The sequence below is a fragment of the Henckelia pumila genome, chromosome 3 (assembly GCF_033568475.1).
Source record: "Henckelia pumila isolate YLH828 chromosome 3, ASM3356847v2, whole genome shotgun sequence".
Classification (NCBI taxonomy): domain Eukaryota; kingdom Viridiplantae; phylum Streptophyta; class Magnoliopsida; order Lamiales; family Gesneriaceae; genus Henckelia; species Henckelia pumila.
This window is the reverse complement of record NC_133122.1, coordinates 52,294,754-52,366,672: the sequence shown is the minus strand read 5'-3', so window position 1 is coordinate 52,366,672 and position 71,919 is coordinate 52,294,754. Positions and strand designations below refer to the sequence as shown.

The 71,919-nt window shown below is 34.3% G+C and overlaps 6 protein-coding genes, 1 long non-coding RNA gene and 1 pseudogene across 13 annotated transcripts in view; 5 read left to right on the top strand and 3 right to left on the bottom strand.

The window, feature by feature from the left end:
* The window catches only part of LOC140888723 (uncharacterized), a 4,478-nt gene extending 1,820 nt beyond the window's left edge, over positions 1-2,658 (top strand). Inside the window, exons 3-7 of the mRNA XM_073296420.1 lie at positions 437-983; positions 1,155-2,055; positions 2,208-2,339; positions 2,382-2,490; positions 2,640-2,658. Coding sequence (XP_073152521.1) covers positions 437-983; positions 1,155-2,055; positions 2,208-2,339; positions 2,382-2,490; positions 2,640-2,658 — 1,708 coding nt within the window. The remainder of the gene's footprint in view (positions 1-436; positions 984-1,154; positions 2,056-2,207; positions 2,340-2,381; positions 2,491-2,639) is intronic.
* Positions 2,659-29,149: 26,491 nt separating this feature from the next.
* Positions 29,150-30,184, top strand: LOC140886184 (uncharacterized). Its single transcript, XR_012151461.1, has 3 exons — positions 29,150-29,403; positions 29,475-29,552; positions 29,652-30,184. It is a non-coding gene; the product is annotated as an uncharacterized lncRNA (long non-coding RNA).
* A 9,792-nt stretch (positions 30,185-39,976) lies between these two features.
* On the top strand, positions 39,977-41,104 carry LOC140888722 (uncharacterized). Its single transcript, XM_073296419.1, has 4 exons — positions 39,977-40,155; positions 40,243-40,411; positions 40,505-40,774; positions 40,844-41,104. Exons 1-4 carry the CDS (start codon positions 39,977-39,979, stop codon positions 41,102-41,104), a joined length of 879 nt encoding a protein of 292 aa, XP_073152520.1.
* An 8,782-nt stretch (positions 41,105-49,886) lies between these two features.
* On the top strand, positions 49,887-56,496 carry LOC140886404 (protein MID1-COMPLEMENTING ACTIVITY 1). Of its 5 annotated transcripts, XR_012151546.1 has the most exons (9): positions 49,887-50,130; positions 50,592-51,173; positions 52,199-52,587; positions 52,848-52,951; positions 54,182-54,253; positions 54,579-54,685; positions 54,946-55,039; positions 55,186-55,321; positions 56,372-56,496. XR_012151546.1 is itself a non-coding variant. In XM_073292967.1 (8 exons), the coding sequence occupies exons 2-8, from the start codon at positions 50,766-50,768 to the stop codon at positions 55,236-55,238; spliced, it is 1,227 nt and encodes a 408-aa protein (XP_073149068.1). In that variant the 5' UTR covers positions 49,887-50,130; positions 50,592-50,765; the 3' UTR covers positions 55,239-55,403. The 5 variants fall into 5 exon arrangements, 4 of the variants coding, with proteins under 4 accessions (XP_073149068.1, XP_073149069.1, XP_073149071.1 ...); XM_073292967.1 differs by lacking the exon at positions 56,372-56,496 and having other exon boundaries at positions 55,186-55,403; XM_073292968.1 differs by lacking the exon at positions 56,372-56,496 and having other exon boundaries at positions 49,887-50,192; positions 55,186-55,403.
* On the top strand, positions 55,531-57,883 carry LOC140886405 (L-ascorbate peroxidase 3-like). Its single transcript, XM_073292971.1, has 9 exons — positions 55,531-56,218; positions 56,372-56,496; positions 56,622-56,671; positions 56,745-56,810; positions 56,920-56,968; positions 57,069-57,151; positions 57,233-57,312; positions 57,428-57,530; positions 57,608-57,883. The coding sequence occupies exons 1-9, from the start codon at positions 56,115-56,117 to the stop codon at positions 57,782-57,784; spliced, it is 837 nt and encodes a 278-aa protein (XP_073149072.1). The 5' UTR covers positions 55,531-56,114; the 3' UTR covers positions 57,785-57,883.
* Positions 57,884-58,092: 209 nt separating this feature from the next.
* On the bottom strand, positions 58,093-60,183 carry LOC140888721 (protein POLLENLESS 3-LIKE 2-like; annotated as a pseudogene).
* A 591-nt stretch (positions 60,184-60,774) lies between these two features.
* On the bottom strand, positions 60,775-63,402 carry LOC140892502 (uncharacterized). Its single transcript, XM_073301423.1, is given in 4 exon segments — positions 60,775-61,080; positions 61,082-61,168; positions 61,884-61,997; positions 63,221-63,402. Coding segments are annotated over 4 exon segments (252 nt in total). The 5' UTR covers positions 63,236-63,402; the 3' UTR covers positions 60,775-61,044.
* A 1,039-nt stretch (positions 63,403-64,441) lies between these two features.
* Positions 64,442-69,713, bottom strand: LOC140891848 (MLO-like protein 4). Of its 3 annotated transcripts, none has more exons than XM_073300511.1 (15): positions 69,520-69,713; positions 69,375-69,432; positions 68,850-69,082; positions 67,910-68,026; positions 67,741-67,819; positions 67,531-67,637; positions 67,288-67,362; positions 66,991-67,076; positions 66,182-66,231; positions 65,903-65,943; positions 65,612-65,782; positions 65,453-65,488; positions 65,198-65,265; positions 65,033-65,093; positions 64,442-64,880 (listed from the first exon to the last, which is right to left on the bottom strand). In XM_073300511.1, exons 1-15 carry the CDS (start codon positions 69,628-69,630, stop codon positions 64,599-64,601), a joined length of 1,575 nt encoding a protein of 524 aa, XP_073156612.1. In that variant the 5' UTR covers positions 69,631-69,713; the 3' UTR covers positions 64,442-64,598. The 3 variants fall into 3 exon arrangements, with proteins under 3 accessions (XP_073156612.1, XP_073156613.1, XP_073156614.1); XM_073300512.1 differs by having other exon boundaries at positions 67,531-67,628; XM_073300513.1 differs by having other exon boundaries at positions 67,531-67,619.
* Between the last annotated feature and the right edge of the window lie 2,206 nt (positions 69,714-71,919).

Below are 71,919 nucleotides of genomic sequence, written 5' to 3'. Positions count from 1 at the left end.
AAGACATCAAAGACAACACTGTGGGAACTGTGTTGTTGAAGATTTTGTGTCTCTTCAATTTAGGCTATGGGAGTTGCATCCAATTTCTTTTATACTATGTTGTATTTTAGGATGCAAGTTTGATTTCTCAACTTGTTGAGGAATTTAGAATTTAATGACTTTTCGTAAAATCACTAGGATTTATTTGTAAGACTATTCTTACGTTTACTAGTGATATTTAGCCCTAAGTCACCCGCACGAGTTCTATACTCGTGCAAAATTATTTATTTGTGTTTTATTTACGCTTTAAATTTCCGCTGCACTGTGTGTCTTTGGTGTTACGACATGAAACACAACACTGCCTTATTTTACATAACAACCACGTACACCGTTTCTTTCACGTGGCATCAGAGCCACCACTTGACTTTACTAAGTGTGTTCCTGGTTTGTGTTACAGGTTAGTTATGGACACTCCGTATACAAGTGCAATTCGTCCACCTATTTTGGATGGAACGAATTACGGCCCTTGGAAATTGAAGATGAGCATGTATATTCAATCCATTGAATCCAGGGCTTGGCAACGTGTTCTTGATGGCTGGACACCACCTATGAGAGATGATGATGTTCCAGGACCAAAGCCAAGATTACAATGGACAGTCGAAGAGAATACTGCGGCTATTTATAATGCTAAAGCTCTTAATGCTATGTTCACTTCGGTTGATATGAACATGTTTAATTTAATTGGTACTTGTATTTGTGCTAGGGATGCTTGGGAGAAACTACAAACTCACTGTGAAGGCTCGACAAGTGTCAAGAAGACAAGGATGCGTCTCATAACTTCAAAATTTGAAAAATTGAGAATGGAGGAATCAGAGACCATCATGGAATATAATGGAAGATTGAAGAGTCTTGCAAATGAAGCATCTATTCTTGGCGATCCTATTTCGAACGAGAGACTTGTATCCAAAGTGCTTCGTTCACTTCCCAAAAGATTTCACACCAAGGTTTGTGCTATAGATGAATCCAAAGATACATCTATAATGGGTTTGGATGAGTTAATTAGTTCTCTTCGCACCTATGAGATGGAGTTGGAAGCCGAAGATGACTCGAAAGGTAAGTCTATTGCTTTTCAAGTATCTAATAATATTTACAATGATTTTGCTGAAGTTCAACAGGAAGTAAAGGATTCTGATCTTGAGGAAAATTCTATTGCCTTGATCTCGAAGAAATTTACTGATTATCTCAAGGTAATGAAAGAAAAGAAGGATGTGAAAAGTGCACAATCCTCAAATTTTCCTAGACTGCCTACTTCAGAGAAGCCTCAAAAACCTGCTTCTACTCGAGGACCTCGTCAAAGGTATGATAGTAAGGTCCAGTCATCAAGCAAAAATTTTGATAATGTTCAATGCAAGGAATGTAAGGGATATGGTCACTATGCTTATGAATGCGCAAATCTCCTTCGAAAAGGTATGAATGTTTCTCTGAGTAATGATGATTCTGAAGAAGAACAAGAAAAGTTTGAACAGGCTGATCTAATATCTTTTACTGCTTTACTGGAGAGTAAGAAAAATTTTCAGATCAATCCTCTCGGTGTTGACTCCGGTGTTGCCACACCTAGACGCAACACTGTTCAAAAATCTATTTGTTTTGTTTCTTCTAACCTTGATAATTTCAGTAATCATGAAGAACATGTAGATGATCCTTATACTCTGGAAGGTATTCGAAAACTCTATGAAGAATTGTACTGTGATTGGAACAAGAGGAATCAATTGAACACAACTCTTACAAAAGAGAACACTGAATTGAAAGCTGCTATGGCTAGATTAGAAATTCTCTTGAGTAAAAAAGATCTCGAATTAGGGTTGCTGAATTCTGAACTTGAAAGAGCAAAAACAACACTTGATAAATTTAATTCCAGTTCGAGCAAACTTGAGTCCATTTTGACTATGGGTAAGAATGATAAGTTTGGACTTGGTTTTAAAGAAAGTGTTTTTAAAACTGGTGAATCTTCCAAAACACCATTGTTTGTGAAGGAAGGTAATGATTTCTTGAACCATCCTTTAACTGCCTTGAAAGGTAAGAAACCCATTGTTGAGAAAAATATTTCTGTCCCAAAGCCAAAACAATGGAAACGTCCTTTTGTGTGTCATTATTTCTCAAACCTGGCCATATCAGGCCTTTTTGTCGAAAATTGAAGAATGACTATGTTTTGTGGGAATCTAAGCAAGTTTTTTCCCTCGTGTTGCACAACACTAAGAGCAATACTGGCAAAAAGAGGCCCACTGTGAAGAAAGTTTGGGTTCAAAAGCCTGATGTCAGATGTTTTGTTATTTATACTTCTTTGAAAGCTCATACTGCAGGTAATTGGTATTTTGATAGTGGAAGTTCACGACACATGACAGGTTTGAAAGATCACCTCACTGACTACATTGAACAGAATGGTGGTAGAGTGACCTATGGAGGAGGTGCAAAAGAAAGGATTGTTGGCAAAGGAACACTCAATGTGGAAGGGTTTCCAAAGCTTCACAACATTTTACATGTTGAAGGACTTAATGCAAATTTAATTTCAATTAGTCAACTGTGTGATGATGATTTGCATGTGAAGTTTGATAAAAATACTTGTGAAATTTTTGATAATGCTAATTGTTGTGTTATCACAGGTACAAGATCAGTGGATAACTGCTACCAACTAGGTGAAGAATTGGCATGTAGACACTCAAAGATTGATGAGTTTAGTCTATGACATCAAAAACTTGGACATGTGAATTTTAAGACCCTAAAGAATCTGAGTAAGTTTGAAGCTGTCAGAGGTCTTCCAAATCTAAAGACTGGTGTTCCATATGTTTGTGGTGCATGCCAAAAAGGTAAGCAAACCCGTGTTGCGCATCCCGTGTTACAACACTGTGGGACAACACGGTGTCTTGAACTTTTGCACATGGATTTGATGGGTCCCATGGAAGTCGAAAGTTATGGAAGTAAAAAGTATTCTTTGGTATGTGTTGATGATTTTTCTCGTTTTACATGGGTAAGATTTCTTAGAGAAAAATCAGACACTTTTGATGTTTTTAAGAAATTGCTTACCAAGATTACTAACCTATATACTTTGACTGTAGCAAGGATCAGAACTGATCATGGAAAGGAATTTGAGAACTCATTGTTTTCTTCTTTGTGTGATAAAAAGGGCATCTCACAAGAGTTCTCTGCCCCAAAAACTCCTCAACAGAATAGAATTGCCGAAAGGAAGAATAGAACGTTGCAGGAGATGGCTAGGGTGATGATGAGCTCAAAAAATATCTCCAAGAGATTTTGGGCAGAAGCATTGAACACAGCGTGCCATATTTCCAATCGTGTTTATTTGAGAAGTGGTTCTTTAATGACTTCCTATGAGATTCTCATGGGAAAGAGACCAAATCTTAACTATTTTCACATTTTTGGCTTTGTGTGTTATGTTTTGAATGATTGAAATCACCTAGCAAAATTTGATTCCAAGAGTGATAAGTGTTTGTTCCTTGGTTATTCTACTAATAGTCGTGCATATAGGATGTATAACCTTAGGACCAAAACAATGATGGAATCCATTAATGTTGTTTTTGATGATGGTGCAGATCTCAAGGGAAAAACTGCTGAAGATGATGTTGAAGGCTTGCTGGAAATTCCTCCCGAAGAACACAGTGTTGTCCCAGATGTTACAACACCAAACACAACACTGGTTCCTTCAGAAATTCATGAGGAAAATTCCCAAGATAGTGAGGAAGCTGAAATGATTACTGAAAAGAACCCTCCAAGCAAGATACAGAAGAATCATCCTTCATCACAGATTATTGGAGATGTTCATGGAACAAGGCAGACTCGAGGTAAGGACAAAGTTGATTATCGCAAGATGGTTGGTTTAGTATGCATGAGTTCCGTGTACTCTCAAGTAATGCATTCCTGTTTTGTCTCCAATATTGAACCCAAGAATGTCAATGATGCTTTGAATGATGAATTTTGGGTAAATGCCATGCATGAAGAACTTGAGCAATTTGTCCAAAATGATGTTTGGTTTTTGGTTCCACCACCTGATCATGGTAATGTCATTGGTACAAAATGGATTTTCAAAAATAAAACCGATGAATCAGGAAACATCATTAGGAACAAAGCAAGGTTGGTTGCTCAAGGGTATACGCAGGTTGAGGGGGTTGATTTTGATGAAACCTTTGCTCCTGTTGCCCGCATTGAGTCAGTCCGACTGTTGCTAGCTATTGCATGTTATATGGGTATAAAACTTTATCAAATGGATATGAAGAGTGCATTTTTAATGGTATTTTGAATGAGGAAGTGTATGTGAAGCAACCCAAAGGTTTTGAGGATCCACATCACTTGGATCATGTTTACAAGTTGAAGAAAGCACTCTATGGTTTGAAGCAAGCTCCACGAGCATGGTATGGTAGGTTGACCGAGTATTTACTCGAAATTGGCTTCAAACGAGGTGAGGTTGACAAAACCCTTTTTATTCAAAAGACCAAAGGTGAAATTCTTATTTGTCAAGTATATGTGGATGACATTATCTTTGGTGCGTCTTCTCAAAAGCATGTTGATAATTTTGTTGAATGTATGTCTTCTACTTTCGAGATGAGCATGGTAGGAGAGTTAACCTTTTTTCTTGGATTGCAAGTTAAGCAAACAAATGAAGGAATTTTTCTTTGTCAAAGTAAGTATGCAAAGAACTTGGTGAAAAAGTTTTGCAAAGAGAATGTTAAGAACATGAAAACTCCTATGGGCTCGAGTGAAAAATTAGGAAAAGACAGTGTTGCGGCTGGTGTTGACAACACCATGTATCGCAGCATGATAGGGAGTCTTTTGTATTTGACTGCTAGTCGTCCTGATATCATGTTCAGTGTGTGTTTATGTGCTAGATACCAATCTGATCCAAAGGTAACCCATTTAAAAGCTGTCATGAGAATTTTGAAATATGTTTCGGGTACATTGGACTTGGGATTGTGGTATACAAGGGAAACCAACACTAACCTTGTAGGTTTTAGTGATGCCGACTGGGCTGGTGATGTGAATGATAGAAAGAACACTACGGGTGGGTGTTTTTACCTTGGCAATAATTTGGTTTCATGATATAGTCGTAAGCAAAATTGTGTGTCACTTTCGACTGCTGAATCTGAATATGTGGCAACCGGAAGTTGTTGTTCACAACTTCTTTGGATGAACCAAATGATTGAAGACTATGGTTTTAAGAGTGAACCCCCCATTATTTATTGTGATAATTCGAGTGCTATTGATATATAAAAAAATCCAGTTCAACACTCACGCACAAAACACATTGACATTCGTCATCACTTTATTCGAGATTTGGTGGAAAAAGGTATGATTCGAATGGAGTTTGTTGGAACCAATAACCAATTGGCAGACATCTTTACTAAAGCATTAGATCATGAGAGATTTTCAACTCTTCGGAGGTCTCTCAGCATGTGTGTATTATAATCCTTTGCACGTGTTGTCTGCGGTGTTACCATACTACCGACAACACTGTTGTTTTACTTGTCATGAATTTTAGGATTTTAGGCATTCTGCACTCATTTTGTTTTGTGTAGTGCTTGAATTTCTGTTACAATGATTCAATTGATGCCAAGTTTTTCTGCAAAAATCTTTTTGGCACACCGACCCTTTTGGCTTAGAACTCTGATCAAACCACCGAGTAGTTGAGGAATGTACATGTATTCCATGTTCTTGTTCCATGTGAAAGGTGGTCTCGCACTTTCAGTGTTAAAATCTTTTATGAAGTTTGGTGACCAATGTCATAAAAACAAACTTTGTCAAATCGGAAAAAAAAATGGAAAAAGCTACCTAGTTGAGTCCAATGAAGACCGTTTGATTAGTGTGAAAGCTACCACTTCTGAAATTTTGTCTGTTAAGGGTAATCAAGTGTGCAAAATTCAAATTCTTTTGAAAAACTTTGGTGTTGTTGATGATGTTGGCAACACGAGAGGCAACATTACACTTGTCAACATATTGTTTCGCATGTGATTGCATTTTTATTTTATGTTACACTCTGTTTAGGCATAAAATAGGCCATGCATATGCATTTTTGCAAATAGGGATCTGTTTTTTGGTAAGGTTCTAAATAGACAAATTTTGATGAATTACCCTATTTACTAAAAATTGAATTTTTGTGAATGATTTTTTGTTTCAGTGGAGTTAAGCCGATGCGGAGTTAATCTTGGAAGATTTGGGCTGAAATAAGTATCTTGAATTATTGCCTTATTTATGGGATTTTATCTCTTTAATCTCGGTTTTAATTTTGGTTCGTTAGGAAAGTTACCGTTGTAACTGTAGGGAGATCAAGGATTAGGGTAATTTTGGGTTTGTTAGGATTTTGTTACCGTTCGAGATAAGGGTACTATATATATGGGTTTTAATAATTATCGGGCATTATCATCTTCTCTCAATTCTTTGTTCCCGATTGCTTTTCTCTGCGAACCCTACCCTTCTCTCACTCTCAAATTTTATTGCAATGGCAGACTTTGATCCTCAAGATATCCGAAGCGAGATGGGTCACAAAGAACCAAATGTTGCTGTCGGTGTTACAACACCGGAAAACCCATCTTCCACTTCTTCTATGTCGATAGTTCCAGTTCCAATGGAACCTGTTCCTCTCGATGTTCTCATGCCTGGAGAACCAGGGAACGAAATTGATTTGGAGAATCCTCCTGATTTCTCCGTTTTGAATAAGGTTAATCCTCCTCCACCGATGGCACGCCGATCTAAAAGGAAGGCAGGTTACAACCCTGACTTTACTCAGTCCAAGCGTTTTTACAAGGGTCCCCGCATATCCATGGTTGAAGAAGATCGCAGCTCGGACGACGATTCTGATGATGCCAATTTTGAATTTGTGGCGAGGAAGAAACCCTCTAGTTCTGCTGCTGCCTCTGCCTCCGCTCCGATAGTTGAATCCACTTCTGATAGCGAGGATTCAAACTCTTCTGATCATGTCCCTTCTAAGGACATTCCAGCGGCTACTGCCCCTCAAGAAAGTGTTGATTCTGATGAGGATGCCACCTTGGCTCAAATCCTGGAGAGCCTCAAGCAAGGAAAGGGGTCCTTTTCTGTTCCTCCCTCTGCTCATCTCTCCGATGATGAGCCTGATGCTGAGATGATGGAGGAGTTTGCACAAGGCAAAGCCCAACAAGATTCTGTCTCTTCCTCCTCTTCCTCCTCTGCCAATTTGGTTGCTGACTCTTCTGATAAGAGTGCTGATATTGGAGAAGAAGAAGACTCTGAGGATGTTTCCAGCATGGATGCTGATGAAGACCCTCTGGATCAAGAGGATGTTTCTTCTGCTGATGTCAGTGTTTTTGTTGGTGTTGTAAACACCAAGGACAACACTGTTGATGAGGACTATGACATGAATGCTGCTCATTCTCTCATGTTTTACTCTGGTGATGCTGCTGCAACTTGGCCTCTCCTTGCTCACAGAGGTCTACTGGATGAGAGGAATATTGATGTCCGTTCCTATGATAGGTACAATCTCATTGAATTTTTGAAGCTTCGACAGCTATATTCTACTGTTGTGGCTGTGATACCCTACTGTAAGAGGGTGATTCTGGAATTCTACGCCAACTTGACTGAAAGCATTGAAGATCCAGAATCTGCAAAGTATGGATTGGTGTATCTTCGGGGTAGGTTGTTCAGTTCACTCCAGCTGTTATCACTCTTTTTATTCCACCCCAGACGTTGATGAAGGCAATCCTCCAGAGATCAACGAAGTGATTTCTGTTCTCACTGGTGGTATGGTCAAAAACTTCTCTGACCATTTTTCTGCAGCCAAGCTCACCTCCTTTTATTCTGTGCTGCATAAGATAGCTGTCAGGAATTGGACTCCTTCATCCAATTCAACAGTTATCACCAGACCGCAGGCGGTCATTTTATATGCCATTGGGACTGGGAGTCCTTTTAATTTTGGGAAGATGGTATTCAAGACTGTGCCCCAATTTGCTGATGGAGGACTCAAATCTACAAAGCTCCATTATCCCTCTTTGATCTATGGCATATTGGAATCTCAGGCTTTCATCCGCAATATTACAGAAGATCTCACTAATCAACCTGAGATTTTAAAGTTAGCAGCTGGACTTCTCAAGGGAAATCGTGTTCTGGATTTGCCCTGGACTTCCCCTCCTTCTCCTGTTGCTGTTGTTGCTGGCGTTGCACCCGGTGTTGCCAACACGGGTGACAATACTGAAGAAACAGTGCCTACTCCTACTACCCTGGAATTCACAATTGCCACCATTCAGCTGCTGATGACTCGTGCCAAGGAAAAGATTGCTCAAGCTCAGGAAGACATTGCCTTCTATAACACGGTCTTGGCTGATTGTCGGAGACAACTTGACATTTTTGGCCAAACAGGGGGAGATAGTGCACAAGATGAAGATGAAGCTGGTCCATCTGGAACTAAGGATGATGAGAATGAAGCCTCTGATCAAGATAGTTCTGATAGTGATCAAATTTAGATTTTGCTTCTTCTCTCATCTTCTCTTTATTTGCTTCATTCTGATTTTAATATAACTGTTTTTGTTCGTTCTAGTTACGTGCCTTAATTGCTCATATATGTGTTAACTAGACTAACATCTTCTACCCCACTTATGCTCTGATATATGAATTAAAGAATCCCATGAGTTATTGTCCATGTTATCCACCGTGTTACGACACGAGGGACAACACTTCAGGGGGAGACTTTAAAATTCAGGGGGAGAAGATTTTTAAACTCAGGGGGAGTTTATGATTATCTCATACTTGTGCAATGTGTTGTCCAGAAAGCAAAAAGGGGGAGATTGAAAGGAATTTTATTCCTTGAATATTTTGGCCCTAATTAATTGGAAATTAGAAGATTTTGCTTTCTAGACAAATATAGTTTATTTGATAAATATTCCATGTATATCTCGTATATGTTAAAGATATATTTGCCAAGTTTAAATCATGTCTTGATAATATGATTATTTGATAAAATACAATTTGATATTATCATGATTTGATTTCTATGTTTTGATAGAGTTTATTTCCTACTAAAAGATTGTTACCTATTCTTGTAGGACTCTATCTAAGGAAATCTTAAAAAGCCTTGATGATGATCTATAAAAGGAAATTTCCACGCACAAGAAAAGTAACGCTTCAGACTACAATACACTGCGCATACTCTGAAGAATTCCATTGAAGGATTCGAAGTTTCTGAAGCAAGGTTTGCAACCTTTGTTGTTGCTTGTCCCCGTGTCGCCGTTCGTGTTGAAGACATCAAAGACAACACTGTGGGAACTGTGTTGTTGAAGATTTTGTGTCTCTTCAATTTAGGCTACGGGAGTTGCATCCAATTTCTTTTATACTATGTTGTATTTTAGGATGCAAGTTTGATTTCTCAACTTGTTGAGGAATTTAGAATTTAATGACTTTTCGTAAAATCACTAGGATTTATTTGTAAGACTATTCTTACGTTTACTAGTGATATTTAGCCCTAAGGCACCCGCACGAGTTCTATACTCGTGCAAAATTATTTATTTGTGTTTTATTTATGCTTTAAATTTCCGCTGCACTATGTTGTCTTTGGTGTTACGACACGAAACACAACACTGCCTTATTTTACATAACAATCACGTACACCGTTTCTTTCATGGTTGTTGTTGACAAGTCTCCCAAAAATATAAGTCCATCGCTTCCGCCGTCACAGTAGGTCCCAAAGCTAGAAAACCCCTATCATACGTCATTTTGAAAGGTCCAGTAGGGACGCTCTTGAAAACCCTAAAAATTCTCATTTCGAGAGTTAGAATGGAGGATCTAATGAAATGTAGACTTAAAATCTCAATTCCAACGAAATCAAAATTGGATAATATCAATTAGCCCAGACGCAGACATAGGTGGGCCATATCTCGGGCTAAAATCATCACAAAGACTTGATTTAGTGGGACTTGTGTGGACTTTGTTCAGCCCGATTTGAAACCTAAAAACATTAACAGATGGAATGATTAGATTAAAATATGTCATTTTATGACAGATAAACTTAATTTTAAATAGTTTTATTTTTATTTAATTTGATTGAATAATTATGGTATTTCTAGTTGTTAAATTTTTTGTTTCTTTCCGAATGTAATACAAGCTATAGTTCCTTTAAATGCAAAATAAGAAAGAAACTGCTCCCCCTGGGGAAAAAAATACATGAACAACTTAACAAGTCATGATTGTGAATTTTACAGAATATATTCAGCTGAATATTGAACCGTCGATACGAAGTGATAGGTAGAATTATTGTCAAATAAATGAGAGGTCGTAACTTTTATAAATCATTTTTTGCCAAAAAAAATATTGGGCAGTGCAAAAGTTAGAATTTCAACCATATAAAAATTGTTCCAGGGGCATAAAAATTTCACAAAATGTCATGTAGCTAGATATGAACTCAATTCACTTAATTAATGCTATGAAATCGGAGTGTAGATGCCTATTCACTAAGCTAAGATGAGGTGATTGAAAAATATTATAGATAAACAACGATATGGTGTACCGTACATATGTAATTTCACATACAACTGACATGTTTTGCATATAGTGAAGAATGACATTTTAATATTCTCAATTAGTTCATAAAAGATATGACATTGGACATTAGTAAAAAAAATAGAAAACAAAATGAATTGAACTTTCGTTCCCTTAAAATCTAGCAAGGCTAAAAAAATTCATTATCGGATCAAAATACGATTAATGTGTTGATTATGCATAAATTGAAAAAATAGGAATCGGTGGTGGGTCATATATCGCAACTTGAACCACAAATATTTTATATTACCCAATAATGAATTTCGTTTTCCCAGAACTCAAAACCAACAAGTTTTTGTCTCTATTTTTATTAAATGTTTGAAATATTATTATCTAATATTAATTACTATTATTTTTGTTTCCCCAACACTCAAAACCAATAAGTTTTTGTCTTCAGCCCGAGATTTGACCCATTTATATCTGGGCTAATTGATATTATATGATTTTTTGATTTCCTTCCACCTAATCTCTGAAAATGAGAACTTTTAGCCATATTAGGGTTTTCAAGAGCCTTTCTTCGGCCGCTTTCAAAATGCGGCATGATAGAGGTGTCTCAGGTTTGGCAATGGCGGAAGTGATGGCCACGGCTAGGCGTTGGTCTAAATAAACGATGATTTTTCTAATGAACGATAGTCTCAACAAATCCCTAGTGAACTTGCATGGTTGCCATTTGCTGCGGAGTTGCGTTAGTTAGGTTGTTATTGACGAGAATCCCAAGATACAAGTGGAACACTTGTATTACATTCGTAAAGAAAGCAATAGAAAAAGTATCGACAAGAATTTGGTAAGAAAACGCGTTTTCTTGTTTTCTTATCGAATTCTTGTCGATGATTTACTCTGCTTTCCAAATACAAGTGTTCCACTTGTTTCTTGGATTCTCGTCAATAATATTTGATTTTTCTAAGAATGGGGAGAAGGTTGAATTTCCTGCAGAGAAGGGGCACCGAGGAGGTGAAGGGTTCTCCTGAGAAGGATGAGAGAAAGTGAATTGAGAAGGAGCTCAGCGGGCTTCCTAAGAGGAAGGGGAGGAGAAGGCTAGGCCTAGGGATGTAAATGAGACGAACAGTTCGTGAACTGTTCGGGTCTCGGCTCGTTAAAAGCTCGTTCGAACTCGTTTAATGAGGCTCGTTAAGGCAAACGAACCAAGCTCGAGCTTTACAATATTCGGCTCGTTAGCTCGTGAACATGCTCGTTACAAGCTCATAAGTAATCTCTTAGACGAAAAAAATAATATTATTGATTTTTAATTTATAATTATTTACATTTTACTTATGAAAAATATTGAAAAATCTATAAAAATTAATTTATTAGAATAAATTTACAAATTTTAATAATAATATTATATTTTTTCAAATATATAATTTAGTTTTTAATTAATTTAATGAATATTTAAATTTATAGTTTAAATATATTATGCTCGTTTAGGCTCGATAAAAGCTCGAATAAGCTCGTGAGCCATGAATATATTCGTTAAATAAGCTCGGACTCGGCTCATTTATAAATGAACCGAGCTTGAACATTCAAAAGCTCGGCTCGGCTCGGCTCGGCTCGTTTACATCCCTAAGGCCAGCCCTGTCACTGAGAAGGTGGTCTTGGGAGTAGAAGGCCAACCCTGTCACTGAGAAGGGGGCCGTTGGGAAGGGGCAAGAGGAGAAGTTTGGTTCAAAGGCGGCTGCCGACGGTGATTTTTTTTATTTGCTAGAATTTTAAATAAGGGATAGCTAGCTAGGCTTACTGAATCCCATAAATAAGGGATATTTAAAAAAATTCAAGACATCGGGTATATGAGTCCTTTCCTTGGTAGTGAGTTTAATGCCACCTTGAAAGTGTTATTAATAGTACAATCTTTAGACTGGTGGTTGGGGTCGATTGCATGTATATGTTTTTCAATTGTGCCGATCTGATCCCTCTCTCGATTTATTTGGTGTACTGTTTGTATTACCTCTCAATTCATCACAGATGCCTTTGATGGTCAGTGCTAAATGTGCACAAATCATCTCAATCTTCCCATATCTTTATCTTATTTTCATTCCCTTGGAATACTAGTTGTCAATTCAAAACATTGTTCTGTAACCACTCTTCCATCTTTACATTTTTTCAGACCAACGCCTAGTCATGGCCGTCACTTCCGCCGTTGCCAAACCTGAGACACCTCTATCATGCCGCATTTTGAAAGAGGCAGAAGAAAGGCTCTTGAAAACCTTAAGACGACTAAAAGTTTTCATTTTCAGAGTTTAGGTGGAAGGAAATAAAAAAATAATATAATATCAATTGGACGAGATGTAAATGGGCCAAATATCAGGCTGGAGACAAGAATTTATTGGGTTTGAATGATGGGGAAATGAAAATAATAATAATTAATAGTAATGAGTAATATATTATTAGATAATAATATTTCAAACATTTAATAAAAATAAAGACAGAAACTTATTGGTTTTGAGTTTTGGGAAACGAAATTCATTATTGGGAAATATAAAATAATTGTGGTTCAAGTTGCGATATATGACCCACCATTAATTCCTATTTATCAATTTAGGCATAATCAACACATTAATCGTATTTTGATCCAACAAAAAATTTAAGGTAAATCTAACTTAGATCAATGAAAACAATATTAAAGGTAAATTTAAATTCAAATATTACTCAGGCCTGTACTAGCTTGTTATGCTCGTTAATGTAATCTAAATATCCCTTCTTTACGGGATTCACTAAACCTAGCTATTACTTATTTACATTTGTAGGCTCTAACAAACGAAAAAACTCACCCGCCAACAGCAGCCTCCTGATCGGACTTTTTCTCTTGCCCTTCCAAGGGGCCCCCTTCTCAGTGGCAAGACTGGTCTTCTCTTCTCTCTTCCTCTAAGGAGGCCCGCAGAGCTCCTTTTCATACCCAAGGGAACCCTTCTCGTGAGTTACCTTCCTCTCAGTGGCCCCCTCTTCTTCTTCCCAGGGGAACCCTTCTCTTGAATGGTCACCTCCCTAGTCCCCTTCTCCAAAGGCACCTCACCCTTCTCCCCCTTTTGAAAAAAATTCAAATAATGATATATAAAAATATATATATATATATATTAATGTATATATATATATATATAAATATACACACAACACAAGTAAAAAATTTCTTACCAAATTTTTTACGATACTTTCGATAGTTTTCCGAATATACTCCAAGTGATCCACTTGTTTCTTGGGAGATTACACACATCACAAGTAAAAAAATTATTACGATACTTTCGACAAATTTTCGAATATACTCCAATTGATCCACTTGTTTTTTGGGAGACTTGTCAACAGCAACAGTATTAAACGTCAATCCAAAGCAAAGTGCACCGATGTTGACTAGCGATTTGTTGAAGTTGTCGTTCATAAGAGAAATCATCAATTTTTCGGACCAATGCCGAGCATTCCCTTCCTCTGTCACTTCCGCCGTCACAGTAGGTCCCAAAGTTGGGACACATCTATCATACGTAATTTTGAAAGCTCCAGCATAGACGCTCTCCATTATTCATTGTTTTTCTGCTCCAACTTCTATTCACTTTTCTATCCTTCTTTATTAGCAACATCTTAAATGCCACCAAACTATGCATACACACACACACACACATATATATATAATTTCATTGCATTGAAAAAATTGAGAAAGTCATCCATTAGAGTGCAATGACATTTGGCAAAGAGTACTTAGGGTATTGAGAGGTCGCACAGAGATCTTAGAGCTCTTGTCTCCCCCAAAAATTGTGCTCCCATAATGCTTCGTTTGGCATAAGTTTATTATAATTAATTTAGTCAACTCCTGGGGTTATGTAATGTGTTTTAGGTGTCAAACTTACATTGTAAATTTTTTTGATGATGCAAATAAACTAGAGATGTGAGTCTAGCATGTAACTTTTATGATGCAACAATAACTAAACTACGGCGTGTATCTCACGAGCTGATTTCAATGGTCGATGTAGGTGGCACGACGCTTTTACTTATGATGAGAAAACAAAGACAGGGGGTCTCAATGGTTCAATTAGGAATGAGGCTGAGTAAAAGTATGACGCAAATAATGTGCTTAAAATAGCAATTGATCTTTGTGGTACATTGATTTTGGATCTTGTCGGATATTGAAACATTAAGAAACACTACATGCTTATAAGTTCTTTACTTTTGTATTTTGTACTGATTTATTTTGTGTCGTGATCTTCTTTTGAAAACATAAGAAATAAAGGAAAATTATCCCAAAGTTACATATGCTGATCTTTATCAGGTAAGAGATAACAATATAACTGGCGGCCCAACTATTCACAATATTAAACTTAAAAATATGAATTTTCTGCAAGTATTTTGTATTTTGTTTTTCATCTTCAGATGGAGTGTAACCTTCTGAATATATTGACATGTAGGATTCGATGATCTTCTTTAGAAGTAATGATGCTTATTCGGTGTTCAATAGTAGAGGATAACAAGTTATCTGCAACAAAAAACTTAAGGTAATCTAACTCAGATCAATGAAAACAATATTAAATATAAATTTAAATTCAGATATTACTTAGGCCTGTACGGACTTGTTCTACCTCATTAATGTAATCTAAATATCCCTTAGTAAACCTAGCTATCCTTTATTTAAATTTCTAGAAAACGAAAAAACTCACCCGCCGACAATGGCCTCGGGACCGGACTTCTCCTCTGGCCCTTCCCAAGACCCCTTTCTCACTGGCAGTGATGGCCTTCTCCTCTCCTTTCTTATCAGGAAACCCGCTGAGATCCTTGTCCATCCCAGGGGAACCTTTCTCGTGAGTTCCCTTCCTCTCAGTGACCCTTCTTCTCCTTTCCAGGGGAATCCTTCTTTTAAGTGGTCACCTACGCATTCCCCTTATTTCCAAGCTCTTCACCATTCTCCCACTTCTAAAAAAAATTCAAATAATTACACACACACACACACACACACACACACATACACACACACACACACACACACCCACCATAAGTAAGAAATTTCTTACCAAATTTTTGTCGATACTTTCGACAGATTTCCGAATATACTCCAAGTGCTCCACTATTTATTTGGGAGACTTGTCAACAACCATTATAAACGTCAATCCCTGACAAAAGGCACCGACGTTGACTAGCGATTTGTTGAGGTTTTCGTTCATAAGAGAACTCATCAATTTTTTGAAACAATACCGAGCAGTCCCTTCCGCCTTCACTTCTGCCATCACAGTAGGTCCCAAAGCTGGGACACCTCTATCATATGTCATTTTGAAAGCTCCAGCAGAGACTCTTAATTATTCATTGCTTCTCTGCTCCAACTCCTATTAAATTTTATCTCTTTTATTAGCTGCATTTTAAATGCCGCCAAACTATTTTGCAAGTATTTTGTATTTTGTTTTTCTTCTTCAGATGGAGTGTAACCTTCTGAATATATTTCCATGCAGGATTCGATGATCTTCTTTAGAACTAATGATGATTATTTATTGTTCAGTGGTGGAGGAAAACAAGTTATCTCCAACTAAAAATTTAAGGTAATCTAACTCAGATCAATGAAAACAATATTAAAGGTCAATTTAAATTCAGATATTACTCATATCTGTACTAGCTTGTTCTGCCTCATTAATGTAATCTAAATATCCCTTATTTATGGGATTCAGTAAACCTAGATATCCTTATTTACATTTATAGCAAACGAAAAAACTTACCCGCCAGTAGTGGCCTCTGGACCAGACTTATACACTTGCCCCTTCTGAGGGTCAAGACTGGCCTTCTCATATCCATTCCTCTCAGAAGCTCGCTGATCTCCTTCTCCATCATAGGGAACTGTTCTCGTGAGTTTCCTTCCTCTCAGTGACTCTTTTTTCTTTTTTTTTTCCCAGGGGAACCATTCTCTTGAGGGGTCACCTCCCTGGTCCCCTTCTCCCAGAAACCTCACCCTTTTGAAAAATATAAAATAATTATATATATATATATATATATATATATATATATATATATATAAATATAAACACACACACACACATCACAAGTAAGAAATTTGTTACCAAACTTTTGACGATACTTTCAATAGCTTTCCGAATATACTCCAAGTGCTACACTTGTTTCTTGGGAGGCTTGTCAACAACAAAAATATTAAACGTCAATCCACAGCAAATGGAACCGACGTTGACTAGCGATTTGTTGAGTTTGTCGTTCATAAGGGAACTCGTCAATTTTTCGGACCAATGCCGAGCGTTTCCTTCCTCCGTCACTTCTGTCGTCACAATAGGTCCCATAGTTGGGACACCTCGGTCATACGTTATTTTGAAAGCTCCAGCAGAGATGCTCTTCGTTATTAATTGATTCTCTGCTCCAACTCCCATTCATTTTTCTCTCCTTATTAGCTACATATTAAATGACACAAACTATGCATGCACATATATATAAAACAATTTCATTGCATTGAACAATTTATAAAGTCATCCATTAGAGTGCAATGACAATTGGTAAAGAGTACTTATAGGGTATTGAGAGATCACGCAGAGATTTTAGAGCTCTTATCTCCTACAAGAATTGTGTTCCCTAGGATGACAATGGGGAAGGGAGGGGGCGGGGGCGGGGATGCCTTCCCCATACCCATTCCCGAATACAAAATCCGTCCCCATCTCCGCCCCATTCCCCATTATTTTTAATCGAAGATTCCCATACCTATACCCGCGATGACTTAATTACTATCACATCCCCATACCCGAATATATATACATATAGTTTTATTTTTATATATATTGTTAGTCAAATTTATTGTAAAACGCATAAAAAAATTGGCGTAAAAAATTTCGATTATAAATTTAAAATTTAACATTAATCACAATATCTTGAAAAAAAAATCCCTATCAATCAATAATTTTTTAAGTAAATAAAAATTATTTTTTAAAATAAAATATTATATATCAAAATTCTCAGACTTTTTTTGTTTATCTTAATATTTTTTTAACAATCGGATCCCTTATTTACATTTCTAGGGATCGAAGAACCTTACCCGCCGGCGGCAGCCTCCGGACCAGGATTCCCAGCGTCCCCCTTCTTCTCAGCCTTCCTCTCATCCTTGTCCGTAGAACCCTTCACCTTCCCAGCGGCCCCCTTCTCAGTAAGGGGTAGCTCCTCAGTTCCCTTCCTCAGAGAATTCTCTACCTCCTCGGTGCCTTTTTAAGAAAAAAATCAAATTATTTTTATATGTATATTGTAGCTCAAAATTCTTTATTTCTTAAAATTAAGAAATAGAAAATGGTATAAAGTGAATTAAATAAAGATTAGTGAATGCAATCTCTAGATAATCCTTTGATTCTTCTCTTCAATAATGTGCAATTTGAAGTTCTTGAATATTTGATCTTCTTGGAAAATGATTTGATATCTTGATAACGTTAATTCGATGGGTTCACACCTTGTTATCGATTTAACCTTCAAAGTTTGAGAAAAACGCGATGAATGCCTTAAATCGCACCTTGAATTTTGTTGATCTTGAATTTGGCGAAGGACGAAATCTTCTTGAATTTGAATGTATTTAAATATGTCAAAGAATAACATAATTAATTTCTTTAATCACGCCTTTATCTTCTTGAATTTGATGAAATTGATGAAAAACTCCTTGAATTTCGCTTTGATCTTCGTTGATTTATTTGAACTTCTTGAAGATGATTTGAGAGAAAAATCTTGAATTTTCTACTCCTTTGCTTCAGTCTTCTGCGTTGTGTCTTTTTTTGTTGGTCATCTGCCCCCTATTTATAGCTGAAGGATGCAGATTCCTACCATTTTCATTTGATGAGGTGTCACAATTTGATTGGCTCCTCCTGATTTATTTGGTGATTATCTTCCATTAATCACAATATTTGATTTTAAATACTAAAAATATTAATATTTTCTTCCATTTGATTCAAGATTTGATTTGAAATACTAAAAATATAAGTATTTCATTCCATTTATTGCAAGATGCAATTTTGATTTAAAAATCTTGATTTGATCACAAAAAATATTAATTAACTATTTATTTTTTTAGGAATTTAATTTCCAATGAATAATCAATTATTTTTTATTGATATTTAATATATATACTTCTTTTGGTATTTTTCATAAAGTTAAGCTAGACAAATTTAATTGTCTAGACACACACACACACACACACAAATATATATATATATATAGAAATTTTTAGCTGCCCAACTAATGATGCCCAACTTATCCCCGACAACTAAAACCCGGTAGTGGGTTTTAGTGATACGATTTTTTTAAAAAAAACTAAAACCCGATAGTGGGTTTTAGTGGTCGGGGACGGGTTGGGCAGCTGAAAATTACTCTATATATATATAATCAATGATGTCCAACTCGTCCCCGACCACTAAAACCCACTACCGGGTTTTAGTTGTTTTTTTAAAAAAAATTCGTATCACTAAAACCCACTAACGGGTTTTAGTTGCCGGGATGAGTTGGACATCATTGGTTGGGCAGCTGAAAATTTTTATATATATAAATATATATTCACATCAATCGCGAAGTAGGAAGTTTTCTTACCAAATTCTTTCCTATACTTTCCACTCCTTCTCGGATAGAACACAAGTGTTCGGTTTGTTTTGTAAGATTCTTGTCAATAATAACCTTTGCTAAAGCCACTCCACAGAAAATGGCACCAAAGTGGACTTGGGATTTATTGAGATCGTCGTTCCGTAGAAAAATCATTGTTTTTTCATACCAACGCCTAGCTGGGGGCGTCACCTCCGCTGTTGACAGACCTGAGACACCTCTGTCAAGCGACATTTTGAAAGCGGCAGAAGAGCTCTTGAAAACCCTAAGACCGCTGCAAGTTCTCATTTTCAGAGTAGGTGGAAGGAAATGAAAAAATCATAATAATATAAATTAGCCCAAATAAAAATCATAATAATATATATACTTCTTTTGGTATTTTTCATAAAGTTAAGCTAGACAAATTTAATTGTCTAGACACACACACACACACACACACACAAATATATATATATATATATATATATATATATATATATATATATATATATATATATATAGAAATTTTCAGCTGCTCAACCAATGATGCCCAAATCTTCCCCGACAACTAAAACCCGATAGTGGGTTTTAGTGATACGAATTTTTTTTTATAAAAACAACTAAAACCCGGTAGTGGGTTTTAGTGGTCGGGGACAAGTTGGGCAGAAATGGTTGGGCAGTTGAAAATTAATCTATATATATATAACCAATGATTCTCAACTCGTCCCCGATCACTAAAACCCACTACCGGGTTTTAGTTGTTTTTTTTTTAAAAAAATTTGTATCACTAAAACCTACTACCGGGTTTTAGTTGCCGGAGATGAGTTGGAAATCATTGGTTTGGCAGCTGAAAATTTCTATATATATATATATATATATAAATATATTCACATCAATCACGAAGTATGAAATTTTCTTACCAAATTCTTTCCTATACTTTCCACTCCTTCTCGGATGGAACACAAGTGTTCAGTTTGTTTTGTAAGATTCTTGTCAATAATAACCTATGCTAAAGCCACTCCACAGAAAATGGCACCAAATTGGACTAGGGATTTATTGAGATCGTCGTTCCGTAGAAAAATCATTATTTTTTCATACCAACGCCTAGCTGGGGGCGTCACCTCCGTCGTTGACAGACCTGAGACACCTCTGTCAAGCGGCATTTAAAAGCGGCAGAAGAGCTCTTGAAAACCCTAAGACCGCTGCAAGTTCTCATTTTCAGAGTAGGTGGAAGGAAATGAAAAAATCATAATAATATAAATTATCCCAAATAAAAATCATAATAATATATATACTTCTTTTGGTATTTTTCATAAAGTTAAGCTAAACAAATTTAATTGTCTAGACACACACACACACACACACAAATATATATATATATATAGAAATTTTCAGCTGCCCAACCAATGATGCCCAACTCATCCCCGACAACTAAAACCCGATAGTGGATTTTAGTGATACAGATTTTTTTTATAAAAACAACTAAAATCGGTAGTGGGTTTTAGTGGTCGGGGACGAGTTGGACAGGAATGGTTGGACAGCTGAAAATTAATCTATATATATATAACCAATGATTCTCAACTCGTCCCCGACCACTAAAACCCACTACCGGGTTTTAGTTGTTTTTTAAAAAACAATTTGTATCACTAAAACCCACTACCGGATTTTAGTTTTCGGGAATGAGTTGGACATCATTGGTTGGGCAGTTAAAAATTTCTATATATATATATATATATTCACATCAATCGCGAAGTATGAAATTTTCTTACCAAATTCTTTCCTATACTTTCCACTCCTTCTCGGATGGAACTAGAGCTGTCAAACGGGCCAACCCATAGCGGGGCGGGCCGGCCCACCAAAAACCCACCTTTTGGCGGGTCGATGGCGGGCCGACCCACCATCCTGGCGGGCCAAAAATCCTCAACCCAACTCAACCCAAGGTGGGTTGCGGGTTAGGCGGGCCGGCCCGCGGGTTGGCTCACGACAAATAAAAATAAATAAAAAAAATTATAATTAATTATAAATATCATTTCATAAATAAATATTAATAGAAATATATTAATAAAAATTTAAATTATTGAATTCATGTGTGTAAATTTTATATAAAGTAATTAATACAAAAAAATTCATAACTTTTATTAAAAAATACATATATCATAATAAAAATAAAAATAAATTATTAATCCTCCAGACCCGCGGGCCAACCCAGGCCTGCGGTGAGCCAGCCCGCGCGGGTCGCGGGCCTTGGCGGGTTGGCCCATCTAGGCCCATCTTTTGTTGGGTTGAAAAAATGTCAACCCAACCTACTTAAATTGTGTGGCGGGCTGGGCCGACCCGACGGGCCTAACCCAAATTGACGGCTCTAGATGGAACACAAGTGTTCAGTTTTTTTTGTAAGATTCTTGTCAATAATAACCTTTGCTAAAGCCACTCCACAGAAAATGGCACCAAAGTGGACTAGGGATTTTTTGAGATCGTCGTTCCGTAGAAAAATCATTGTTTTTTCATACCAACGCCTAGCTGGGGGCGTCACCTCCGCCGTTGACAGACCTGAGACACCTCTGTAAAGCGGTATTTGAAAGCGGCAGAAGAGCTCTTGAAAACCCTAAGACCGCTGCAAGTTCTCATTTTCAGAGTAGGTGGAAAGAAATGAAAAAATCATAATAATATAAATTAGCCCAAATAAAAATCATAATAATATATATACTTCTTTTGGTATTTTTCATAAAGTTAAGCTAGACAAATTTAATTGTCTAGACATACACACACATACACACACATACACACAAATATATATATATATATAGAAATTTTCAGCTGCTCAACCAATGATGCTCAACTCATCCCCGACAACTAAAACCCGGTAGTGGGTTTTAGTGATACGATTTTTTTAAAAAAAAAAACAACTAAAACCCGGTAGTGGGTTTTATTTGTCAGAGACGAGTTGGGCAGGAAGGTTGGGCAGCTGAAAAATTACTATATATATATATATATAACCAATGATGCCCAACTCGTCCCCGACCACTAAAACCCACTACCGGGTTTTAGTTGTTTTTTTTAAAAAAAAATCGTATCACTAAAACCCACTGCCGGGTTTTAGTTGTCGGGGATGAGTTGGATATCATTGGTTGGGCAGATGAAAGTTTATATATATATATATATATATATATATATATATATATATATATATATATATATATATATTCACATCAATCGCGAAGTAGGAAATTTTCTTATCAAATTCTTTCCTATACTTTCCACTCCTTCTCGGATGGAACACAAGTGTTCGGTTTGTTTTGTAAGATTCTTGTCAATAATAACCTTTGCTAAAGCCACTCCACAGAAAATGGCACCAAAGTGGACTAGGGATTTATTAAGATCGTCGTTCCGTAGAAAAATCATTGTTTTTTCATACCAATGCCTAGCTGGGGGAGTCACCTTCGCCGTTGACAGACCTGAGACACCTCTGTCAAGCGGCATTTTGAAAGCGGCAAAAGAGCTCTTGAAAACCCTAAGACAGCTGCAAGTTCTCATTTTCAGAGTAGGTGGAAGGAAATGAAAAAATCATAATAATATAAATTATCCCAAATGTAAATGGGCCAAATCTCGGGCTGAATAAAAAAATCATTGGTTTTGACTTTTGAGCTTAGGCATGCTAATAATGTTGTGGGGTGTCAATGGGTCGGGCCAGCCTCATTTTATTGCTAACTTAAGCTAGTACGTATAACAACCCAGATTACCATTAATTTAGTCAACTCGATTAAGGTAGTGTTTGAGAGAACTTCTTAAAAAGTACTTCTCAGTTTTTCCGTTAACAAAATTTAAAATTTTATGAATTTGTCTTAACGAAAAGCTGAGAAGTACTTCCTAAAAGCTATCTAAAACACTACCTAAAAAAATCAACTTTAGTGGCCAGCTTTACTTTTACTTTATATTTGGTTAATTTGATGGGTAGGATTGGTGTTTTAAAAAATTATAGTATATAGTGTTATTTTATTATATTAATTATTAAAAATTATAAAATATTAAACATGTTATTATTTACCAGTTACTTCCTACATCCAACTTTAAAGTTTTAATAATCATTCTGTGGGATGTATGTGCACGTTGATATTTAGCATGGATGGATTTTATATTCTTCAGTTAAGGGGGAAAGAAAAGAAGCAGCAATATTACCATTTAAACGAACTGACGATATTTGTTCTGGGCGATAAAGTTTATGAAATTCGTTTGTTTGTTTGAAAAAAGGTTAAATTTTACATCCGAGTTAGATTATTTTAAATCCAGAAGACCTCAACTTCAAATATCCAGTAAGGAATCTGAGTTTAAGTCTAATTAATTTATTTCGCAACATATCAAATATATGATTGCATTATAATATGTGTGACTTCAACCTCAAATATCCTCAATTTCCTGTTTGAAAATCCAAACAAATATCGAATCAAATTTCTCATCTCATAGTTATAATGAAAAGAACATGACATTAGAAAAAATTGATTAAATAGCTACACTGCATATTTTAGGCCTAAAAGATACACATAAATTTTAAATTTTTATAGGTCAGTATAAAATGTTTAGTTGCCCACACTCTCCTAAAAAAAGAAAAAATCCCCTTTATAACTTTTAGATCCAATTTTTAGGCTCAAATTTTCAATTATTACTTGTGACGCCCGGGGCTGAGGAGGCGGGGAGTGATCGCCGGTGCCAAGAGGTTGCACGGACAATGAGCGGCTCCTGGTAGGCTTCTAGGCGGAGGGAGACATGAATGAACCGATCTCGTGCAGGAATGAGAGGGGATTCTGAGACTGTGTAGGTATGGGACTACATAGTTGAAGAGGGTTTAAAAGATTTCATATGTATTACCCATATCAAGAAGGTGCATCTTCTTTTCGGGAGCTCATCATATAAGAACTCTAAAGTTAAGCGTGCTTGACTTGGGGCAATTATAGGATGGGTGACCCCCTGGGAAGTTTTTCAGGGTGCGTGTGAGTGAGGACAAAAGCACGCTGAAAAGACCCGTATTGATACAGTGGGTCGTTACAAATGGTATCAGAGCCGACCTCTCTTAGTACGGTATGGTTCGGGGACGAACCAAGCGGAAGCTGGTGGGCATGTGACACCCGGGGCTGAGGAGGCGGGGAGTGATCGCCGGTGCCAAGAAGTTGCACGGACAATGAGCGGCTCCTGGTAGGCTTTTAGGCGGAGGGAGACATGAATGAACCGATCTCGTGCCGGAATGAGAGGGGATTCTGATACTGTGTAGGTATGGGACTACATAGTTGAGGAGGATTTAAAAGATTTCATATGTACTACCCATATCAAGAAGGTGAATCTTCTTTTCGGGAGCTCATCATATAAGAACTCTAAAGTTAAGCGTGCTTGACTTGGGGCAATTATAGGATGGGTGACCCCTGGGAAGTTTCTCAGGGTGCGTGTGAGTGAGGACAAAAGCACACTGAAAAGACCCGTCTTGATACAGTGGGTCGTTACAAATTAGTTAATGGGCTTTAAGTCAGTTAAGGGGCTTATTAGAGAGACCAGCAGTTTGGACCAACCTATGAAAAATAAATAAGTCCGAAATATATATTTAATTATTTTTATGCATGAAGTCTATTTGAAGTATGTGTGACATAGGGGTGGTTTTCCACCATATGATTCGGTATTTTTACTACCATAGGGGTGGTTATCCACCATATGATTCGGTAGTTTACTACCATAGGAGGTGATTTATCACCGCCATCGTACGTTGGTTCAGGAGACTGATCAGTCGACACATGAGCGTCATACTTATGGATATGACCATCTTCAGGTTTCAAAAGTATTGCTCAATTATGTTATATATGATGAAGAAATAATATGTTTATGATTATGGTTATGATTCAGTTTATGATTCAGCAGTTTTATTATGTGATGAAAATATTTCCATGCATGCTCATGTACATGTATATGTATTAGTAATTATGTGATGCATTATTTTTAACCTAGTTATAAAGGATTAGACATGTTGACCCCCTAGACTCACTACGCTTATATGGTGCAGATGAACATGATGACGTTTATGTAGCTCCTACCGGTGGTGAGGACTTATGAGCTCACGGAGCAGTGGACCTCGTGACCGTCGCAGATTTTAGTTGATGTTTATGAAAAATTGAGAATTTATAAAACATATTTCGTATTTTCAGTTTCCAGTGGTTGAGAGAAATAATTTTATTATTTTTATTTAGCACGTCGAGAGATTTTCAGTGGTTTAACATTATTATTGATTTAAGTTTTTATTTTAAAAAATTTTATTTATTAGCAGTATTTTTAATGTTTATACGTATATGTATGGGCATATATGTATAGTATTATTTTTTTAAAAAAAAAGTTTTTTTTTCGCATTTATTAGTAGTAGATGTTTCATTACTGGCCAGATACACAATTTTCAGTGTTTTTCTCAAAACGAGTTACTAACATCACACAATTTGATTAACGATCGTTCTCATTATTGTTACTTCATCCTCCCCACTATTTACAAAATCCAGAATTTCACCAAATTTTATTATCATTTTTGTTCTCCAATACTTGTCGACAACTCAATCGTTTTTAAATTTTGTGTGTGAGTGTGTGTTTTTTTTTTTTTTTTTGGTTTTTTTTGCATTAGGGTAATAATTCATGCTTATTTTTCAAATGTAAAGTTTGTTCTTTATTCGAATGTAGAGTTTGCTGTTTATTCGGTTTTGTTTTGATTGTAGATTCGATATATATGTTTTGCGATAAATTAACAGATACTTTTGACCGTGTTAGCTTGTGTTCTCTTTGGTATTTAAGACACATTACATATGATTGTAGATTAATGTGTACCTTTTTTACTCTGTTAATTTAATTATAGCATATTGTTCTTTACAGTTTACACCAAACAAATATCTTGACTCCGCGAATAACCGATATCACATAAGCGGTAGATGAGATCCTAGCATATGGGTAATACTCAAACCATGCATCCAACGGTTCGTATTTTACACATAGACGTAATTAATTATATCTTTTTGACGTGGAAAATCATGAAACATTAGATCTATCATTGTGGTATTACCCATATATTAGGTTGAAATCTACCCACACAAGCACTCCACCAAAATAAGACCAGATACCGCTCTAAAAAACTTAAAAATGAAAAATAAGACTAATACCAACCAAAAACCAAAGTTCATGACAAAAATAAAACTATGATCATTTTTTTTTTTTTTTGACAAAGCTATGATTAGTTAAAAGACTTTTTTTTTTTGTTTTGTTGAAATACTAGTTAAAAGACTTGAAAAAACAAACCCAATAATTTGGAGGACTAAATTAATTTTCCATAAATAATGCGACAATTAAAGGAATCAAAATTTGTTGTGTAGTACTTGTAAACAATTGCTCATCTGGATTTGCATGCAAGAATACACACTGATTCACGAGCGTGAGCAAAAGCTCTGCTTACCAAAACCGAGTCCCGACAAGAGACACCGAAGCCCGTGAGACACTCTCATACACACACTGTATATATATTTATGTGGGTAAATGCAGGTATTATAATCCAGAAGACAGAAACTGTTCGGTGGATTTGGCCAGTGCTTTCAGTGTTACCCTTTTCTTTGTGTTGTTTTCTTCTTAAATGCGTCAAATCACAATTCTTCAAACGGAGGTACCAGAGAGTTCGCCCCTTTTCCAAGAATAATTCTACACTCACGGTGCCAAATGGATCCCTTAATTTTTATTTATTTATTTTTTTTCAATTTATTGCCTTCCAAAATAAATGAGCAAATAATTTTTTTTATGTTTATCGAGTGTGAGGCGTGTTTCGCGACTTATCAGTGGATTCGTTGACTGTCAGGCGAGCTTATCACTTTTAATTAATTTGTTCGTTCGTTTTTTTTTACCTCGTTGAAGAAATTATTTTTATGCTTCCAGTCTAATGCTTTTACCTTTTCTCCTTTGTTGGGAAAAAGAAAAGGCAGAGCACTGTAATGGGATTGCTCTAATAATTAATTTTTTGACTTTTTTGGAAGATGGGTCTCCGTAATTATGTAATTCTTTGAGATCTAGTGTTTTGTTATACCGAGTGATGATTCTTTGTTTTTCTTTATTCTCGTAGTTGATTTCAGTCAACTGGTCCTTCGTCTATGGGAGTTGCATTTGAAGAAATGCGGGCTATTTCATGATTTCTTAGAAAAATGCTATTTTTATCGATGAAATGCTGATCTGGAAAGCGTACATTTTTAGTGGATTTTGCTAAGATGAGTAGAATTTGAGTGATAGATTAACGAAGGAAGTATAAAAATGTCGTCTTGGGAGCATTTTGGGGAGATAGCAAATATAGCACAAATGGTTGGAATTGATCATGCGGTGAGGCTATTTTAGGGAGCGTTTGCAATCACTAAAAAAAATGTGATTGTTAGTTTTTGGCTTAAAAATTTATTTTTGTATGTTTCTTAAACCTAGATTATGTGTTAGCTTATGTTTAACTTAATTGAAATCCAAAAGCTAGTCATGTGGTGATTATGATTATCCAAAAGTGATTTTAATAAGAAGGTCATTGTTAAGATCACTCTAATCACTTATTTATCAAACACTATCCAACTTTGATTTTTAGATTTTCACATTTGTTTTCAAACACTACCAACTTTTGATTTTTCTTAAATTTTTTATAATCTATAAATTAATCACTTCTACAAAAGCACAATCTATTGCAAACACTGCCTTAGTGAACAGTTGCCAAAATCGAAACTATGTTGAATTGATTGGTTGATTACTGGGCTTACTGATCACTTGGACAGTTGGACGACTAGATTCCTTCGTTCATATAATATCTTATTAAATCGCATCAATATTCATAATCATAATCATAACAAATTTAACTATATTAGGGAGTGTTTGCAATCACTAAAAAAAATTGATTGTTAGTTTTTGGCTTAAAAAATCATTTTTGTGTGTTTGTTAAACCTAGATTATGTGTTAGCTTATGCTTAACTTAATTGAAATCCAAAAGCTAGTCATGTGGTGATTATGATTCTCCAAAAGTGATTATAATAAGATCATTGCTAAAATCACTCTAATCACTTATTTATCAAACACTATCAACTTTGATTTTTAGATTTTCACATTTGTTTTCAAACACTACCAACTTTTGATTTTTCTTAAATTTTTAATAATCTATAAATTAATCACTTCTACAAAAGCACAATCTATTGCAAACACTCCCTAAATATGATAATACATTTATGGAATTGTGAAAATATTTTCATTTAATAGAATATTCCCATTTTGTGTTGGAAATATAAAATACAAAACAAACGTCTTTATTTGGATTTTACTAATTTTTGGCAAGTTTTTAATAAAGAAAATTTCTTTCATAATTTTGGGATGTTTTTTTTTTTGGAAAGATATGTGATTCAGGGATGTTTTGAGCGAATAAAATAAAAAAATAAAAGTTACATGATATGGTTTTATAAATCAATTTGTGAGATGAATTCTTACTTGAAGGACTGATGAAAAATTACGATTTTTTTATGTCAAAAATGTTAATTTTCATTGTAAATATCATCATTTCGACTAGTCTTATAGATGTGAATAATCTACTATTAGAATTGAATTACAAAAATCCAAATTTTGGAATTAAAACTGTTGATATTGAATAAAAGAAATTTTAATATTATTAAAAAAATTTATTTCACAGAGATAATATGAAGTAAATATTTGAAATATCTAAATTAATTTGAAATTTATTTCAATGACTTATAAATAACTAATTGAGTTTTTGAAAACTATAATGTAATTTCAATTTCATTAATGCAAAGACAACTTAAATGAAAATGGAAGAATAATGTGTTTTAATGATAAAACATATTTTTTTTTTTTTGCGAAGTTATTTATGCATAAAACAGATTGGTCCGTTTGGGAATAGTAACACTTATTTTTTTAAAAAAAATGCTTTTTCAAAAAAGTTATGTGTTTGGTTACAATAGACGTTTTTTTTAAAAAACACTTATTTAAGCTCAAATAAGTGTTTTTTTAAAAGCCAGGAATTTTGGTTTTTTGGCTTTTACTTATGTTTTTTAATTTAAAAAATCACTTTTTTAACATTTATTCAAACACTAAAACTCCTTCTGCTTTTTTTTATTATTAATAAAAACACTTTAAAAAGCTGAACTTATTTAAGTGTTTTTTTAAGCAAATAACTTGTCAATAACTTTTGTATCCAAACGGGAATGGGCTCTTAGAGTTGTTTTGATGGAATAAAGTATATATACAATTTTAAATTACGAGAAACCCTAGAAAGAACAGGTTCAAACGAGAAACCCTAGAAAGAACGACGGGCAATATGTCTCCCATAAGGTATGAATTGAATCTTCTCTATTAATATTCTTACTGTCTGATCTATCAATAACAACTAATTTTGTTTGTAGTAATGGTGTTCGTAGAATTTTATCTGATAGCAAACAAGGAGTGAGGAAAATTATTAATGTTCGTGCCCCTCCTCCACCGTACGTATTTATAATCGATCGATGTCTATTTATTTCTTTTAAAAGGAATCTAGCAAACAATCTCACTGTTCGATTTATTGATTTGTTTCGTGTTCACAGAGTTAATCCGGAGCAGAAAAGCGACTTTCCAAAGGTTTTGAGAGGTTAGCAAAGAAGAATTAGGTTGCGAAGAATGTGACATCACATGAGATATAGGTTTTCTTTGTGTGAGAGCAATAAAAACGATAGTCTTCTTGAGTAGAAGAATAACCTATAAATTAAAAGGTAGTCTTGAGAAGCGCGAGGATCTAGTTTTTACCATGATGACGAATATGAACAAAAGTTGAGCACCCACACCCAAAGGTTTTTAACGGAAGGTATTGAGATGTGGAAAACTAGGGATATGGCGTTTTGAGCATGGCCAATGCGGTTTAAAAGTTAATTGTTGTACTTGGTACGCAATTAACACTAGACACCAGCGTCTGTCGATAGTTGGATGGAGTCGTCTAGAAGTTGTAAAGGCCATGATGAGTCCTAGCACTGCGAATCATCATCCCCTTAGCAGATCCTGAAATTGACACGACAATGGCAAGAATTTAGCAATGCATCAACCGTCATGATCAGGTTTACTAAGGGGCCGGAGGTGTATTCAATCAGGATAATTAATGACTTTTATGGATTTTAAAAGTTTAGTGGTATTCAATCATGACTTTTATAAACTCTACATAAGTTTTGTGGTATTCAAAATAAACTTTTTTAGAGTTTTAAAAGTCAAGTGGTATTCAACCTTGACTTTTAAAAACTCTATAAAAGTCTAGTGTTATTAAAAATGTCAATGAACTTTTAATAACTCCATGAAAATCATGGGCATACAAACATTAATGCTTAAGGTACAACTATATTTTGTAAACCCATAATTTATATCTTTTTCTCACATTTTCTCACTCTTCACTATGCCCTCTCTATCTCACTATCTCCTATATATGTATTTTTCATTCTTCTCCAAAAATAAAAAAAAAATTATTTAAAAATTTGAAAATTTTCAAATATTTTGTGCTTTTTAATATATGATTTATATCAATAATTATAATATTTAATGATAATAATATATGATTCAATAAATTATAATATGATTTAATTCAAAAATTTGAATAGCGGATAACAGACATGATAAAAAAACAAATAAATTTTTATGATATAATTGATAAAATATTTTATAAGTTATCATATGTTTTTTTAAAAAAATAATTTTACACAATCGCAAAGTTTTTACTTTATAATTTTGTTACAATAATATATATATATATATATATATATATATATATATATACATTTAAAATAAATGAAATCCTTTTTCATCAATAAATTAAAAAAATATTTCAAATAAATTTAGGAAAAATTATTTTTTTTGTCCTGTATGTTTATCATTTTGCGATTTCAGTCCTTTATATTTTCATATTTTAATTTTAGTCCGTTATCTTTATTTTTTTTTTGACAATTTTAGTCTTTTTTTTAGATGGCATCAATTCAATGCTGATGAGGAGCTGACGTGTACAGTGCCACATAAGCATTTTTGAATAAAAGGACCGAAATTGCCAAAAATAAAACATGCAGGACTAACTGAAATGTGAAAACATAGAGGACCAAAATCGCAAACCGCTATCTTAATTTTTTCGGCAATTTTAATCCTTTTCCGACATGGCGCTGACGTGACACAAATTCAGTGCTGATGTGGAGCTGACATGTACAGTGCCACGTAAGCATTTTTGAATAAAAAGGACCGAAATTGCCAAAAATAGAACATGAACTGATAAGTGAAAATATAGAGAACTACAATCGCAAAGTGTCAAACATACATGACTAAATTTGCAATTTTCCCATAAAGTTATTATTTATGTCAAACAATTACTTCAAAGAAAAAAAGATATATTTAAGATACAAATTCATGTAATTGTATGAAAAATTTACAAATCTCTATAAAAGTTCTGCAAAAGTCTACAAAGAATCCATGAAAATCTGTTTGTAAATTCGTGAGATTCTATAAAAGTCAATAAAAATCCATAAACTCCACAAAAGTCTATCATTTTAAAAAAATCACTAAAAGTCATTAAAACTCTGGATTGAATACACCCACCTAAGTGAAATCAAATTTCACAAGGATATCATTGGTCTAACCTCGGCCATTATGAATGATTTGGTTACTACTTACTTGTGATCTATTTTTTTTCATTGAGCAATGCTACATGTACAACCAAATTTGTACAACAATTTTTACACCACAAAAAATTCAATACAAAATTTTAATTTATCAAATTTCACGATACATTGAATGCAAAATCTCACGATATCATATCAAAATCTCACGAGATAATAGCAAAATATCACGACATAATTGTTGTAAATATCGTTGTATGATATATTAGTTGTACCTCTAGCATTATTCTTTTTCATATTATTCTTTTTCATTTCCCTATGTGGTTTGTGTTGGCGCTCAAACACAAATAATGGCACTGGATCGACCACTAGGGCCTAGCTTGAGCCGGCGCCGTTTCAAAGTACAATAAATGTTTACAACCCAGTCTAATGAGGATTTAAACGAATCGCCCTTGACTATCACTTGGCGATGAGGATTTAAACGAATAATATTAATACAATTTTAATTTTCATTTAAGTATATTTTGAGTTCGAATTTGAATATTTTTTAATTGTTTGGCTCGAATTAGGCTCAAAATTTTTGAATATATTCGTGATCTATTCGAGCTATTGTTCGGAGAATAATGTTCGAGGATGAAGGTTAAAATGTTTATCCATTTACTCAATAAATCTAGCTATTTGAACAAAAGCTCCCGTATTAATTAATTAATTAATTATTTAAAAATGCTTTTACAGTTTAACCTTATATCAACTCCAATTGCAGAGCATTAATTAAGTGAATTGAGTTCATATCTAGCTGCATGACATTTTGTGAAATTTTTATGCTTAAACTTATTTCCCTACCATCTAGCCCAAAATCAATGTTCTGTTAACCCTCAGATCAATTCAGATCTGCGACGTAATTCTGAAATTGAATCTGCTAAACTCAAAATTAATACACAGCTCAGAAAGTTGACACATTTAATCTTATACACGCACACAGATAAATAAACATACAAAAAAGTTATGGAAAACAAAGACATAAATTCAATCCATTGATCTTTGTTCTCCTCGTCTTCATCACCTCTGCAAAATCTAAATTAACCACTCACATAAATTCAAAGAACTCAATTTTTTAAGCAAAAATCGAAATTGAATAGAAATCGATTCAGTTCGTACGAGTGACGAGAATTGTGAGCTATGGAGCTGAGATAATGCACTTTCTGATATCCCTTGGTGCCGCCGAGAATCGACAGAATTCCGAGAGACAACAGAATTACAATAAGCAGCGACAACATTATCAAGAACCAGAGCAACAGAGTTGAAAACGACCTCGTCTAACGCGACGCGCCGCCTCGACCATATATGCTGCTGCCGCCCCTCCACCGCCATGAATCGCGAAATCGAACGCCTGAAAATGGAGGACTTCATTTATATAGAATTTATCACATTGATTTGGGTCAACTGTGAATTTTGAGCAAGCTTGTCTCTGCACATACTATAGATGGGAAACTTTACTATTTTGGTTGACTTTAATATAAAGCTGACGGGACAATTCACGGTTGGGTGGGGTGGGCCGGGTGGGTCGAGGGCAGTCCGGTCAGGCGGTCACTATCCCCACGGGTTGAAAATTCTCAACCCAATTCAATCAAAGGTGGATTGCGGGTTGGACAGACCTGCCCGCGGGTTGACTCACAACAAATAAAAATAAATAAAAATTATTATAATTAATTATTAATTTTATTTCATAAATAAATATTAATAGAAACATATTAATAAAAATTTTAATTTTTGATTTCGTACGTGTAAATTTTATATAAAATAATTAATACAAAAAAAATTCACAACTTTCATTAAAAAAATACACATATAACAATAAAAATAAAAATAAATAATTTTCTAGGCCCGCGGGCCAACCCACACGGGTCACGGGCCTAGGTTGGTTAGCGCCCCTAGGCCCACCTTTAGTTGGATTGAAAAAAATTCAACGCAACCTACTTAAATTATGTGGCGGGGCAGGTCGACCTGGCGGACCTAACCCAAATTGACGACTCCACTTTAATGTGATTTCAATTATACGATGGGAAAATAAATATAATATTTTGCAAAATATTTTCCAAATAGATAAATAAAAAATATCTTTAACTGATTTAAAAATAGTTTAAACATAGGTATTTCTTTAAAATTATCTTTTGCTGAATAGTGCTTTTATATCACGCTTTAAAAAACTATAACTTACTAATTTTTTTGTATATTATTTATTTATGTAAATTGTTATTTAATGCAACATTCTACTAGTTTAGTTCAAAATGATTTTTGATATTATAAACTTGATACTGAATTTGATGAGAGCCTCTTCGAAATGAGATTTTTGGGTGTTTGGATTTAGGTGGATCTTAGTATTGGGCTTCGTAAATAATTAAATAATAGAAAAATCCCTTTTAGGGTGGTTTTTAATAATTAATAAAATATATTATAGGATTGACCTGACTACAAAAAATAAATAAAAATTGAGCTTAGTCATCCTAATAATGTGGTGGGGGTGTCAATGGGTCGGGTCTAGGGGTGGGCGTCGGGTCGGATACCTCGGGTTCGGGTTTTTTCGGGTCGGGTACCCGATTTTTGGGTACCCGAAATTTTTCGGGTGGTGTCGGGTAACCGACGTCGGGTATCCGAAATTTAATACATAAAAAACATCCCGAAAATTTTGAGCCTCCATCGAATAAAAATGGCAAAAAAATTACAAAAAATTTGAAGAACTGAGTCGTGCAATTTAAAAGAAATTCCAATCATCAATTTTGAATCTATTTTAGTGAGCGTCGTGGAATAAATTGAACTCATATAGCAGCCGAATGGACACAACTTAAGCTACTTTAGTTTTTCACAGGCCATGATGTCGCTTGCAGTGGTTTGCCTAAGGAAGAATGCGAGAACGAGGGGAGCAGCAGTGAGAGATGGAGCAATAGTTACAGACTCCCGAGCCCAGAAATTTCATGGCCAAGTGAGGAGGAAGATGAGATGACATGAGATAGAATAATAGTGCAAATTCCATAACCGAGAAATTTCAGAACAAGGGAAGGAAGATGAGATTTGGGAGAGAAATCAATTTTCCTGGCGGCTAAATGGGATAAATCATATTTGGGTTTGTGTTGGTGTCCAGTATATTAGATAGATTATTATCGGGCTTATGTTGGTGTCGGGCAAGGTTCTAAAAACGCGAAACGCGTCGAAACGTGAAGGTGAAGTTTCAAAATTTTCAAGTTTAAACGAGATTACTACGAGTTTAAACGCAAAAAAAATGTTTTCAACTTTTATTAAAATTTTAATTATATTAATTCAAATAATAAATAAAATGATAAAATTACCATAAATTTAATATTAAATGAATAAATTTCAGGTTCTTAAAAGCATAAAAGTATTAAAATTATATTAATTAATAGTTTTCTACATATCTAAAAAATAATATAATAAAAATAAGCTCATTATCAATTAATAATAATATATTCTAAAAAGCGTGAAACACGTCGAAGCGTGAAAGTAAGCAAGCGTATGTGGTATTAATACGAGCTTAAACATAAAATTTTAAATATCTAACACAAATTAATGGAGTAAATAATGCCTAAATATAATAAATTTAACTAGAATGCATTGATTTTTTGCCAAAGTCTAATTCAATTTATTATATCATTCATTTTATATCAATTATCATTAAATACAAATTCAATTTAACTAGACTGCTTTAAAATATTAGTTTTAATATTCTTCAATATGTACTGCATATGCTCATCATTGGTACACTTAACTATCCAAGATTGTACAATTTTTACATTGCTAGCATTACTTACTAATAAATTTGATAATTCATGTTCTTTTTTCGTGTTATTAATCATATTTTGTATTTTAAAATATTGCACTTAAGCGTATTTAATGACACTTAATATGATCAACATGTGTGATTGTTTTTAGCCGAAACGAGGTTTTTTTTTACCATTTTTAGCCAAAACGAGGCGTTTTGAAAAAGTTTCAAGCTTAAACGGGATTAAACGAAGTTTAATCAAGTTTTTTAGAACACTGGTGTCGGGTACCCAAACCCGATCGGGTAATAAATATGTTACCCGACACCAACCCGATAATTGAATTGTCGGGTTCGGGTCGATAATTTTAAAAATTATCCGACCCGATCGGATCGGGTCGGGTACTCGATACCCGAGAATAAACGCCCACCCCTAGTCGGGCCATCCTCGTTTATTGTTAACTTTAGCTAGTGCGGATAACAACCCAGATTACCATTAATTTAGTCTACTCGATTAAAAAATCAACTGTAGTAACCAGCTTTAATTTTTGGTAATATTTGGTTAATTTGATGGGATTGGTGTTTAAAAAAAATTATAGTATATAGTTTTATTTATTTATATTAATTATTAAAAATTATAAAATATTAATTATGTTATTATTTTCCAGTTACTTCCTACATCCAACTCAAAAGTATTAATAATCATAATTTAGCTGTGTTTGATACAAGTATTATTAATCTCGATATAATTTATTTTATTAAATCTCGCGTTCATCTTGAAATACTATTTATCCATTTTTAATTATTTATTTTACATAAATCAAATCATTAACTATCATTTTTAATTTATTTTTCTTTACATTTACTTGTCTATATGTTATCGATCATATCACTCGAACTAAACTGAGAATGTATGTGCACGTTGATTTAGCAAGGATACATTTTATATTATTCGGTTAAGAAAAAAGAGAAGCAATATTCCCATTTAAAATGAACTGACGAAATTTGTTGTGGGCGATAAAGTATAGGGAATTGGTTTGTTTATTTGAAAAAAAGGTTAGATTTACTTCCGAGTTATATTATTTTAAATCCAGAAGACCTCAACTTCAAATATCCAGTAAGAGATATGAGTTTAAGTAGAATTTTCTTTTGCAACCTATCAAATATCTGATTGCATGATAATATGTGTGACTTCAACCTCAAATTTCCTCAATTTCCAGTTCGAAAATCCAAAAAAATCTGGAATCCAATTTTTAAGCTCAAGTTTTCTATTATTATTAGACAGATACACAATTTTCAGTGTTTTTTCATTCCGAGTCACGAACATCATATGATTTGATTAACGACGGTTCTCATTCATGTTAATTCATCCTCCCTACTCTTTACAAAATCCAGAATTTTACCAAATTTTATGATCGTTTTTGTTCTTCAATACTCGTCGACCACTCAATCGTTTTTAAATTTTGTGTCGTTTTTTTTTGTACGTCCGAGAAATAATTCATGCTTATTTTCAAATGTAGAGCTTGTATCTTTATTCGAATGTAGAGCTTTCATTTTTATTCGGTTTTGTTTTGATTGTAGATTTTGTGCGTTTTGTGATAAATTAACATATACTTTTGACCGTGTTAGCTTGTGTTCGAATTTAAGACACACTATGTTTGATTGTCGATTAATGTGTACCTTTTTAACTCTATTAATTATAACATATTGTTCTCTACGCGACTACGCCAAACAAATACCTTAACTCCGCAAATATACGATATCACATAAGCACTCCACCAAAATAAGACCATATACCGCTCTAAAAAAACTAAAAAAAATTAAAAATAAGACTGATACCAACCAAAAACCAAAGTGCATGACAAAATAAAACAAAGACTTTTTTTTTTTTTTTTTTATTGTTGACAAAGCTATGACTAGTTAAAAGACTTGAAAAAACAAGGGAAAATTTTGGGAAAATACCCACTCAGAAACATTTATATGTGTTCCCTTCCCATGTCAGAGTTTTTTTATTTAAAGTCCCTGATAGTACAAAATTGTTTTTTTTTACTCCCTGTCCATGATATTTAACATATTTTTAATTGTTTTAATTAATTAAATATAATCATCCTCTCACTCCATCCACACGCTCAACCCTTACTCACTTTCTCCCCCAATTCACACGCATCAAACCCCAATCCCTAATGAAGAAACCCTCCCTGCAATTCTGATTCAACCATAGGCGAGAAGAATCATCAAAACTTTTCGAATTCGAATCGGTAGCACAAATGAGGGAAAAGGCAGTGAAGGATAAACTGACAAAAGCTCCAGCGAAGAATAAATCTATTGCAGCGGCAACGAAGAAGAGAAACAGCAAAGGTATGAGCAAATAACCTTTTTAGGTTTTAAAATGTTCTTATAAAATCGAAATTTAATTTTAGGAATGATTTTCTTGTTCTCTTAAACTTCTTCTGTTTTGAAATTCTCGTCCCCTAAATCCTCTACCATCTCGTTATTTCCTTCCCTGATTTCGTAGGTTGTGTGCATTATGACAAAATAATGTTTTATTAATTTATCAATTTTTTTTCATAATTATTGAACGCAAGCACTCTCATGATTTTGAAGTCATTTATCATATTTTTAGGATTTTTTCTTTGCTGTTATTTCAATATAACTATAAATGTTGATGAAATTTAGAATTTAGTTATAGTGCAATATTCTAAGTTGGTTCTCCTAATCTTTGTCTGTTATAATTTGATTCTTGTTTTTTGGTGTTTATCTTGATTTTTTTGTATGACTGTGTTTGGTTTTGATTCTAGACATAATTGTAGAAGATGAAGCAGAGCAAAAAAATGGGAAGAGATTTTTTTCAAGATGCTCTCCCTCTTATTTTAAAAGTGTGATGAGGAAGTTGAAGTCGATCCTAGGCGAGCAGCAAAAGAGTCGTATAGATGATACTCTTTTTGGTAAATGGATTGATATGCCTGTCCTTGCAATCAGTAGTGGCAGGATTGATTATCTACTCGACAAATTTCAGGTGGATTCATGTTGTTTTATTGTTGGTGATGATATAAGGATCCCTTTTCGTTCAGCAGAGTTCTCTATTGTGCTTGGTCTGCAGCATAGTGGCCAACCCGTGGACTTGGACCTAAAAATGGATTCCAGATTTTTAGAACGTCATTTTGCCGGAAAAGTCATCAATGCCAATCGGGCAGCCATTAAGGAAAAACTTCTTTTACTTGCAAGAAGTAACAATGAGAGTGCAATTGAAGATTTTGTAAGATTTTTTATTTTGTTGATCTTTAACTGCATAATATTTCCCACCGGTAATTATATCACGCCTAGATTTATATTTCCTTATCTCGATGATCTTACCACATTTTTTAAACATGCTTGGGGAGATGCTGCATTCCGATTTTTGCACCGAAAAATGCGTCATCTCGGAAGCAAACTTTATGTTGATGGATGCATGGTTGGATTAATGGTCAGTATATAGTTTTAGTAATAATGATAATATTATATTGTCAATAATTTTAATTTTTTTGGGGGTTCAGGCTTGGATGTATGAGACCGTCCCAACTTTAGGAGTACGTCACAGTTTAAATATTTACCCTCGGTTGTTTCGGTGGGATAAAAGCAAGATCCCATTGACGGCTGCTGGTGCTGAATCATCATTGAGATGCATAGATACAACCCAAGTAGTTCCTATTTTCTTTTGATTTATATTAAAGTATTTGCGTAAAATTTATCGTTGGTTTGATTGAAATTTTTTTTATTTTGATTTTTATAATTGTGAGAAGGTTCTGTCCATACACCCACTTTGTGATGAGGAAAATCTAGTAGACATAAAGAATGTTTTTAAGTCGGTAGAGAGTACATCTGAAGTGAGAAGAATCGGAAAAATTGTGATAGAACAAATTGATGAGATAAAGTTGTTGAAAAAAAGGTGTGCTGAATTAGAGGCTGGATATGTGAGATTTGGATCCGAAGGAAAGAAATTTTTGTTGAAGAAACATGACAATATTGATGAAGATGTTGAGCAGATCGATAAAACCCGGGAAGAATTTAATTTTGAGTTAGCACATGATACATGCAGTAATTTTGATGATTTTATTGATGTAACTGTGCATAATGTTGTTTCTGAATTACATAAAGAAAGCAAAGATTTAGAAGGATCACATTGTGGGATTGCTTCAGCTGATGGTTTGAAAGAAGAGAACAATGATATGTTAGGAGTTGAATCTGAGAGTGGACCAATTAATGAGAACGATGGTGGTAGTGGTGGTCTTGCTACTTCAGAAGTGGAGAAGATGAATGTTTTCCAATCTTCAATTGTGGATAATGTGAGGACCAGGACTGATCGTGTGAAGAAAAAAAAGGATTTGATGTTTGTGACTCCACCTAGCTCAACACCAAAACGTAAAAAGAAGATAAGAAAATAGGTATATGGAGCATACTTTAATACCCAATGCATTATTTTAACCATAATATTATGTGTTATTGTTTAAATAGTCAGAATAATGTTTGGATGTTCTCTTATATGACTAAATATATCGCCACTTTGGGACAGTCATTTGTAGATATTGAGAAGGAAGGGTGTACTCCTGAAAAGGCAAACATGGATGTATTCAAAGGTAGAGTTGATTTTTGTGGATGTGAAGAAGCGCCCGATGAAGAAAAAAAATTGGTGATAGACTTTCTTGCTAGAGAGATATTGGAGTATGTTGATATTTAACATGTGTTCTTATTTTGTGAGATTATTCCCTAATTTTTTGTACTGAAAATTAAATTTTTTTGTTCTTGTAGCGTCATCGTTTGGCAAAATGAGTGTTTGAGATTAACTGGGCCTCAATTCTGTCCCTTTTTGTTTCTCGAGCCTGTTGAGTCTGAGATAATTAATGTCTATATGATCATTATGCAAAAGAAAAGCATCGATTATGGATTTGAAATTTATTGCATGGATACAATTGTGCAGGTTCGTAACAATTCGATTTTTTGGTTTTTTTTTCTTCATATTTTTCATCTACTGGATCATCATACAAGAGTTTAATGTTTTCTTGATGTGTAGAGAGAAGTGCTTCAGAACTTGGAAAAATATGGAAAACATAGGATTCTATACAACACCGACTACGAAGTGTTTCTTTCAAGGTTGACATCTTTCACGAGGTGTAGACTGCAGGGGCTGAACAAAGATTTATTTAGAAGATGCAAATATGTCATTTTTCCCATTAACGACAATTGGCACTGGTATTTGTTAGTTTATGAAGCTTCTAGCAGGACATTTAAAGTGTTGGACTCCATGCATGATCCAATGGCAATGAGGACAGCAAGAGTTTATGTGAGTTTGACCAGATTACATTTCAGTAGCACTTAAGTTTGAATTATTAAAATATTATCTTCTTTGCAGACAAAATTTTTGGCTAGTTGCATAAAACATTTATCAGGATTCGAGATATTTAGTGAGCCAGTGGTGAGAGAACCTTGTCGTGATCAAGGTGCAACCCTCGATTGTGGTGTTTATACGTGCATGTGGTTGGAATGCCTAGCCCGTGATACGGTTGACATGTGGAAGTATGCAGAAGATGTCAAAATGGACACTTATCGAGCTCGTATTGCAGCCACAATATTATCCGATGAAAATGGATTATTGAAAAACAAGTTTGAGTAATGTTATGGAGGAAGAGACGTACTAGTTTAGTATTTGAGCTTTGCTGGTCTATATAGTAGAGTTCACTTATATCATGTACTAATGTGATGAAACATATGGTTGTTGATGCATGACTTTTGTTTTTGTCCGAACCTTGAACCATGACTTTTGTTTTTGTGCAAACTCAAGGTTCGGTTAGAATGAGTATATGCGGGTTTATGTTCTTTATTATAATTAAATTATACCCAAATCGCATTAATATTCTCCAATTACATTCATCTGTGCCCCAAAAATATGTTTGTATTGTCTTGTGTTTATATTATGGATTAGACCTAAAGTGTGCTTGAATCTTCAAAAAATATTCTCGAATTAAATTATTTTGTGCCAAAAATAGAACATGGTATTATATTGTCTTTGATAGATAAAAACCATGCAAAGAAACTATTTTTCTAACACAACATACATATTAGTTTTCATTAAGACCAATGGGATAGTTTTCGATTTGCATGCTCAAAATGCTATTTTATATTCTTGATTCAGCCTAGAGTATGCTTGAATTTTCTTAAAATATTCTGAAATTAAATTCTTTTGTGCCAAAAAAATAATATGGTATTATATTGTGTTTGAAAGATAAAAACCATGCAAAGAAGCTATTTTTCCAACACAACATACATATTAGTTTTCATTAAGACCAATGGGGTAGGTCTTGATTTGCATGCTCAAAATGCTATTTTATATTCTTGATTTGGCTTATAGTATGCTGGAATCGTCTTCAAATATTCTGAAATTATATTCTTTTGTGCCAAAAAAATAAGATGGTATTATATTGTGTTTGAAAGATAAAAACCATGCAAAGAAGCTATTTTTCCAACACAACATACATATTAGTTTTCATTAAGACCAATGGGGTAGGTCTCGATTTGCATGCTTAAAATGCTATTTTATATTCTTGATTTGGCTTATAGTATGCTGGAATCATCTTTAAATATTCTGAAATTATATTCTTTTGTGCCAAAAAAATAAGATGGTATTATATTGTGTTTGAAAGATAAAAACCATGCAAAGAAGCTATTTTTCCAACACAACATACATATTAGTTTTCATTAAGACCAATGGGGTAGGTCTCGATTTGCATGCTCAAAATGCTATTTTATATTCTTGATTTGGCTTATAGTATGCTGGAATCGTCTTTAAATATTCTGAAATCATATTCTTTTGTGCCAAAAAAATAAGATGGTATTATATTGTGTTTGAAAGATAAAAACCATGCAAAGAAGCTATTTTTCCAACACAACATACATATTAGTTTTCATTAAGACCAATGGGGTAGGTCTCGATTTGCATGCTCAAAATTCTATTTTATATTCTTGATTTCGCTTATAGTATGCTGGAATCGTCTTCAAATATTCTGAAATTATATTCTTTTGTGCCAAAAAAATAAGATGGTATTATATTGTATTTGAAAGATAAAAACCATGCAAAGAAGCTATTTTTCCAACACAACATACATATTAGTTTCATTAAGACCACTGGGGTAGGTCTCGATTTGCATACTCAAAATTCTATTTTATATTCTTGATTTCGCTTATAATATGCTGGAATCGTCTTCAAATATTCTGAAATTATATTCTTTTGTGCCAAATAAATAAGATGGTATTATATTGTGTTTGAAAGATAAAAACCATGCAAAGAAGCTATTTTTCTAACACAACATACATATTAGTTTTCATTAAGACCAATGGGGTAGGTCTCGATTTGCATGCTCAAAATGCTATTTTATATTCTTGATTTGGCTTATAGTATGCTGGAATCGTCTTCAAATATTCTGAAATTATATTCTTTTGTGCCAAAAAAATAAGATGGTATTATATTGTGTTTGAAAGATAAAAACCATGCAAAGAAGCTATTTTTCTAACACAACATACATATTAGTTTTCATTAAGACCAATGGGGTAGGTCTCGATTTGCATTCTCAAAATTCTATTTTATATTCTTGATTTCGCTTATAGTATGCTGGAATCGTCTTCAAATATTCTGAAATTATATTCTTTTGTGCCAAAAAAATAAGATGGTATTATATTGTGTTTGAAAGATAAAAACCATGCAAAGAATCTATTTTTCCAACACAACATACATATTAGTTTTCATTAAGACCAATGGGGTAGGTCTCGATTTGCATGCTCAAAATTCTATTTTATATTCTTGATTTCGCTTATAGTATGCTGGAATCGTCTTCAAATATTCTGAAATTATATTCTTTTGTGCCAAAAAAATAAGATGGTATTATATTGTGTTTGAAAGATAAAAACCATGCAAAGAAGCTATTTTTCCAACACAACATACATATTAGTTTTCATTAAGACCAATGGGGTAGGTCTCGATTTGCATGCTCAAAATTCTATTTTATATTCTTGATTTCGCTTATAATATGCTGGAATCGTCTTCAAATATTCTGAAATTATATTCTTTTGTGCCAAATAAATAAGATGGTATTATATTGTGTTTGAAAGATAAAAACCATGCAAAGAAGCTATTTTTCTAACACAACATACTTATTAGTTTTCATTAAGACCAATGGGGTAGGTCTCGATTTGCATGCTCAAAATGCTATTTTATATTCTTGATTTGGCTTATAGTATGCTGGAATCGTCTTCAAATATTCTGAAATTATATTCTTTTGTGCCAAAAAAATAAGATGGTATTATATTGTGTTTGAAAGATAAAAACCATGCAAAGAAGCTATTTTTCCAACACAACATACATATTAGTTTTCATTAAGATCAATGGGGTAGGTCTCGATTTGCATGCTCAAAATGCTATTTTATCTTCTTGATTTGGCTTATAGTATGCTGGAATCGTCTTCAAATATTTTGAAATTATATTCTTTTGTGCCAAAAAAATAAGATGGTATTATATTGTGTTTGAAAGATAAAAACCATGCAAAGAAGCTATTTTTCCAACACAACATACATATTAGTTTTCATTAAGACCAATGGGGTAGGTCTCGATTTGCATGCTCAAAATTCTATTTTATATTCTTGATTTCGCTTATAATATGCTGGAATCGTCTTCAAATATTCTGAAATTAGATTCTTTTTTGCCAAATAAATAAGATGGTATTATATTGTGTTTGAAAGATAAAAACCATGCAAAGAAGCTATTTTTCCAACACAACATACATATTAGTTTTCATTAAGACCAATGGGGTAGGTCTCGATTTGCATGCTCAAAATGCTATTTTATATTCTTGATTTGGCTTATAGTATGCTGGAATCGTCTTCAAATATTTTGAAATTATATTCTTTTGTGCCAAATAAATAAGATGGTATTATATTGTGTTTGAAAGATAAAAACCATGCAAAGAAGCTATTTTTCGAACACAACATACATATTAGTTTTTATTAAGACCAATGGGGTAGGTCTCGATTTGCATGCTCAAAATGCTATTTTATATTCTTGATTTGGCTTATAGTATGCTGGAATCGTCTTCAAATATTCTGAAATTATATTCTTTTGTACCAAAAAAATAAGATGGTATTATATTGTGTTTGAAAGATAAAAACCATGCAAAGAAGCTATTTTTCCAACACAACATACATATTAGTTTTCATTAAGACCAATGGGGGTAGGTCTCGATTTGCATGCTCAAAATTCTATTTTATATTCTTGATTTCGCTTATAATATGCTGGAATCGTCTTCAAATATTATGAAATTAGATTCTTTTGTGCCAAATAAATAAGATGGTATTATATTGTGTTTAAAAGATAAAAACAATGCAAAGAAGCTATTTTTCCAACACAACATACATATTAGTTTTCATTAAGACCAATGGGGTAGGTCTCGATTTGCATGCTCAAAATGCTATTTTATATTCTTGATTTGGTTTATAGTATGCTGGAATCGTCTTCAAATATTCTGAAATTATATTCTTTTGTGCCAAATAAATAAGATGGTATTATATTGTGTTTGAAAGATAAAAACAATGCAAAGAAGCTATTTTTCCAACACAACATACATATTAGTTTTCATTAAGACCAATGGGGTAGGTCTTGATTTGCATGCTCAAAATGCTATTTTTTATTCTTGATTTGGCTTATAGTATGCTGGAATCGGCTTCAAATATTCTGAAATTAGATTTTTTTGTGCCAAAAAAATAAGATGGTATTATATTGTGTTTGAAAGATAAAAACCATGCAAAGAAGCTATTTTTCCAACACAACATACATATTAGTTTTCATTAAGACCAATGGGGTAGGTCTCGATTTGCATGCTCAAAATGCTATTTTATATTCTTGATTAAGACCAATGGGGTAGGTCTTGAATTAAATGCATTTGTGCATAAAATATTCTTGAATTACTTGCAATTGTTTACTTGCTTTACTACTGAAGAAATATGTTGGTATTCATGACTATTTTAAATTGAATGCAATATAATCATGTTCTTTAGATTAAAATTAATTGACTTTTTGAGCATATACAAAGAGCTACCAATTCCAGATTTTAGAAAAATAGTTCTCAATCTTTACAATTTTGTACTAACTTTCTGAAATTTTTTGACATAATTTTATTACACATCAACACACCTACAAAACAAGGGGAAGAACCACAAGTATTTCAGTTCCATGTTTGAAACCGACTACTCAACAACATACCAATAACATAAAAGTCATTGACCACAAAAAAAACACAAAGATCTGACACCGCTCTCAAGTAGCAACCAGGAACAAGCCAACGAAACATCAACATAATAAAATAAAATATCAATCAACGCAAAAATACGCCTCCATTATTGCAGCTGGATCGAGTAAACCTTCTTGTAGACGCATCCTCGCAAAATGCTTGTTCCAATATGCGACTTTTCCTGTATATAAAAAAACGAATTACAATTTGTTAGATAAATCATAATAATGGATGGTAAAAAAATAATACAATATTTTACTTGTAAATAAAACAGTTCAATACTATTTCATCAATCCAAAACAGAACTAGTTGATGGCTTCATTGCAGCTGCGTCGATTGTGGCCTCGCTTATGGCACCGACCACACTTTGACACACGTGATTGGACTTGTGATGGTATCCTTTGAGTTCTTCTTCGGCCCGGTTGAATTCGAACATCAGGCGCATTGATTATGGATGGATGTTCAGGATTGGAATCATACATGTTAAACGTGGGGATCGGATTTAGAATTCCTTTATAAGCTTCACGATACAACTCTATATGAAAGTATTTGTCACAAAAATCATATAACGACAAAGATTTTGATTCTATGGCAGCACATGCATGCTTGCATGGAAGTCTATTAATCTTTCATGCTCTGCACGAACAAGTCCTAGCATACAAATCAACACCAAATGATTTATCACCATCAACAACCTCAAAACTCCAGCCACATGCCTTGTGCACTTTCAAGCTGCGAGATTCAGCATATGTTTTCGCAACAACATTCTCTTTTGAAGGACTCAATCTTTTAACCATCCTCATTGTTGTCTCACGTCTTCTGTGCATCATGTCCATAATTTGAAGGCGAATATGGTCCACCATGGCCACAATAGGAAGATGGCGTGCTGCTTTAACCCAATTATTCCAAGATTCAGCAATGTTATTATTTATAACACCCCATCGGTTACCTGGAAACAATGCATTTGCCCAACTTTCTGGACAAGAACTCACAATGAACTATCCGGCAAGTGGCATTGACACTACTATGTTGTTAATATGTTCGTCGAACTCTTTCCTTGATGGGGCATATGCAGCTTTCTTGAAAACGGACGACCAATGCTTTTTGTTGCGAAGTGGGTAGCTTTTCATGACCTACATTGAAAGAAATAAGAATAATAATACAATGTTTTTAACACATATTCCAAAAAAAACTCCAAACACAAACATACTGTTATTTTCTAACCTTATGCACAAAATTATCTACCAAATGCCGTAGACAATATGCATGATGACTGCTTGGGAATACTAAATGAACAGCCTTAAGTATCCCAGGATGTCTGTCAGAGAAAAATGTGAACTCATCGAACCCCATCATGCGATGAGAAAGCAAGGCATCTTTTAGCTGGAAACAAAACCATCCCCAATTGTTATCATTTTCAGCATCTACAACCGAATATGCTAATGTGAAAAGATCTTCATTAGCATCCTTTGCTACAGCAACCAAAATACATCCCCTGTACTTATTTTTAATGTGAGTTCCATCCAAGAAAATCAAGGGCCTACATCCATTGATGAAACCAACTACACATGCATTGAAACAGATAAATAACCGTTTAAATTTATTAGTACAGTGGTCAATTTCACACTCAACAATACTTCCAGGATTAGTTTCTTTGATAGCACTACAATACCATCGTAATTTATCATACGATCCATCTTCTGCACCATGAATGTCATGCATAGCTAATTCTTTTCCTTTCCAAACCTTCTGGTAATTGAGCTCAACTCCAAAATCTCTTTGTAAATCTGTCAACATCATGCACGGCCGATAAGAGGGCTCTCCTCTCAATCTGTCAATCACAACATTGGCAACCCACGAAGCATCGACTCTAGGATGTCCTCTGCTACGAAGATTGTCATCCCCACACGTATGCACTAGGATGTCATATATTCTCCAAGAACATGTTTTCACACTACAAATTATAATAACTTTCTCACTGTCATTCTTTTTATACTTAAAAGATCGTCTCGTAGCAATTGCATATTTTTTTGGCATAGTTTCGAAATTCTGCAGCATCCGTGAAAATTTGACCTTCTCCACGGATGCAGTGACTCCAAGCATCTAGGGAATTGCTCACCAAACCCACATCAAGATAGCGATCAGTACTAGTCCGTGTCTCCTCTTCAGATTCATGCCTTAACAGTTTAACATAATCAATATAGCATCGGTGCAAATACAACACTTCTAGTTAGCATGATATGTATATAACAAAATATGTAACATTCAATCATTATATAATTAACATAGAAAGACTTTTCAACAAACTAAAATGTGGAAAATTGAAATTATGGATGCATATAAAATTTAAACAATAAGCCATCATCAGTTTTATTCGTTTAAAGATTTCTTTTCAAGCAAAAATTTATACAGTTACATTTTCCAAGCAAAAACTTATAAAAGAGGGAATTTTAAAGATATATTTCCAAGAAAATATTTAGACAACTTTAATTTGAAAATGAAATTGTATAAATTTTGTTTGTATGAAGTTTTTATGGGGAGCTAGATATTACTTACCAAGCAAATCAATATAAACCCGAGATATCATCATCAATTGAAATTAAAAATTTCTTACCAAGCAAATCAACATCAACCCGATTCATGCAAAAACAAAAAATACAAGTAACAAATTATTTACCTCCCCGAATTGTTCCCTTTCATATGATCTTTTTTCACTGCCCTCATATTAATTATTGTCAGTCTCATAGCCGTGTGAAGATGTGTCATGTTACGAACGTCATCGTCTTCTTTCAACGTCACATACAACTTTCGATGGGGAGCTAGATATTGCAAGATCACATTTTGTGGAGCAATCTCCTCACATTTTCTCCCAAGACTAAGAAACAACTCCATTAGACTAAAGACATTACAAATGGAGATCATATAAAGATCTTCTTTATACTCGCAGCTACCCAAAAATGAATAATTTGAAGATCCAGATCCAGCTTCCATTTCTTCAAGAAACAGACAAAAACCTGTGTAACCTAGTCATTTAAAAAAGTGACATGGTAAATTTAGACCAAAATCAGGATTTAAAACAAAAACTCATACTTAATTCATTCAAAATGACAATTCCTAAGTTTCAAACAAACTTTATAAAACCATGACATTATACAATATATCAAGACATCCACAAGAAAAACACTAGCTGACAATAAATCGACCACTGTCATCAACATCCAAACTTCCCTCTTTTTAATCCATTATGCGTAAACTTGTATATAGCATTAAGTACTTCGAGCCACAAGAATTAATTAAGCAAAAAGTAATTTAAATGACAATTTTATCAAAAGAAGAAAACAATTAAAATTATTAGAAAGGGGGATGAGAGATTTTTTTAATTGAAAAATATATCTTTCAGTTCCTTCAATCCACCACTTCAATTCCAGATTGCAAACTAAAGATAAAATAAACAATCTAAAAGTCACTTACACCAAGGAAGAAACAAAAATCAGGAAAGCGCATAATTTTTTTAAAAAACACCCAATAAATATAATCGCAAATAAACCCACTAGGATTGCATCAATGATCAAGAGAAGAAAGCTTACGTCTAAGATAGTCGTCGGACGGTGCGTTTTCACGGACAATAGATTTGGAAATGCATTTTCAGTTTATCCTTCACTTGTGCTACCGATTCGAATTCGAAAATTTCTTGATGATTCTTCTCGCCTATGGTTGAATCAGAATTGCAGGGAGGGTTTCTTCATTAGGGATTGGGGTTTGAAGCGTGTGAATTGGGGGAGAAAGTGAGTAAGGGGTTGAGCGTGTGAATTGGGGGAGAAAGTGAGAGGATGATAATATTTAATTAATTAAAACAATTAAAAATATGTTAAATATCATGGACAGGGAGTAAAAAAAAACAATTTTGTACTATCAGGGATTTTAAATAAAAAAACTCTGACATGGGGAGGGAACACATATAAATGTTTCTGAGTGGGTATTTTCCCAAAATTTTCCCAAAAAAGAAACCCAATAATTTGGAGGACTAAATTAATTTTCCATAAATAATGCGACAATTAAAGGAATCAAAATTTGTTGTGTAGTACTAGTAAACAATTGCTTATCTGGATTTGCATACAAGAATACACACTGATTCACGAGCATGAGCAAAAGCTCTGCTTACCAAAACCGAGTCCCGACAAGAGACACCGAAGCCCGTGAGACACTCTCATACACACACTGTATATATATTTATGTGCGTAAATGCAGGTATTATAATCCAGAAGACAGAAACTGTTCGGTGGATTTGGCCAGTGCTTTCAGTGTTACCCTTTTCTTTGTGTTGTTTTCTTCTTAAATGCGTCAAATCACAATTCTTCAAACGGAGGTACGAGAGAGTTCGCCCCTTTTCCAAGAATAATTCTACACTCACGGTGCCAAATGGATCCCGTAATTTTTTTTATTTTTTTATTTTTTTTCAATTTATTGCCTTCCAAAATAAATGAGCAAATAATTTTTTTATGTTTATCGAGTGTGAGGCGTGTTTCGCGACTTATCAGTGGATTCGTTGACTGTCAGGCGAGCTTATCACTTTTAATTAATTTGTTCGTTCGTTTTTTTTACCTCGTTGAAGAAATTATTTTTATGCTTCAAGTCTAATGCTTTTACCTTTTCTCCTTTGTTGGGAAAAAGAAAAGGCAGAGTACTGTAATGGGATTGTTCTAATAATTAATTTTTTGACTTTTTTGGAAGATGGGTCTCCGTAATTATGTAATTCTTTGAGATCTAGTGTTTTGTTATACCGAGTGATGATTCTTTGTTTTTCTTTATTCTCGTGGTTGATTTCAGACAACTGTTCCTTCGTCTATGGGAGTTGCATTTGAAGAAATGCGGGCTATTTCATGATTTCTTAGAAAAATGCTATTTTATCGATGAAATGCTGATCTGGAAAGCGTACATTTTTAGTGGATTTTGCTAAGATGAGTAGAATTTGAGTGATAGATTAACGAAGGAAGTATAAAAATGTCGTCTTGGGAGCATTTTGGGGAGATAGCAAATATAGCACAACTGGTTGGAATAGATGCGGTGAGGCTAATAGGAATGATAGTGAAGGCTGCGAACACGGCTCGAATGCACAAGAAGAACTGCCGGCAGTTCGCGCAGCATTTGAAACTTATTGGGAATTTGTTGGAATCACTAAAGATTTCGGAGATGAAAAAGTATCCCGAGACTCGGGAACCATTGGAGCATCTCGAGGATGCACTGAGGAGGTCTTACATTTTAGTGAACAGTTGCCAAGATCGAAGCTATTTCTATCTGCTGGCTATGGGATGGAACATTGTTTATCAGTTCAGGAAGGCTCAGACCGAAATTGATCTTTATCTGAAGCTCATACCTCTCATCACCCTTGTTGATAATGCTCGTGTTCGGGTATTGGTTTACTTTTTCCGTTGAATAGAAATTTTTTGATTTGTTAGATATTGGTCTTTGCATTTGACATATCTTTGTTTTCCCGACTCACACTTGTTTATGCATATTCTTTTGGGTTATGGAAGTGTTGGGTTTATCTTGTATGAAGTTTTTAAGTGCAGATCCGGTTATGAAATTACAACCCAAAATTTCGATTTTACAGTGTAATCTTGTGCAGAGTCTCTGATGTTTTTGGTTGTTGGACCATCGTTCCTAGTTGGTACTGCATCATAATTCTAATTTGTTGTGATTGCTGCTGTTTGTTCTACACCGACATTTTACCAAACTCTTCTAGTGCACTTTGTAATTGTGCCTGTAGTTAAGTTGTCAGAATGGGTAAAATGGCCATTCAATTATTCAAATGTTCAATCTCGTGTAATTGATCCGATGGTGGGTGAAACATTCGGATGGTGCTCTAGGAACCTGTAGAACTTCTGTCGTCTTATTACAAAATTTTACCAGGACAGGTACTTGGGAGCCGAATTTCAATAGTCTGTAGTAAATGACCTTGCAGCTATGACCTCCTTTGCATAGGGTCTGTGAGGACCCACCCTTGACCCCGCTTGCGCTTATAGAAATCACAAGAAGGATACACAAAAGGCTTTATTGTGGTCACTTTCTTTTTTCCCTTTTAAAAATAATAAAAAATAAAATCTATGTTGTCCTTGTTGAGCAACAAGTTAGGGCATGATATTAAACTAGCTATCATGCATGCACTTCTTCTGAGCTTGAAAACACGAAAAAGAAAATGAATCTGTGAAATAATTAATTTATCAATACTTATGGATTATCTTTAGAGAGAGAAATGCATAAAAAATTTATGGGAGATTTCTAAAATTGTCCTTGGCATAATTTTTTCGGTGAATGCATATGTAGAGCAACAGAGTCGTATAGTTGCCCTTATGCATTGTAAAAGCTTTGTACCTCTCAAGTTCGCAGTCGTTTTATACCGTGATATGTATGTCTTTGCTTTATTGTGATGAAAGGAACGGATGGAAATGATCGAAAAGGATCAGCATGAATATACGCTGGATGATGAGGACAGGAAGGTGCAAGATGTGATATTGAAACGTGATCCATCACAACACGACACTATGGTGTTGAAGAAAAGTCTTTCGTGTTCTTATCCGAATGTGCCTTTTAACGAAGCCGTACGAAAGGAGAATAAGAAGCTTCAGTTAGAACTGCAACATTCACAAGCTAATTTGGACGTTAGTCAGTGTGAAGTGATTCAGCATCTGCTGGATGTTACAGAAGCTGTTGCAGCAATACCTGTGAAAGAATCCAAGGAGGAACACGTTTATTTAGGTGATAATGGTGACAAAGGGAAAAATGATAAAGACGACTCAAAGAGAGAAAAACAGACCACTTCAAGGTCGGTTTTAATTCGATTACGACATAACATGAATGAATTTGAAATATTATCATTCATATGCTGCTAAAAATTGGTCTGAGAGTTAAAACATGGTCTGAGAGAGCTTAATAATTGTTAAGATATACGGGTTATTTTTCTAGTTTTGTGATTTTTTCGAGCATTTTAAAATGATTCCTTGTATCTATCCAGAGTGACACCGCCCTGAAGCTAGTTAACTAAAATTCTAAAATCCTCATGCTAACATGTATTATTCTCTACAGGAACACATCTTCAGTTTCCTCTACACAGGATTTGCTATCATTTAAAGGCTCACACAATGAGTGGCATTCGGATTTGCTCGGCTGTTGTTCCGAACCTCTTCTGTGTACGTTTCTTGCATGTTATTCCAGATGTATTGCAACCTTTTACCTGTTCTTCTATTCATTCTAATTAGAAAATGTTCTCCATTCCTTGTGGATATAACTATTTTGAAACTAAAGAAGGAAGCATATCAAAGACAATAATCTTTATGTGAATGGCTCAGTTAATCCTTATGCGTTTGGTTTGAATGATGTGATTACAAATTGATTGATGATATGATTGATAAAATGTTTGATGTGATTACTAAAAAAATGTTACTATATAATTGATAATTATGATTAAGTATTGTGTAAAATTTGAGATATCGCGGTAAGGTCAAACCTATCACCTTTTCTCTTTCTAGAACAGGTTGGGTTTTTTTTTCTTGGTTCTCTCTTTCTTTCACCACTTAGGCAGTTTTGGTATTACTCTGCACATCAAATAGCTCCTCCAAACTCCATGAAGTCCATCATCACCTCCACAACTTTATAAATTGACTACTTCCGCACATCGTTAACAAAGAATATCCACATCTGAAGCTGGAAAAGATTGTCACTGGATGCACCATTGCCACCACTACCACCCGCCTTGACGATGCCAAACACCTTTAGGCCCTGCAATTGTGCTGGGATCTACCTGTACCACAAGAACCAATTATGCTCCATTCACCAACTCAGCCACTCCTTTAACCACACCCCAATCTCTCTTTTTTCTTTTATCTATCCCATGTTTGTCTCTCTATTGTCTGTATTTGTAACAAAAATTTGATGATTTGTGACCCCGTCCGTGGTGATAGTGAGAAAAAGAGAGGTTTGTTTAGGCTGAGCTTTTGTTGCCCTATTCATGCGCTATGGAAGGGTTAATCGTGTAAATACCTTGGGAAATCAAGGCATATGTTGGAGGAGAAATAAAATATCACACCACATGTGAGAAATTATCAAGACATTTTGTGCAAATAATGTGTTTTCAGGCTCTGCCTAATATCACAGGCTGGAGTAAAAGTGTAAAACCAACCAAACTTGTGATTATGAGCAGTTAGCAATCCTGCATATAATCAATGAACTAAACTCAGCCAAAACAAAGTTCAATGTTGAATCATTATGTGTTATTTATTATCCTGAAATTTGTTGTCTTGTATCCTGATCTGATTCTAGAGGAACTAACATAATTTTGGAGTTTAGGGCCATGTTTTAGTATGGACATAATTTCATTCAGTTGTGCTCAAGAATTCTAAGCAGCTTTAGATAACTTGCAGGCATAAAAACTTTATTTTTTCCCTGTGGCACGATTTCAAGAATTGCTTCTGCGGCTGGTGAAAGGCACATCTGTAAGTGTTTCTAGAACTTCAATTATATATTCAATTTTTTGGGGGCTGAAATCATATTTTTGAGTGTAACATTATTTTAATTTTTTGTTGAATTAAATATGATAGATGCAGCCAAATGCGTGCCTTGTCACAATCTGTTCTGTTTTAATGTATTTTCCATCATGCGCCATTTATTGATAAAATCGCTGAACAGATCTCATACCTTGCTTCCCTTCCATTTTGGTGCCGTCTATATTCAACAAAACAATGAACACAAAAATTAGTTGACCATATTTTTACCATTTGAAATTCCTAAAGTGGTAGAATTCATGCTTTTGGATTGCAGCTTCCGCTGAAGTCTGTAATGACTTGATGGCTTATTCGTTGATACTGTCCTGCTGCTGCTATACTTGTTGCATTAGAAGGAAGCTTCGAATAATGCTTAACATCACGGTGACTTTTCTATGAACTTATTGGTATTCTCTTATAGTTTACATGACACATTAACACCAATTGGTCTATTTTGTAATTAAGCTAGAATTTGATGTAAGAGCGATTGTCGTTATGCTAAAATATAGCTGATGATAGTGGAACAATTCAAATGTTTTAATTCATATGATAGTTCAAATGCCACGTCTTGATCGCTATGCTACATATGACAATACTGAGGCAGTTCCTAACAATTTCTGGGCACCTTGCTGTCTGTAATCCAGGGAGGGCTGTTTGACGATTTCATTTCCCACTTGATGTGTTGCTGCTGTGCTCTGGTACAAGAATGGCGAGAAGTGGAGATTCGTGACGTTGAAGGTATGTATCTCTGGTCTAGGCCTGCTTCTATTTAAGTTATAGAAGACAGATATCGGATTATATCGTCACATCCTTGAGAAAGGGCAAATTAAGGCACTACTTTGAGGTAACGAGTTGTCTTTGTTGCTCGTTCGTGTTACTCACAGGTACTCACATGACGAAAACATGCCCTCCACCCGTCCAATACATCGAGTATTGAATATTTGGATTAGGAAATTATTTTAGCATTCACCAGATTGTATGTTCATGCAATGTTTTTAGAGACTACAATTTTCTTGAGAGGTAAATGGCTTGTCACTAGTTTTTAAAAGCTTGTTTTTGACTACTTTATTTTGCGTTATGTAAAGTGTGTCTCGAATTATTATTTCTTCCCCTGTAGTATACTTTTGGCTTTCTTTGTATTTTAGCTGGAAAGGTACGGGCCCCATTAGATCGGGGGACTCGAATATCTGACACAAATTGATTGAATATGGGACAAACAATATTTTAATGACAATAGTAATAATTTATATGGATATTTTAATAAAAAAGAGTAGATAATTTTTTAAATTTTTAAAATTTCAAATTATTTAAAGTTCGGCTGATATTATTATTCAGTTTCTACAAGAAATATTAAGCAAAGTCCGCTCACGTAAATCACGTAATAACACAAATACAAATGAAAGACCGACTAATGAGTAATGACATAATTTACGTACTTAATTAGTGAAATTCAAACCACAAATGCGATTAATATAATTTGAAGGTTAGATTTAAAATTCAAATAACACAAGCATAATCATATTATATTTTAAGAATCAAACTACAAAACTTGAGTAATGACGCATAATAGCACGTTGGGAAAATTTTGCTACCTTAATACACACACAAAAAGGGTAAAATTCTTTTCTTTTCTTGTGTTTCTCCAACAACATTTATTCATTGCTTCTTTGCTCCTACTCCTGTAGTCCTGTTCACTTTTCTCTCTTTTTGTTTTAGCTACATCTTAATTCTTAAATGACACAAAAACTATGCATGCACATATAAACAATTTCATTGCATTGGAAAATTGAGAGAGTCATCAATTAGAGGGGAAATGACAATTGGTAAAGAGTACATGAAGGATATTGAAAGGGCACGCAGAGATTTTAGAGCTCTAATTTCCTCCAAGAACTGTGCTCCCATAATTCTTCGTTTAGCGTAAGTTTCTTATGATCAATTTAGTCGACTCACTCATGGGGTGATTTAATGTGTTTTAGGGATCAAGACTTATATTGTAAAACTTTGATGAGTAGTCTAGCATAACTAAACTACTGTGTGTATCTCACGAGCTAATTTCGTTGGTCGACGTAGGTGGCACGACGCTGGCACTTATGATGCAACAACAAAGACAGGGGGTCCCAATGGCTCGATTAGGAATGAGGTTGAGTACAAACATGGTGCAAATAATGGCCTCAAAATAGCAATTGATCTCTGTGGTACATTGTTTTTGGCTCTTGTCGAATATTGAAACACATTGAGACATCAATGCATGTTGATCAGTTCCTTAGTTTTGTATTTTTGTATTGACTTATTTTGTGATGTGATCTTCTTTTAAAAACAGAAAACGTAAAGGCAAAATATCCAAGAATTACATATGCTGATCTTTACCAGGTAAGAGATGACAATATGACTTTGGTAACTAAGATTTGAACAAGTAAAAAATAAATATACTCCTGAGATTCAGCTTGCTGGAGTTGTTGCAGTCGAGGTGACCGGCGGCCCTGCTGTCCATTTCGTTCCAGGTAGAAAGGTACTGCAAATTATTGAGTACATAGAAGTTAAAACTATGAATTCTTGGAAGCATTCTGTGTTATGTTTTTCATCTTGATATGGCGTGTATCCTTCTGAATACATTGCAGGATTCGATGATCTCCCCGGATGAAGGTCGACTTCCCGATGCTCGTAAAGGTTAGAAGATATGATGATAGAACGCTGCATGACTTTGCAAATTACAGAATAGGAAAATTGACTATTGATTGCTTCACGATTCTTGTTTCTTGGGCAACAGGTTCGTCACATTTAAGGGACGTTTTCCATCGAATGGGACTATCTGATGTAGATATTGTAGCACTATCTGGTGGCCACACATTGGTATTTTCCGGCATCATCGTGTTTTAGTTCACAGATTTTATGAGAATTCGTTGAAGTTGAAGCTCTACTTTTCCATGCTAGGGAAGAGCGCATCTTGAAAGATCAGGATTTGAGGGACCTTGGACGAACGACCCTCTAAAATTCGACAATTCTTACTTTGTGTAAGGTTTTTAAATTGCTTAAAATAAGTGCTTTTGATTTCATAAAATTTTTAAAATTGACTAGATACTTTTTAAATTATGGCTCATCAATTTATGGATTGAAATGTGATAAAAGAGAGCTGCTTAGAGGAGAATCAGACGGTCTATTGAAGCTTCCATCTGACAAAGCTCTGGTGCATGATCCAAAATTTAAACAATATGTTGCCCTGTACGCAAAGGTACACAAATCCAGGTCGTTTGCTTCCAATAAGCCAGAAACTTTTTATGTAACATAATAGAACCATTTGTTTGGCAGGATGAAGAAGCCTTCTTTCGAGACTATGCTAGATCACATAAAAAGCTATCTGAGCTGGGATTTACTCCACCATCATGTCTGAAATCCGCTTTGAACAAGACAATGGCTGCGATTCTTGTTTCTGCTACCATTGTGATCTTGAGTTACATTTGGGAAATAAGCAAGAAAGTCAAGTAGCCAAGTAATGGTTCAATGTTATTGTTAAAACTATCGGATGATTCACTGATGTACATAAATAAGATTGTTTGATGGATATTTCTTGATTACAAGTATATTCAACGAAAAATGCTTGCTTCAAAAGCATGAGCCGCACGCTGTTTCAAATTATTTTTTCGGTTAGAACTTAGAACTACTGATGTTTATTCGTTGTTCCATTCCCTCTCGTACTTGAGGAGTGGAGGAGAACAAGTTCATCTCCAACTAAACCTTTTGGTAACCTATCATAGATCAATGAAAACAATATAATATTAAAGATCAATCTAAATTTAGATATTACTCAGGCCCTTGGGACTCAAAGAGGGTGTAATTTCTTGGAAAACTTTCAGCCTCTTGCTAACCTTTTTCTGAGGTATTCTAGTGTCATCACACTTAGTCTCGTCCCGTTTTCTAGTTCCATGTCCTGTACTAAAAACTGCAGCAATGATCGATTCTTCAAATTCCTTAGTATCAGGCAGAAAATCTGCCCACGTCTCACCCTTCATCTCTGGAGTGATGGTTTGCTTGATATGCGAGTTAACCACATTTCCAGACCTCATCCGCTTAAGGCTCTCTGGTAATAAAGCAGCAGTAGCAGCAATAGGTACGACGAATGGTGCTGCATCAATGTTGAGCGAATTTTTAACATCAACGCTTGGCTTGATGTTGGAGTTGGTATTTTCATCAACAAATTGTTCTTCGATTTTAGAGGAAGAATTTGTGCAAATTCTGTTCTTCTGATCCTTGCAAGGCTGAGGCTGCCAGATTGCTGAGGAGCACAAGAATGCATCAAATAGCTTGCTCTGCTCGACTGGATCACCAACCCCCTTGTTCATCATCTCAGATTCAAGATCCTGCAACATTTGTTGGGCTCTCTCATATGCCTTTAGATGAGATTCGACGCCTCTTGGGCCTTCGGCTACAGCTGGTTTCACCCTCCGAAGGGTCTCTTTTGCCTCGGCTATTCTCCGTTGCTTCATCAAGCAAATGCCCAGATTGCACATCTTGTTGTTATCTGGTCCAAGCAAAAGGGCTCTCCTATAAGCTCCCTCGGCTTCTGTATAATTATTCTGCTGCATCAATGCCCACCCCAAGTTTCCCTGCAACAATATTCAAGGTCTCAACTTTTTTTGCCAACTAAATCACTCCATCATCCAATAAATAACACGTAGTTAAACATGTTTTATGCCATAAGTACAATAATTCCAAAACAAAAAATCGAATTCATTAGGTGGGTTAGCTCTCAAACTTATAATAATTTCCACAAATTTTTGTGTTGGGCAACGTGGGATACACAACATTGTGGGCGATATCATGTAATGCAATATGTCATATGCACCTCAATTCAATATATAACCTCAACACAAACCACATAATTGGATAGAGAGAGCCCTTTCTCAGTCGCCCCTACCTGTAGTCGGTTTAGCGCTAGAACTAATGCTATAGGCTGTAAGCCCAGATAAAAAGCCTGATCATATAAGATTAGTTTCAGGAAATGCAACACTGACTCTAATTGGCCAATCCAACAGTCGAGGTGTGATATATGCACTTAGTCGCCTATGAGGATTTACCATTCTCATTTCACTCAGAACAGAGTGCCAGAAGAGCATTATTACCAGCAATCTAGTGGCTTCTTGCTGCACAGAAACCTGGAATTTCTTGCCTTGTGACCTTGCCGTTTTTGTACGCTTCCCCCTGAAGGCCATCCCTTGCTGAATTAGATACAATTTGTGCCTCAGGAGTCCTACTTGGTCATCTAGTCTTCCACATCTCTGCAAGGGCACATCATGTATAAAAATAAAACAAGAAACTACAAATTTCCTACATTTATGATCCTATTTCAATTCAACCCACGCCAATACAAGTTTCCAAGATATTAAATCTACCTTGAAAAGATCTAACAAGATATTGTCAATGGATTCTTGGGCTTGATCCGAACACCGACCCCGCAGTGATTTAATAGCTTCAATGGCTTCTTCTGCTCTATTTTGCTGCTTCATCACGCTGGCCATATCTTTTAGAGCACTATCCACTCGATCACCAGCATTAATTGCTGCCCAAAACATGGGAATTGCCCTCTCTGGATCCTTGTCCACAAGCTGATCCAATTACATTACAAAAAACGCATGTAAATGGAAACATACTGAAACCTGTGATCAATTCTTTCATGAAAAACTTCAAGAACAAAATAGCAAAAAAGATCAAACTTTACTTGAACATTTTTGGCACGGACATAAGGGGTGTCGCCAAGTGGAACCTTGTGGATGATGTGGAAAGAGTCGGAATTGGTTCGGGAAAAACCAGGAGGCTTAACTGGTGATGGAGGAGCGGATTTTGTTGATCTGAATCCTGTCGGGGGCATTCCACATCTCTTGTATCATCTTTGGCTGATGTTATATAAAAAATTATCGAAGATGTTGAATAGTGAAAGATCAGCTGCTTGGAAATGGGGACACAGTGGAAGCAAAAAGAAAGGGGAATGAAGGAATTTTTGAATATAATAGCCGTTTGAATATCACCGCTTGGAGACTAGCCGTTGAGAATCTGTGATATTATTTATTCTCTTTACTAGCTGGGTTTAATGAACAGGATTTGCATACCTTTCATCCTATTACAAAATTCAGTGCACGAAACTCCCATTCAAGCAAACCAGTAATGCTCTGGAATGTCGACCGACGGTACAAATTTAGGTAGTGTTTGCAAATATTTTTAGTAAGTCGAAGTTGGATAATTGATACAAATTTAGGTAGTCTTTGCAAATATTTTTAGTAAGTCGAAGTTGGATAATTTTTTTTAATTGTGTTTCGTTATAATAATTCTCTTTTCATCTGCCACATCTTAACTTGATAAGTTCAGTCTTTGATTAACATTATATCAAATATTAATTCAACTTTTGAGTAAAACGTGCATAATGTGTTCAATTAACGGGTAATTTTTTATTTTATTTTATTTTTCTTACTAAAAACAAAACAATTTAAATTTGATATTTTATAACACTAGTAAGAAACATTGCAAATTAGAGACCCTTAGACACAAGATGTACAGTTCATCAATAGAGACTGTTTTCTCGTGGGGGAAAGAGAACACTTCCAAAAACTACAGCCAACCGAATAACAGTTTTTAGCGTACATTTATACATGCGAATACAGTACCTATCATAATTTTTTCAGTGCAGATAATGTTTGGTTCTAAAGCAAAGACGACGAATACAAAAGCATATCATATTTTTACAAGAGTGTGTTTCAGAGTTCTTTAGAACTGTCAGATTTGTCGAGTTTCGGAAGGGCCTGAGCTTGAAGATTCTCCGGCCATCTCGCCTGTTCGGGACGGTGACCTTTTCAAAGAAACTGGCACCCCGGAAATTTCCTGAACAAATTGTACCAAAACGTTTCAGAGCAATCTTTTTAGTTGGAAATCAGGAGTTAGAAACACAAATTGCCTAAACCATGGAGACGTTTCTATTCGGAAAGAGAACCATAGATACAGATTTTTTAGGGGTATATTTTAAAGCAAATTACAAATAAATATTTGTTTTTTAAAAAAAAAATCATCTAAGATCAGTAACTTATAGATTAATATTGTATAACTCTGAAATATATAATGCCAGTGACATAACAAAAAATGTCTAATAAGAAGAAAAGTTTGTAACATGTGATTGATAATACGGTCGATTACTTAATCATATATGTATTTTCTTTGTGTGCGTATTCCCTAGTTTCTTCTAGGATAATTATCCACTATTCCCCATCTTTGTCAAGAGAATTGGAGAAGTTAGCACACCTAAAAGCATCCACTGTTAAAATAACACTAATACTTGACATGCAGTAGCTGGCTAACTAGTGTCCTTTACTTCAATTATTGAACAGATGCACACTTAAACACGGCAGAGGTGTCATGCGGACAAGTTGCAAGGTGCAAGGAAAGGCACACACGTTATGAATCTTGTCGCACCTTGAAACTAAACACATCTCTTGTGGGGTATTAATAGCAATTGGTCTTTAATTATCCAGTGTTAAAAAAATCATTCCATGACAGTCAGTATACTTCACAAGAACGAAGAAAAATGAATCGCACACATCACCTTCATTAGATGTAACCTCAAGTCACACGGTCGAACCTGATTTCCAATACATGCCATAACAAATTTCGAGTACGAAAATAACACATCAGCAGCAGCTTGCTTTTTTTCTTCGATCTGTGAAGGATATATTTTGGTCACAGTCACAAAAGTTACAACAGAAAAACGTTTTAAAAGTTGCAACAAATAAGCTATCCATGTGAAAATTTAAACTGTTAGAGGTTAGTTTCCTTCTTGAGGGCTCATTTTTTAGATGCAGAAACGTCTTTCAACTAATAAAGTATACCGAGATGCTACAAATATTTTAAATTTTATTAGAGACAAGTATTAATCAAAACTGAATAGATGTGTGTTATAAAGCCAGTCATATTAATCATTCAAAATATACAAATCTCTGACCAGTATACTGCGTGGATATGGCTACAGAAGTATCCAAAAATTAAATTAAAATATAATGTTAGTGCTACTATCTGACATGGGCATTCATCTTACTAGAATGTGCCAATCACGACTTTATCCACATCGGTTCAGATATGCTGGATTAAAACAGAAATGAAAATATTCTCCAGCGATAGATTTCTGAAAACATTTGGTCTTAAAAATGGTTTTGGATCTGATAAGAGGGTCAGGTGACTATTAAAACAAGCATATTACTACGTCCAATATGCATTTTGCCCACCCCCTATTCCACCAACGTTTTGAGCTCACTAGCATAAATAAAAGAATTACAGTATCATATTCAGAAAGTAACAGACAAACCAAAATTATTAATCACTGCATTTCCAAGCCAAATATTCAGTAGTCTGCACTCTGCAGTAACTAATCACAAAGATTCAGTTTAGCCAACGATGATCTGATGGATTTGGAATCGTAATTTTTTAACTTTTTGAAAAGAACCGAGTTTAAAATCCATTCAAACTTGAAAGTATTAGGTGGCATATTGGAAACATTTGGTTTTTAACAATGTGTAGCTTTCTCAAAACTAAATTCCATTTCTTTCAATAGAGAAAAGAAATTCTTCAATCACCATCTTGATTTTTCTCGAAGACCGAAAATAAAATTTTGATTTCAAGAACATCGAATCCAATTTCAAAGCCAGCGTTTATTTGCTTGCCAGAAAAGGTTGAGATTTTGCCAAGGTAACTCATCATGCAATCAACTCTTCAAAGCGGCGCCAAAACCCTAATCACTAGTTAAATAAGAAAAAATGAAAAATAATTATACGACAATCAAATCGCATGTGTTTACCCCCAATTCCAAATCGTGCCCTAAATCACAGCCTGAGAAAAAACAACATCCATAATTGAACCAAGAACAATAAAAGAACGAATCTTTAGTACCTCGTAATCTTTCATCGAGTAGCTTTGTCAAATTCACCAAGTCCAAAGACAGCCCCGAATTGAAATTGGGTAAAGTAGACGAATAGAGTGGCTTTGGAGGTTGGAAACTGAAAAGGGCCTATATGTGTTACATGCTCAACTGAGAGAATAATACAAAATAAACTCATAAACACTTTTTTTGATAAGAAAATAAACCCATAAACACTTGAGATCATTTCACAATAAATGTCTAGAAACTGCTATGAAATCTTGATAGACATGTGAAAACAAAAGGCATAATAGGCTGAGTGATGCTACATGTACAACAAAATTTGTACAACGAATGTTACAACACAAAAAATTCAATACAAGAATTTAATTTATCAAAATCTCACGATACATTAAATACAAAATCTCGTAATAAAATAGTAAAATCTCACGATATTATTGTTACAAATATCGTTGTACACGATATTTGTTGTACCTCTAGCATTTTCCTAACACGCTAAAGACTACTTTTTATAAATGACTGGATTAGAATCAATGATAAGTTATTTTAATATGTAAAACTATACTATATTGTTTCTTTTAGACTATATAATTAGTTTTATCGTTGTTTTTTGAATGTATTTATTTAAAGTTTTTCTTGTTTTTGATCGTTTCATTGCTTCTAACTTGGTTTTTAAGTTTTTTTTTGCTTCCTTTGGTTTTGAATGTCGATAACTTTTACATCTATCTGGTATCTCAATTAATTTTATCTTTTCGTCTGTGTTTTTTTTTTTGTTATTTGAACTTTTGTTGGATTGAGACCTTTTTTCCTTTTTCGTTTTATTTCTTTGATTGTGGTGTTATTCATTTCATAGTTTCGATCAGATTTAAATGTGATAGTAAATTGAAATTGAACCATCTCTAATTCCACTTGGCATTAACTGCCATACTAATTTTATACATGTGTAGTGGAGTTTCATAAAAAAAATCTTAGACAAATAACAGCCTAGGAATTGGTCTCCTGCTTGCCCAAACTATGGGGTATAGATGACTCTTTCTGGAAGAGGAATGATGGTTGGCACTTATTATATATACACTTGTGGTACATAAAGATTAACTTTGGAGACAGCTTTCTTGGCAATCATTTGATGTGAAGGAGATCCAAGTTCTTGTATTCATGAACTTAAAGCAAAGGAAATCTAAATGTCACCAAGAAAACTTTTCTTTAAATACAAAAGTACTGCCTGTATTTACAGATGTTTGTGAAAGCATTATTGCTTAGTTCCTGCAGATTACAACTCAGCTTTAACTTACACAAAATGCTATGTATATAATCGTATGGAAAATACACTATTTACCTTCTCTAACAGGAGAATATTCAAAGATCAGAACCATAACTTAATTTTCTTGTTTAATATCTTTCAACACTACTTTCATCGAATGGCGTAGCCATAAACAGTTCCTCGAGCGTTGGGAGGCTCTGAGATGTTTCTGCTGTATGAATATTTTTTGTAGAATGACCAAAATGTGACTCCTCATATCCTCCTTCAATTGATTCCACTGATGCTATTGACGTTGTTGCGGTTAACAGTTTGAAAGGTGCTTCTTGTTTAGCCCTCACTTTTCTTCTCCATCCATGAAGAGATCGTCTCACGTTTTCGGATACTATGGTTTTCTTATATTTGGAACCCATCTGCAATAATTGATAACAGCAAAGAATACACATATCCTGTCATTTTCTTGAACTTAATTAGAAGTCAGAATTTCCACAAAGAAAGCTATATAAGAACGAACACAAAAAGATATATGTATGAAAAATGAGAGGGAATCTCTTATTTCATTTACCTGAGTAACGATAACATAGAGGGGGAATGTGATAAAGCTACACCAGAACTGGGAGACAACCCTGCAGACAAATCAATTAAATCTATGGTTTGGAGCATGGTTTGTATGAATCAAAGGTTGATGAAAAGATATTGAACTAGTCTTGTCGTAGGAAAAATGGTGTACCCAAATGTCAAGCGAATTATAAGGAAACTACGATCTCCGGTGAAACATGATGGTCCTCTAACTTCCCACTGGAAAAAAGAAAACGAAGCAAACAGACGTAAAGAAAGTAAATAACAAAGAAAAGGGAGCTGAAATGACTAGTTGTTGCATGTTAAGATAAACAACTCCACTGTTTAGGCATGGACCAAAATTTTTTATCCGGGATCAAATAAAAATATACAAGGAAAGTGAAAGCAGGACATGAAGAAATGTTACCAGGGACCATGTATACATCGCCATCTCGAATGCATTCTGCAATTTCAGTAAGGTGTAAGGAAATTATACGTTTTTGTCACAGTTTTCGTTCAAGCCTTTTCATTCTCATTGAATAAATAATTTCATCTGAATCCGAAAAGGGGCTATTCAGGTTGTAACCTGGAAGGATACAAATTGTATCAACCGAAGCAAAAGCCGAGGGTTCCCAAACCAGAATAGTTCATCCCTCAGGTTGAACTGATCAAATCCTGTCAATTGACTCGAATCCATGATTTCAACAGCCAGCTTCACAACAATGTGATGGAGCTTCATCCCGATAGCGAGGATCAACTAGCAGCCAAGATAAAATTTGGTATAGGCGATGATCAAAGAGCGAATAAATGTTTGTACTCAGCACGAAAACACGAACATTATTAACTTTTCAAGACAAACAAAGGTTAAAGGACTCACAATTGCAGGTAAGAATGACATCCAGAAGTAGATATTTGTTCCTGAGGCAAGGAGACACAACACCTTAGAGATTGATACTATTATATTTGGTAGAATTCAATTAAGTACTTCAGTATACAGTCAATTCATATCGACAAGAATCAAATATCAATCCCACCAAATTAAAAATTATTCCCAAGCCATTTATCAAAGTGGTTTCAGTATTCCCATCAGCATGAATGAGCAGAGATATGTTTAGTTGCAGAATTTTTAAAGGTAAAATTGAAAACGTGAATTTACCATGAAAGCCTAGAACAATACACGAAATGGCAAATATCCAAAGAGGGACACTGCAAAGGAAGTGAAGTTGAATTCAGTATCAATGATAGATGCAGAGGCAAAGATAACATTTTCACTTTATTTGCATGTATTAATAATTTTTGTAGAGTGTTTACATGCCCCACAAAAGATTGTTGGAGTGTCTAATTTGCTTGAGAGTTTCTCCCACCTCTAACCCTTATCTTTCGAGTTTGGATTTTTCTCTTCCTGTGGCTTAATATTGACGTTTTCATTGAGAATCGATGCAGCACAATTGGTGACTTGGGAAAGGGCTATAGTGGCTCATTTTGAGTAATGTACTAATGTTGCACTTATTCATTTTGTAGGCTAGATTAAGATACATCACTTCGATCAGTGAAATTAAAGTGACATGGAGGGGATACCATAGGCATCAATTTCTCGAGGGTGAATAATGATGTGTCCCATATTGGCTTCACAAACAATTATGGAGTGACTACTAAGTTTGAAGGATCTTCCACTTAGCAGTTTAGTCTTTTGGTTCTCCTCTCGAACTTATGGCATAAGAGGAAGGAAACACAGCACGAGGCAATACAATCTAGCATATACAAGAAACACATGGGATTTCATATTCAAAGCACCAACATAATCAGAGATAAACTTCTTAATCTAGTATTGATAAAGTTACATTAATGAAAAACCAAATAAGAGCGCTTCACAACAGGTCTTTCACTGTACGATCAGATGGACATGGTTCTTGATACAACAGTTGCAAAAATATGAAGAAGTTTAAAGACCCCAACAGTGGTTACCTAATGCCGACAATATCTCGAAATTCTTCCTCCATACTTCGCAGCATGTAATTATGAAAATCATACGTTAAAGGTAGTTGATGAGTCTGCAGCGTGTTGAAAGGTGAAGGAGATTATAGTTAGGCTCTTGATTTGTGATAATATATGCTGATCTAAGTTATGATGAAGTTAAGTTCATTTTTTAACATGATTTTATTCGTAGGGAAACAAAAAACTAATGTCAGAAATTTTGAAACTTTAGACAATTTTTTGGCAGTATAATTCAAATTAATTAAGAGACAAAAGGAAAACACTTACAGAGACAAAGCCAAATCGCAAAGCCGTGTAGTCAGCTTGATTAATTGAACTCCAAAATTGGCGGAAAAAACAAAGCTAAAAACAGGAAAACAAAGTGAAGATTTCATATTTTTCAAAAGCAAAATATATTGCTGAAAAGAATGAAACTAAATGTGTTAACACATTAGAAATGTGAACAGAAAACCGAAATTTTCCAGCTGCAAAATGACTCTGAATACCGTGGAAATTCTACATGTGCATTACCAGCCAAACTAGAACTCTGTGCTGACTCCATCTGTGGGAAGTCTGGTGAAATATGAAACTTGAGGGGCGTGTCATCTGTGCACCATTCACTGCGACATCTTGAGAATCTATATCAAATTTCACGTGGAAAAATAATTAAGCTGATAATCAGTTTTATCTGTCCCATGGATAAAAATAATTGGGAAATATTATAGGAATTGTATCAATCACCAATAGAAGTGTTTGTACTCATCAACGTCCGAAAAGCCATGGTCTTGGCATGATTCTCCCATGGCCTCCAGCTATATATCTGCATTTGTTGGCTGAATTTTTAAGCACAATGGGTGAGGTAACTGAACCATAATGCCAAAATACAATACTTTGCAGGTGATATATTGACCTTGATCATGGCTAGTGCAATGGCTAAAAAACTATAGGAGACATGTGTAACACCAAGAACAATTAAGAACCGATGAAGCTGCTCAAGGCTCTCGTATGAGGCAAATGGCTGACGATCCTGGAATAAACATAACAGAATGAAAAGCTCCCATGAAGGTACAAACAATCACAATTTAACCATAGTGAATTTTCAAATTTACAGTGAAGCTGCAGTACTGAAACGGTATTAAGCTTTATAGTGATTCCATATGGATAGTCTTTTCATAAGCCATTCTGATGCCATGGTAGAAAATATCCAGAAACTCCATCTCAAAACTTTGGTCTTTGTTTCAATTTTTAAATCTTTTAGACAAGTAAAAGTTGCAGCATTACTGATAAGTTTTGTGTTGTTCTCCGATTAACTCAGTTTGGAACTGGTCAATTTGATTTGTGTTCTCAACAATTTGTCTCTCCTAATCCTAGAATTTGCAGAGACAAAATGAATATGTTATACTTCTAAACTTGACAAATAAGAGTGATTCTATATACACTTATTTTTGCGTTAACATGTACATACTTCATTTAATCTGGCTTAATTTACAGCTTAGCTCCTTATCTTGAATCTAAAAAAGCAGCTTGCAATCAATCACTTTGGTTTGCTTTTTCAATAATTTGTCACTCCTAATCCTAGAGTTTAAAAGAAACCGGTGTGAAACTTCTAAAACACAAATATGAGTTCATCCATACTCATTTTTGAGTTCATATATATATATATACCTCATTTAATCTGGCTTAGTAATTTATAGCTTAGCCACTTATCTTAGAGCTAAAACAGTTGAACAAAAGAAGTTGTTGCTCACACATTCGCATCACAGGCATGATTAGAACCAGAATACAACAATTAAAGCAATACTAATACATTTTATCGGTGGAAATATGCAAAAGATGCCGAATAACATTACCTTAGGACAAAAATCTTCATGCGCATCATCCAACAAGTGGCGTGAAATCGAGGAATTCCAACGATTAGATGATAGGACAAGAGAATGATTTACAATAGCTCGACGATGCACATGATTATGAAGTGAACATGGATAAAACCGGTTGCTCAATGCTGATGACTTCACACAGATTTTGGACACAAAAATGATCCAATGGCCCATCAGCAGTGACAGAAGGCCAAATACCATTAGCTCTGATCAGACCAAAGGAGGGAAACAAAAAATGAAAAAGAAGAAAGGAAAAAATATATGTATTTGAGGAATAATAATTGTTTTGTCCTAAAGCTCAAGTTCTACCAAGGATTAGTGTCATGCACTATTTTTTGATAAAGTATATTGACATCCAATCCATGAACCAAACGGTGCCCAAGATATTCAAATTACTCAACTAAGTGGCCACATATTATTATAGGTGCAAAACATTTTAAAACTTCAAACATGATTTTATGAACAATGTAAGTTTAATTTGGTCGACATCTTACATACCTTCCTTGATCTTGTTAAGAGCAGCAAGAAGATGCTTCCTTTTGGTCTTGTCCAACCACTTCCGCACCAAATATAAGAAGAAAAAACATTTCAGAATCGAAGAATCCAAAAGGGTCTCCAAAATATTTCTAAAGAATAATCAAACCTTTCCAAATTTCTTCAATCCACCATGAATCAAATACCCAACGCCAACCAAAAGACTAATAACAGTGGCAACAGCCCATGAAGGCGTTTCAGCCAAGGATCTTCCTTCCATTATTCCAAGAAAAATGAAATCTTTCGCAAGAAAATGTAGGCTAGCGCCGCCTCGCAGAAACGAAAACAGAGTTGCATTTGTGGATAAATGATGATTTTAGAATAGTATTACTTCCAAGAAGTGATCGATTTGAACAGATGAGTGATGGGTCAACAATTTAATTTGAAATATTTTTGGTTCGGTAGAGCTGAGACCATCGCGTGTGTGACATTAAGAATAGTCTGCATGGGATGCTATGGAGCAGCCGAGCATAAAGGTCCCATTTTCATTAAAGCCACTGACCAATAAAAAAATATTATATATTATTAGAAGATTAATTAAGTAAAAAATAAAATAAGAAATGCCAGCAAATTAAATTATATATATATATATATACTATAGATATTTTATGGTTTATCTTGAAATACAAGAGTTTATTTATTTTTATTTTTTTTGAAAAAAAGAATGAAATGCACGAGTTTTACTATAATTGATTTTGCATTAAAGAGTTGTGGTTAAAAGACGATATTAATTAACTAGCTAGATAGAAAAATGTTATTTTTTTATGATCCGCAAGCATCATTCTTCAGTAATTCAGTTCATACCGGTAAACTCTTAAACTAACTGAATATCAATATCAAATATTATCTTAATCCTACCTATATATATTTGAAATTTATCAATTAATAAAATTAATATCATGATAAGTATCATGAAGCTAACTCTACCTTTACAATATCCAAAATTATTAAAGCCTAAGTCCACAAATTATAACTGAGAAGACAATATAATAGTATAAATAATGACAATATAATATATGTTAACCTAATTAAGCTCATCAAAATGAATTTATTTCAAACTACTTTAAGTATTATTCTAATAGAATATCTAACAACTTATAATTTGTTATATTAACATTATAATATTAATTATGCATATGTATTGAAATGTAGATTATCGGATCAAAATGATACCATAATGTATTTAAGGTATTAACTTGACAACAAGTTAATAAACAAACAAATAAAACTATAATGAGGAGAACATAGTAAGACAAACTATGTCTTTAATTACCCGACAAAACCTTTATTTCAACTTTCCAACCAAGTAATTCTATCACCAACTTTCCCTATTTCCCAAGTAAATTAAAAAAGAAAGAAAAGAAAAGAAATTAAAAGAAAAGAAATTAAAGAAAGGAAAGGAAAACATATAATAACTCGTTATATTATGTGGAGGACACAAATCGTTTGAAAATTTTAAATATTTGATTTCAAAAAATATTGTTTAAGAAATTAATTTATGTTTTTAAGGGGACATTGGAACTTAATTATGACTTATGAGTTCCTTGTTCAAAGAGGTACCACTGGACACTGGTTCGGTTTCTACGCAATATATGTATTTTTGCATTATTAATTTTTTTACTCTAGTTTATTTCATATCTTATTTGAAATGAATAATTATTACTTGATATTTTTCCATGTTGTGAAAATTTTATTTTAGTTTTTTGTCTCTAGGAGTGTGATATATTTTAAATTAGGAATTGGTTAAGCTAATTTGATAAGATATAGCATTCATAGATTTAAAATAAAGTCGTTTGTTTTAAATATGGTAGCAGGTATTATTTACCATTTAAATTATGTATCTATTTTCTAATTTAGATTGCTTACCTTAAAATCTGATTTTTGAAGTATCTATTCATGTCAAGAGCAGAAACCACCTATCAACTTTCACTAATCTTAGTGTCCCTTAAAAACCAATAATTCCATGTGTTCTCTTCTAATTTTGTTTTCACCTTTCATTTTACATAGCTATCATTTATTTTAAAAATAAATTATTTAAATTTTGAAATTGGTAAGAAAATATGCTTGCTTTTCAAAGTTATCCTGCAATGGATTTTCTTTAAAAAAATATATATATATATAGAATATATTTAATGACCCAGAAAAATAATATGTCGATTATATGATCACTTCTAGTGATACACAACACGAATGTAGAAATAGCTAGTATTTTATAATATTTCGAATTGCCTCACATAAATAATATATAAATTAATCACCCAATAATAAATTATTAAAATAATAGGAAAATAATATTATTATTATCATATTAGTATCATTATTACGTGTATTAATATTATCATAGTAGTATTATAATCATTGTTGATGGTAGATTGGTAATCAGTTTTCATTATGACATTATCATTATATTATTTTTGTTGATAAGTTATATGATTATGTTATTACATTAACACAATCAATATAATTATTATTTCATAGAATTATGACTTGTGCACTGTGAGACCTCGAT

Bases quoted from the DNA above. Each gene is read 5' to 3' on its own strand.
- LOC140888722 (XM_073296419.1), top strand. From the start codon at position 39,977: ATGACTAAATATATCGCCACTTTGGGACAGTCATTTGTAGATATTGAG. The intron at 40,156-40,242 runs GTATGTTGATAT...TTGTTCTTGTAG, and splicing joins CTTGCTAGAGAGATATTGGA to CGTCATCGTTTGGCAAAATG. The intron at 40,775-40,843 runs GTGAGTTTGACC...TCTTCTTTGCAG, and splicing joins TGAGGACAGCAAGAGTTTAT to ACAAAATTTTTGGCTAGTTG.
- LOC140886404 (XM_073292967.1), top strand. From the start codon at position 50,766: ATGTCGTCTTGGGAGCATTTTGGGGAGATAGCAAATATAGCACAACTG. The intron at 51,174-52,198 runs GTATTGGTTTAC...TTGTGATGAAAG, and splicing joins TTGATAATGCTCGTGTTCGG to GAACGGATGGAAATGATCGA. The intron at 52,588-52,847 runs GTCGGTTTTAAT...TATTCTCTACAG, and splicing joins GAAAAACAGACCACTTCAAG to GAACACATCTTCAGTTTCCT.
- LOC140886405 (XM_073292971.1), top strand. From the start codon at position 56,115: ATGACAATTGGTAAAGAGTACATGAAGGATATTGAAAGGGCACGCAGA. The intron at 56,811-56,919 runs GTACTGCAAATT...AATACATTGCAG, and splicing joins ATTTCGTTCCAGGTAGAAAG to GATTCGATGATCTCCCCGGA. The intron at 57,531-57,607 runs GTACACAAATCC...TTTGTTTGGCAG, and splicing joins ATGTTGCCCTGTACGCAAAG to GATGAAGAAGCCTTCTTTCG.
- LOC140891848 (XM_073300511.1), bottom strand. From the start codon at position 69,630: ATGGAAGGAAGATCCTTGGCTGAAACGCCTTCATGGGCTGTTGCCACT. The intron at 65,489-65,611 runs GTTACAACCTGA...CTGAAATTGCAG, and splicing joins TACAATTTGTATCCTTCCAG to AATGCATTCGAGATGGCGAT. The intron at 65,094-65,197 runs GTACACCATTTT...ATTTGTCTGCAG, and splicing joins ATAATTCGCTTGACATTTGG to GGTTGTCTCCCAGTTCTGGT.